Raw genomic sequence first — 59,188 nt, 5'->3', positions numbered from 1 at the left:
AACCATGCACTTATTCACAGTTAATTATGCTTTTCACAGCCCTCCAATCTGAAATAAGCACTGCATGTGATCAAGGTTAATAAAATATGCCGAGTTTTTAATCCAATATTAATTCTGATAAAGCCACAAATACCTTAACAAGGAATTATTCTCACTTTAGATCTGGTTGCTGTAAAAACCTTAGTTAATTGTTAATAGGCGTATAATGAAGGATTTACTAACCTTCATAAGGCATTGCTCTTGTTTCAGATCCAGTAGCTGAAAAAAAAGCAAAATGAACTGTTAATAAGTGCATAATAAAGTATGTATTAAACCTAAATAGCAATAAATATAGCTTTGTAGTGGTTTAACAAAGACATAATAGGTTAAACTTCATAAATGTGTTTATAATGCTATTAGAAACAATTATAAAACTGCTATTAATGTTCTTAAGCATTCTATAAACTGTTATGTTTCTTTTAGGTGCCTATAAATATCACATAATTTACCAATAAACATGTTTATGATGCTATTACCAACACTTCTATAGTCTTATCAACACATTATAACGTGAATAAGCATCTTATAAGGACTTATAAATGCCTTATTACCTATTAACCAATGTTATTACTAGAAACTCAATAAAGTATTTTTTCCTCAGCAATAATTCTCTATATTGACATTACTTTCTACATACAAATTTCATATTTTTTTGTGTTGTACAAAATGAGAAAGAATGAGAGGCACAAATGAACCTTGCCACTGAAATATTCCTCTGAAGCACTGATTGGTGCTGTTGGCTAATGACTGACATGTGACTTCAGCATCAGCCCAGTGAGAAAGCGACAGCTGAGCTCCTGCAGGCCGAGAAGGAAGTGTCTAATCAGAGCACGGCCGACGACGACAGGAACCATGTCATAACAGGAGATCATGTTTAAAAGAGCAGACAGAGCTGCGGAAGACGAGTCCTCATCTCTTCCACTCGGAGACAGAGAGCATCTAAGAGAGTATCAAGTTCCCAGCAGGTCCCCCAAACCCTCCTCTGCTCGCCTGCCCTTGGAGGTTTGAGTGACTTGTGGTGAAGCTTGATGGGGATTATTGATCTGCCTGGCGCGCGCCTGCGGTTTCGGCGTAAGACTGACGACCTCACCAGAGAGAGTTCTTGGCACACACCGGCTCCTGTCTTAGATCAGCGGTAGAGCCGTGTGGAAGCTGGGACAGGCCTGTCCTGGCCTTAAATGTGGACCGTTTGAGCTTGGAGCCAGGTGATCAAGACATTTTTCTGTGTATTTAAATAATCAGGCCCAAATTTAGGCAGAAGATAACAATAAACATATCTGATTGGGTTTTTGGAGAGGAGTAACCATGTCTGCAGACAGAAGAGCCCGGGGGTATTTATGCTTTTTGGTTAGATTTACTGGTTTAGGTTTGAGTTCCAGTTGTGGACCACATGAAATAATCCATGGTCACTGGAGAAGGATGTGGACACTGTGCTAATTATGTGAGATGATGATGTCAGGTATTGATACCTACTAGTGAGCCAGAACTTTTCCCTTCTATGCTGTGTTCCAATGTATATAACCGCAGTGTGGTGACCACACTCGCTATACGACCACACTCACATCCACATGTCGGACATGTCTGGATCCTCAGCAGCCCTCACACATCCGCACTGTCAGGCGGGCGCTCACTTTATCATTCATAGTTGTAAATCATCGCTTCGCCTGCAGGAAACACGCAGCATTTTATTTTCCAGTCATAAACCATAAAACCTGCCTCTAACACGAGTTATGATCCTTGGAGACTGAGAGGATGAATGTCTAAAGCAGAACCAGACACGATGGCGGGCATCCTTCATCCCCCTTTTTTCGCCTGGCATCCCCACACGGCTACGGTCGTGTGGTGGATTTTCCAAAAAAGCCCCAACATGATCTAAATGTCATCAGGGTTGTATGTCATTCGGCGCAGAGCTGGATCTCCCTGCTCTGAATTACCAGTCCATTAGTTCTCAATTAACACTCGCCTGATAAAATTTTAACAGCCCTTCATGTGACAGGAAGAACACATAGGGTTCCTTCATGCTTGAGTTTCAGGCAGAGATGGGGCCCCTGCCCAAATTTTTGAAATTTTATTGCCTGGCTGAAACCTATGGAAAAGGCCTGTTTTGCATGAATATTTGGCACCGAGCGGACGTTTATCCTGTCTTATGTTCTGTACACTCAGTCGTGCTGCAACAGTTTGCCATTTTTTGACAGTTGAGATGGTGTATAATTTGAAACACTGACATGAAGCGGAGCCATTGGACAAAGAGGTCTTTTGTTTGTGTGTTTGGTCGCTGTCCATGGTCCTGACACTCGCATTTTCACAGTAATTCCTTTTTTTTTTTTTTTTTTTTTCAGGCAGTGTGGCCGTGTATCAAATTGCATAATATGAACTGGCAGGAGTCATTTTAATGTAGGCTTTTTATGTTTCATAAGTGCACTTTTCTCTGCGTTTCACTTAGCAGCAAATGGTTTCATGGAATCAAATGTTTCCAAAGCAGGCTAAAGACACAGGCATGCTTTAATCTAGTGATGAATGGATTCTGGTGCTGGATGTCAGGCCGCCTTACAACCTACCATGTCTGTGAAGTTCTGGGCTGCTGCCTGGATCCAGCTCGCCTGCCAATTGATCATTTCTTTTATTACAGGTCAGGAGACAAGTCGTCGTTTACATCCCCGCTCTCTGTGAGGGTGAGGAACTTTTCATATCTGATGTTCATTTAAGCAAAAGCTCTTGTACAGAACTAAACATGGGGTGTTGGAACTTTAGTAGGAGCAATACTAACATAATAAGCACTAGTTTGGCCTCATCCAGCCTGCTTTGGCTTTATGGAACACCATATGGGTGGGCCCCTCACCCTGGTCCCTAAGGTTAAATAAAAAAGCCACTAGAGTGCGCCAAAGTACACAGTTATTGTTGACTCAGTTTGAAATCCTCCTGGAGCCAGAGGGGGGGTTGCTCAATTAGAATCAGATCAAATTAAGATCAGTTTTGTGTGTTTTATGGTGGGCATGGCCCGAGCTCAAAGATGGTCTTCCTCGGAGACATTAAGGTGGCCCGTCGCCATTGGTTCAGATCAGATGACATCAGATTAGAGAGGTTCAGGGAGGTCAGAGCTTCATGCTGATTCGACAGGCAAGGCCCTCACTGGAGAGTCCCCCTGCTCTGAGTTTATCTCGGGGCGAAATGAGAAATCAAGATGCATGGATTCCTACACACACACACACACACACACACACACTCAGCCCTGTTAGTGGAGACGGAAACATAGACAGAGATATACAGCTCTGTGAGCGGTATGGGACCCTTGAGGATCACTTCCCGCCTGAGCTGCTCCTCTGAAACCTTTGTAGAGGTCAAGTAAACAGTTTGTATGTGCTGTCAGCTGTGTGTTTGTGCGTCTCCTGATTGGTTTGTTTCCTCATAAACTCCTGCTCCTCTCTGTTGATTGCATAACATAAGGAAGAGAGTCTTTGTGCTGCAGCTCGACTACTTACGAGCTGGTATAAAAATCAAGCGCACATCATCGCTGGCATCGTTCTTTAACCACCAAACTCAACAGGGACAAAAACTCCATACCCAGCCCTCTTAAAATGAGTCTGCCTCAGCCCTGCTGTCTCTCCCGTGCATGCAGGACATTATGCTAATTTCTCTGGGTGTCTGGGTCCCGTTGCTCCTCCGGAGTTCATTATTATAATTGCTAGACATGGCTGAGAACGCTGCAAATGTGAACCTGAAACCAGCAGGAGCTTTTTCCATGCAATCTATATTCAGGGAAATCCCGAGAATGTTCCCAATCTGAACCTTAAAAAAACACATGGGATGGTGTAGCTTGCCTACTCTTCTCTCTCTCTCTGTTTCAGCATGTGTACGTGTGTGTGTGCACACTTAGATTGGCTCTATTATGTCTTGGAATAATGTAAAACAGCTTCCCTGGGTCTCCCTGTCTCTGTTCCTGTCTCCATCTCTCTGGTTTCCCAGTGTACCTTTGAAATGAAGCCATGGCAGTGGCAGTGGCAGTAGTAGCAGTCTGGCTGAGCGTGCCGGGGCCCCAGCCCGCCTCAAGTCCCCGTCCAAAGACAATGTTGGTGCAGACGGAGCGGCAGACCAGAGATGACACCGCTAAATGTGCTTCCTACACGTTTGGAGATTGGCTTATTAACTGTTTCGGAGAAGATTAAACAAGTGTTGACACCGCTAAATGGTCTTAGAGAATTAGAGTCTGCTCAGTGGTGGCCCTTTAAATTTACATGGGAATCAGCAGACAGAGAAATCTAATCCAAAGATCCAGAAAATACTGCGGATGACCTCTAAACATGTACAAAAGCTTTTTAAATCATGGGTGCCAAAGTTCAATAACCTGATTAAAAAACTTAAATCAAATTTCTCCTTATGGAAGCCCTGAGAGGCAAAAAACCCCAAAAACATTCTGTATAAATATAAGTTGTTTTTTTATTTTAATCCATAAATTAAGTTAAAAATCTGACAGATTTTTGAAAAGTGTTTGTTGTTGTTGTTGTTGTTGTTATACTCATTTCTGCCACAAGACTTTCTGTTTACAGTGCCCTGAGAAATTAAAAATGAAGATAACATGAATTCTTTTAGCCCTAATTAAAACACTGGATATGTGGTAGTGGTGAAATTCAGCCTCTTGTGGCCAAAATGAGTATTACAACAACAAAGACAGCTATTTTTTTCAGCAGCCAAAACTCTTTTTTTTCTCCTGAAATATACTTTGTTTTCATCTGGTACCCAGATTTAAAATAAATAAGGTACATGTAAAAATAATCCTGACATTTCTTTCCCCTCACAGGAGACAAAACTGTTTTTTTCTCTCACTTGCTTCTCCTTCTCCTTGCTATCTCCTTCTTCAATGTAAAAAATAAAATCTTTAAGTATGTAAAGGTACAAAAAGTTTTTCCTACTTTACTGAAAGCTCATTCTCAGTGGAGGCTTTAAGTTTCCATATCACAGTTGTATAAGTTGAATATGAAACCATGGCTGGATAGTTGTGATGTCACAAATTCCTGCTCATATATACACATTTTTCATTCATTAAGTAATTTTTAAATGGACGAGTGATTCAAATGAAAATTCAGCACACACAACAATTTAAACAGTAAGAAGATGAGGTAGATCATTTCTATTCACATGCATATTGCCTTCTAAAATCAAACAAAGTGTAGTTTCGGACAGAGGAAATTAAGAGGGGAAATTAAGTTACAAAATTCCTATTTTATTCTTAAAATAAACAAAATGTACAATCACAATGCCAATTTCACTCACTGTTGTCAGGTCTGTTTGTCCCTTTAAAAAAAAAAAAAAATCACTTGATGATGTTTATGAAACGTACCAGCAATATATAATGGAGTCTCCATTAGATTCAGTTTCCTGACAAGTGTTCATGAGAGAAGAAGCATAACAATAGACATAACAAGTAAAGTTTACATAAGAGCAGGGTAAGGTATGGTTCCTGGATATCATACATGTGGATCATTAAATAATACAAGGTTTCTGATGACAGTTTGTACGCAACATTAAACCAAAGGAAAGAAAAAAAATGAACCTCGGTTTCTAATGAAAAAAAAACACAACACAAACAAAAGCAGATGAGGACAAAATGGGATGTCAGTGCTGCATTGATGTGTAAACAGTTTTTAAAAGACCATTTCCTGTTCAAAGTCTGGAAAGAAAGAAGCGGATTAAATAAACTCAGATGTGCATAGTAACTATGGAGACATAGAATAAATTTGTAATTGGAAAAAAGCTATAAAATCACAACAATCTAAAAGGTTTTTATTTGCTTTCTTATGTTACACTGTAACAGCAAAAAGACTTTTCGTTTGGGCTGAAGCAGTCGGGGAAATGTACTGTGACATGTTCAATTCCATTAAGTGAGTTCAGAACATCCTCTGCAGAGACTGGAAAGAGGCACTGCGTGCAAACCTTCAATGAAAAGCTTGAAGTCTGATCCTTGGACAGGGCCATGTTTTTCTCAGCTTTTTCAAATTGGGTTATTATATTACCTACATGCACTGAATATCATATTGTATGGAAGCAAGAAATATGCTTTTTTCAAACAAATACCAACTGCCTTGTGAGATCAGATTCAACTCCAAAATGGCTTGTTTGGCCAAGTGTTATCCATTCTGAGTGTGTGTGTGTGTGTGTGTGTGTGTGTGTGTGTGTGTGTGTGTCTCCAGTGGCGTTATATCTGCACCGAGCACCAAAACCACGAGCCCTGCTGGCAGCCTGCCGCAAGTGCTGCTAGAAATAAAACAAGAAATAAGTGCTTTATGAAACAAACATACACAAGTCTCCCATATTTTTTGGTTACCAGTTTGCTGCCAGCAGCTGCATCCAATCACCTCCCTTTGCACTTTTTTCCTTTAACTCCAACACTTCTTTTTAAATTTTACATAGTAACTTCAAATTGGAAAATATCAGACCTCCCCTCATGCTGGTGCCACAGAATGATTTTAGATTGTGACACCGGCAAGTGAGGTTGATACAAATCTGTCAAGAAAAGCAAAAAGAAAAAGGAAAATAAATAAATGTCTGAAGGAATGTCACAGTCTCTTTTGTCTTTAACTGTGATATTTCCTTTCCAGTCTCAGAGACTGGAAGAGAAAAAAGAAAAGAAACAAAAAGTACCCGTGTGTGTCACACACTAAGACAAACTTTTTCAAAGCCATCTTCTGCACATGAAATGAAAGCTGTAATAGACTTGGCATGTTTTCTCGCTTGACAGACGATTCAGCCGGACTGGATTTGAAAAGGATCTGAGATCATCCAGGGATTAGTCCAGTCCTGAGGAGTTCATGTATTGTAAAATAACTGAACCTTAAAGTCTGACCTGCTGCTTTGGAGTGCACTCTGAGCGCCACTAGGCGTGGTGCCGCCACAATCTTTGGGCTACATGTCAGCTCGTGTGTAAATGTACCATTTCTTATTTGGACAAGAAAATACATATGTATCTGTGTGCATGTCAGACTAGACGAACTAAAGGAATCAAGCAGAATTTCCCCAACGGATAATTATTTTTCCTCATTGAAGCTCTCTTTTCATGGTATGTTGCCAAGAGGCACAATACAAGTTATTGCTCAATAAATACCAAAGGTTTAATTCCAAGCCAAATGTGTGTCAACGCCTAGCGAGGATGTTGGGCTCTTAACGCGTGGAGCAGTTAAACTGAAAGTTACACCAGAAGAAACATGTTGCAATACTCTTTGGAAATTACATTTCATATTCGAAACGATTTAAATCTTTGGGTGCTACAAAAAAAATAAAAATTAAACCTCTCAAGCTCTTAAATTACCTATCAAAAAAAACATTTTAACTTAGTCATATAGATGCATCAAAAATATTCAGATTACACTTCTTTGACTCAAGTTTCAAATACAATACATAATTTATGGCTTTATAAGTTAAAACTAAGAAAACGCCTCAATCTACATCAATGTTTCACCCACAATATACAAGTTAAATTAATTGGTTTAAAGCAAATTTTCTGTCCATACCACTTAAGGTAACATATGTGTTACTCTCATCACTTGCTACTCAGTGCCTAACTTGCATCTTGATATTGTCGTAGTACAAAAACATGCTCTGCAAAAAGCCTTATTGAAATACAAACACTATACAAAAGAGGCAGTCTTTTACAAATATTGTTGAAGCATCCCTTAGCTTGTGGATTATAATAAAACTGAAATAATGTCTTATCCACTTGGGCCTAGTAAACCAAAATTGTCTTTTGGCTGTAGAATGACTCCCTTTGTGGTGCCTTGGTCAAAACACATTCCAGGAAGACAAGTCCAAACAAGTCTGGTCTTTTGTTTATTTTTTATCTCAACCTTAATTTCCAAGTAAAAGGTAGAGACAGCTGATGAGAGCCCAAAAATCCCCTTTTCAATAAAAAAAGGTTTTGTGCTTTCAAACCATGATATCACTTCCAATCTCAGTTGGTTTTCTTCAATATGGCCTCCAGACAGCTTCATCCATGCGGCCTCCGGGGTTGAGAACAGTCGGGGAGTTACTGTGGCTCCCGTCGCCGTCCACCCCTCCCTCCGTCTGGCTGGGCAGGTTGGGGTTGACCAGGGAGGTGCCCGTGGAGGCGCTAGTGCAAGGCGGGATCATGCGGGAGGGCGAGCGATCCCCGCCGGGAACCATGGAGAACTGGTAGGAGCCGGACGACGCGCCGTAGTAGAGATAGGGAGTGCTGCTGGTCTGGAAGGGTCCGCTCTGGCTCTGGGTGGAGCCCGGGTAAGGAGGGGGAAGGTAGGTGTGGTAGTGGGCGCTGCCCAGCGACATGGCGGAGGTGACGGGCGGAGTGTAGGTGAAGGTGGCCGGGTAGTGCATGCGTGGGCTGGAGAAACGGCTCTCTGTGAGAGAGGACAGGCCCGGGAACTGCCGCTCAAACTGACCAGGGAACGGACTCAGGTCAGAAGAACCTGCAGACACAGAAAAACATTTCTTTAGGATTCAACAGCAGATATCATCCTACAGGAAATAATAACACGTCTTTATACCAGTTTGTCACTTTTGATGATTTGAAATGTGGCTTTGGACTCTTAAACTATTTAGCACTTTGTCTCGCAGAGGAATTTAATTTAACAAATAAGTCCCCTGAGAAATTAAACAGTAGTAAACTGATTGTATGTAATCAAAGATTTTGAGCCAGATATCTGTATTACTAATTCACAAAACACTTTGGCTAATGGATTTTGTGGGTACAGTTATGGAATCTATAAATATTGTTATATACATCAAGTTTATTGATGTTTTTCACTTTGACTCGTGAGTTTTGATAGAACTCCCCCACGCATGCATGTGCTTTAATATGTTTATGCCTCTGCATATTTATGTTTCTGTGTGTGTGTTGGCGCATGTATATCTGTATAACTGTTTATGCATGCAAATGTGTGTGTGGAAATGGTGTGTGTGTGTGGGTGGGGGGGGGGGTGCGTATGTGTGTGAATACTGTATGCACATAAAAAAGCAGTTGGGATGAATCAGGAGCTGCACATGTGGAAACACTTTGAGCAGAAACAGTTTCCATGAGATCCATAATGAGGCAGGGCTGAGCTCTGATGTGGCTCCTCTCCTCGCCTCCCATCGGCTCCAGCGTGTGTGTGTACGTGTGTGTTCCTGTGTGCACGCGCGCCGGCGAGCGAGAGAGAGAGCCGAGAAGGAGCCGCTCCATCTCACCCTTCGTTCCTCTCTTCGCTTCATCCCTTAAAAAATACCCAAAAACCACTAACTGGCTGCGGCGAGCTTCGCGCTGGGCGCAGAGTTTAAGGAGAATAGGAGGTCCCCCCCCCCCTCCCTCTCTCTCACACTCCCTCCCTCCCGTCTCCTCTCAGTGGTTTAGTCCAGCCATGGCGCTCTTATCATAAATCACCAGGCGTCTTCCGTGTCACCATGTCTGCTGTGAGAGGACAGGGGATGGCGGGGAAGAAGAGGAGGGGGGGGGGACACAGTGTTTATGTGCAGGGAGGAATTGCGAAGCCGGGTTTGTCGCTAGCGTCAGATAGCATATGCTGCCAATTAAGGCCTTTAAACTTCCTCTTTCCACAAGATCCGTTTGATTCTAATAGAAATAGTAGGTGATTGTCTCCGCTGTGGAGGAGCAGTGTGATCTCAGACGTGACCGGCGCTGTTCAATAAACTCCTGACTCCTGCTTTTAACATTTGGACCTATTTTAGTGCTCAAAGGAGCCTTGTGATGATGAGCCAGATCGAACTTTATTAGTTTAAATGAAACCAGAGCGGAACAATGTCTAAATATTTGGACGGATTTTCACAAACTCTACAGAGTCACTTCCGAATTAATATTACTTGACTGATGAACTTTTGCTTGTGTCACACATGAGCTTGATGGTGTGTAGGTGTGTATTCAGAGGCGGGCGGGATGGTGCGGTGTTTGCACTGGAGCATCCATATCAGCTTCTGCTTGTACTTGTCGGTATGTTGTGTGGCTGGATACTGTTACAGAGCAGCCTGGCGAGGTGTCAACATGATCTCCAGAGATCTGAGAGCCTTAGTCACATCACTTAGAAGGCATTAAGTGCTCGAGGTGTGCAAGTGGGTGAAGGCAGGAGGCGAGGTTCGGGCCTGCGTTGATGCGTGTGCTCGCACATGCACGGTGTGTCACTTTGAGAACAAAGCCCGACGCTCGCGAGATGAAAGCTGCAGGGAAAGACCAAACTAATCAAAGCTGACAAGGCAGCTGGCTGGATTTTAAACCCTTTCTAATGCAGAGTCACACGGCTGCGTCGCGTAATCACTCACCCTTGCTCGGGGCACACACACACACACACACACACACACACACACTCACACACAGGAGGGTGTAGTACGTTTGTACAAGAAAACAGAGGGAAAAAAGTAGGGTAGAAAAAAACCCTCACATGGCAGTGAGTCAAACAGGTGTACGGGGGAGAAACTTGTCTGGCGGCATGTAGGGAGTTTAAAGGAGCTTTCACATTGGGGGAAAAACAGAGACAAATTGGAACACAGATGCTGCCGCTAGAGCAAACAGCACACAATTACCCAGAATGCCTTGTGAGAGTAGCATATTGCTATAAAGACACTTTATTTGTCAGTCATGAGCCTGTTATTATCCCGCGGCCTGTTATTACCCATACTCCTATGGGATCAAAGGCTTGGAGTGAGGAAAAAAACGGAAACAATCGCTTTTTTCCTCCACTGTCATCCACGCCATCCAAACCACTCTCTGGAGAGACTCTGACTACATGGCTCATTCTGCTCATTTGAGAATGAGCTAACTGCAGCTCACTGAGTCTCTGGTAAATAGTAGCGAATAGATTTGTCGTCTTTGTTTATGTTTCTGCTTTTGAGTGTGATCTGATGTGTGTGCACGTCTGTCTTTCTCTCTCCCCTTGCTCCGTCAATTGCATAAAAAAATGTGTCATCTGGATTATTTGTGGCAGTTTATGCGGCCCTGATGGGACATAGAGACTGGGTGGTTTCACACAGAGGCAGAGTAGTGCTTCTACCTGGCAATCGTCTAGGCACGTCACTGATGGCAGGCAGGCCCGTGCCTCGGCTGGAGGAGAGGGGGGTGGTGGAGTGGACTGAGGGGGACGCCATGGGACTCAGGTAGGACGGGTACGTCTGTTCATAGGACCAGGGAGGAGAGGACTGGGACTGACGAGGGTCTGATGGGGAGAAGGAAAGCGAGGGATGGAGAAGGAGGAAGGAGAAAAATAGCCCAGAAAGACATACAAAGAGAAACAACAGGGAAAGAAAGAAAGAATAATTACCACTGGCCCATCAGCTGGTTCAAATGTTCTTTTGTTTTTTGGTTTAATGTGAAGCAAATTGACAATAACATTCACAACAACTGAAGACATTATCAGTGTCTCTTTTTCTCTGTGCTTAGATTTAGAGGTAAGTATCAGTTGGGCACGTTATGCAACATCCTCCATAATGACACATCTAATGTTTACCTTCGAAGAGAAGATCTTCCTGTTTGCCTTATAAAACACTGAGCTCGCAGCTGAGGCACAGAGAGCCTTGCTGGCACACACCCAGGGTGTAAACACACCAGCAGACAACCAAGAAAATAACCACTGCGTGCACACACACACACACACACACACACACACACACACACACACACACAAACAGACACACACAAACAGACACACACACACACACACACACACACACACACACACACACACACACACACACCCACTGTGTCTGTTTTGCAACACTATTGTAAACATGAAAGTCGGTCGCTATTGCATTGTATGCAAGCTATTTTTATGTGTTATGATGAAATTTGTGAACAAATAGTGATTTACAATGTCTAATTCGGTGATTCCCAACCAGGGCAGTTACCAACCAGGCTTGTAGAAAGATTGTAGACTTGTTGAACTAATTAGAAATAACAGTAATGAACAACATATTGAGTTAGCTGTATTTTTTAACACTATTTGCTGGAATTGAGAGTTTAGAAGCGAGCAGAAAGATAGTTAGATAGTTAGCTAGCTAAAAATAATGAATCATAATTTAAATAGTAATAAACAATGGTTGAAATAGATAAATAAACTAATGGTGAAAGTAGGCTACTACTAGACAAATGGCAGTGGTGGGATGTGATGAAGGACATTTACTCAAGTACTGTACTTAAACACAACTTTAAGGTTTTTGAGTATTTCCATTTCATGTAGATATATGCTTGTACTTCACTACATTTGAGGCAAATATTGTATATTTTACTCCACTACATTTAGCTGCCAGCTTTAGTTACTTTTCAGGTTGAGATTTAACATGAAAAACATGATATTTATTGTGATTAGACATTTTTTAATGAAACCTCAACAGTGTATTAAGTAGTTAAAATTAGCCCCACCTTGATAAAATTAACTGCCTACATAAATGCATAAAAATAATAATATAACAATATATTTGGAATATATATAACAATCAAGTGGGGCCATTCTACATAACAAATACTTTTACTTTCGATACTTCAAGTACATTTTGATGCTGATACTCTTGTTCTTTTACCTAAGTAAGTTTTGAATGCAGGTTTGAATGCATTTATTTGTAGTGGAAATACTTCTTCCGCCGCTGCTAAATGGTTAAATTAGTTAGCTAAAAGAACTAATGGATGAAAGGTTGAAACAGCTAAAATAGTGAAGGGATAAAGTCTAGCAGCCACTCCAAGTGGTGCATGGCAAGAATGCAAACATGACCGTGCAGACCTCATTACCAGTTCAATTGTATAAAAACAGTAATATCAATCTGGTTTTATATAATGAATAGTGTAAAATAACTTTGATTTGAAAATCTATTCAAAAACCCATTTGGAACGTGTGTGGTGGTGATCTGGTTCTTGGGTTCATGCGACAGAGCTGTGGAGGTGTCGGACACAGAAAAGTGTTCTCATCAAAGCTGCACCTTGATATTAAGTTTAAGCTTCACCTTTAGAATATTTACACCTGAGAAGCACCTTGCTCACATGCAATTAATGTGGGATCCAGTGAATAATACTCTCTGCTAGCCGCTGTTCAACCATCCCTCAAATGATCCACTAAGTAACACTACAAAGCCATGCCAGAGAGTAACTAAGAGCTAAATGACGACCTGTGACGCGCCTCCACAGGTGTGGGCGATCAGGTAGCGGCCATCCCCGACCGTGAGAGATGCTGTTACCTTCTTGGATGTAGATTGATAGAGTGACGGAGGAGAGGAAGACAGACGATCTCAGAGGCAATGTAACATGCTGCACTGGACGTTATGGGGTCCCAGCACAATGTGCAAGTAGATGGGGTTTGATATTACATACAGTAAATATTGCTTTGTCTCTGTGTGTCTTTTTTTTTAAAGAAAATGTGTGGGTTCATATTGTATGTTCCTACTTCTTCAGTGAATGTTGTCTTTTGATTTTCTTTGCACGTGTTTAAATCAGTGAATCCACGAAATATCTCATCATTGAATGCGAACATAAAATGTAAGGCTGGGCAATTGGTCTAAAATAAATAAATAAAAAGAATATTTTCTGGCATCATTGAAAAACAATATGTATAATTAAATATGAAATAATTAAATTGATGTTCAATAGCAGTAGTTAATAATAGTAATAAATCACATCAGACAAAACACATGTAAAACTGAAATTGTAATGACTCATTTTGTCACTTCTCAATTAGTTTCCTTGAAAAAGCTCACTTCGCCAACTGACTTCACTGCATATCATAATACAATAATAACGTAACTTGATATATGATGAATGATCTCCCAGCCATTTTTAAATTCCTTGTGTCACTGGAAGCAGGCCATAAAAACATAATTTCACAAATGAAATGAAACCCAATACGTAAAGCCTAAAATCATTTTCATTCTGGAGAAGTTCTGGAGGAAAATGGTTCCATTGTTTAGTTAAGGAAATAAGATATTGATATTATTTGGTGCTATGACACATCTGATAAATGACTCCGAAATACAGTTTTGATGCTAGCCTGAAAGTCTGTGTGGCAAAAAGATTGTATTTTAATCTGGTGACCCCTAATTATGTAATCCCACAGGCAGTTTTTAATGGTGGGGGGGATAGTGGTCAAGACCATCTACAGCATAGAACGATCCTGCTCTACGACACTTCACAAGGCTGGATGAAGCATAATCTTACCTTTTCTGGGTCTGACATAATAGTTAAGATTCAGGGGCTCACCTGTTATCTGTGTCTGTCCCTGCAGGTTGAAGGAGTTGGCCCCTGTGTTGAGAGTTGGCCGGGGGCCTTGAGTAGGAACGGCCACCCTCACTCTCATCCTCTCCAGCTCACTAAGGCGGTCTGAGAAGAGACCAGTCTTTGGAGGGTCCTCAAGTTTCTGACGATGTCCTGTGGACACACGAGAATATTATTTAATTGGTGAGGATGTTTCAGGTTGCGGTGTAAAATTATTTATTTGATTAAAGTATTTATTACTGCTGTGATGTTGCATGCAAATTGTCTTTGCTTGTTTGTTCTCTTGGCAAGCAGTTTTTCAGTTAACCTCGATAACGTTTTAATTACTCAGCTGTTCTGTGTGCCATGCCTAACTTGGTCAACATAGTTTAAGTCCTAAACAAAGAGGAGGTAAAGAAAGGCTTTTGGGAGTGGGATGCTACATCCTGCTAATTAACAAAGACTCTGGTAATTATCTCGCATCACCTTGCATGAGAGAAATATATAGTTAAAAAGGCGAGAGTGAGAAGTTGCATGTATGTTTAGTTTTAACCTGAGGCTTCTTCCTCAGGTAAACACAAGCTCTCACGCCATTCCCTCATTATCCCCACAGGAGTCGTAACTTATGCCAAATATGTTACATCTTTTCCTGCATTCCTCTGCCAATACTTTGACACCCTTTAGATCCCTGATTTCATTCTCATCCCTCTCTCAGGCTGATCCCTCAATACAGGACGCGCACATTGCAAACACACAAGTCGTACACACAAACACAAGACAATGTGTCACTTGCTCTGTCTGGGCCTCTCTCCCAGCAGCTTTATCAGCCCTGTAGTGGGAACCAGAACAAAACCTGCCCAAGGGCCCAGGTGTAGACTGTAGTTTAGCAAAGGTGGGGTAAAAAGAGAGGCCTGTGCACACACAGGCCTTTTTATCACTGACACAGGTTTGTGTCAGTGCGTCTGTCTGGTCTCGTACTAGTTCTCCTGTAAAGGCGGTAAAGTAAATATCAAACAGAGGAGAGTAGAAACTCCTGCTGTGCTTGGCAGAGCTCCAGTTGGCTCAGGCAGAAACAACGAGCTACTTCAGAATCCTGCCCAACCTGCCTGCTGCCTGGGCTGGGAACAAAGGCCTGGCACTACACCTACACGACTGTGTGGGTGTTATGGAGGGAGAGGAGATGTTCAGAGAATTCACCATTATGAAGATCAAAGGCCAAAGAAAATCGCCTCACCGGGAGTCTGTGTGGACTCATAGTCATACATGTGTACTAATGACCTCCATCATCCCGTTTATTCGTCATCAAATTAACACCAAATGACAAAGAAATGATCTTTAAAAAACGCTGTCATCCTCTGCGTAGAATTTTTCCACTACTCCAAAATTATTTCAGCCACAGTAATGCTTTTATAAACCATCTGACTCTTCACAACAAATTAATTTATTCTGGAGCAACTGTTTGGAATTCTGCTCTGCAATGACTCGGGAGTGAGAATGCAGCCAGTGACAGTCAGACAGACCATGATTTTTATTACAATGACGTTACCGGACTGGCATCATCGAGTTCAAAATAAACAGACAATCTCATCATCCGCTTCTTTACATAGTTGCTTTGGAACGCGAATAATATCGGCTACTTGAAAACCACAGCTTATTGAAGTGTTTTTTTGCTTTATAACATAATTCATGGCCATATTTCATTAATAATATTTCTCCATCGTTTCTGCGGATAATTTGTGCCTCTCCCTGGCATTCCTCATCTCTCTGTGCAAGCTGTGCCCAGTCAATCATAGCGTTTCCATTTTCAACAGACCGAATTTCTATTCTAAAAAAGCCTCGGGACACAGTGCGGGCTTTGTGCACAGGCCGTCTCCTAGTGATGGGAATAAATAGCAATGGGAGACCGAGGGAGATGAGGGGAGACAGAGGGGGACAGACACGAGGGGGGGGAGGCACATGGAGAGGAAGAGACCCTGATGACCAGTAAATTAAGATCACTGGATGGGTCTGGACCAGTCAGAAGACACAGAGTGCTGAGCAAAGACTACAGCGAATGGTGAAATAGTTAGAGAGGGTTTAGGATTTCAAGAAGAAGAAGAAGATCCCAAAATACAGACAGATATTTACATGTATATTTTAGGGGATGAAGATAATTCTGGTCTGCATGACAAGCCAGCTCTCCTTCACTGGTGACTTAAACTTGTCACAATTTTAGTAGCTCTTAGCTTCCATCTTATTGTCATAAAACCTATGGATGCAGCCCAGTTTAAATGTATTTTTCTCCTATAGGAATGCAGCATGTCAACCACCACATTAAGGTCCAATTTACACTCCAAACAGCCAGACCTCAAGTCCATTAGTTTAGCCTGCCTTGACAGTAAATACAGTTTTTCATGAGTTAATTACACCTTTTAGACGACAACTGTTGCCAAACACAAGACGTCTCAGCTGTTTTATCGGAACCCTAGTAGGGCGGAGGAATGAGCCGGGGGTATTTAAAGGAGCGGGAAAGGCGGATGATTTCACTGCCGTAGGGAAAGTCCCTGAGATTCCCATCATCCCTGTGAAAACAGCGGAGATTTTCGATAGCGCCTGCCACTTCCCTGCCCAGCCAGCGGCCGGAAACATGGACAGATTCAGACCAGATGTTAGCAACTCGCACACACACGGAAACACACATAGGAAACACACACATGCAAGAATGGACGTATGCAAACGCACGTCTGTGCATGTAATCATGCACATTTGCACACATGCATCGTGCATACACCCCTTGTACATGCACGTACAGTACGGGCCCACACATGCACGCACATACACTAGAGAAGATTAATAATGATTAGATAACACCTCTATAGATAGTATCTCTAATCACACAGTTGCACACTGATCCTAAAATAGTATTATTTCAGCCGTCCCAGAGACATAAGTCTGGATTCAACTCGCCCCTGCTGATCTGATAGCAGTTAGTAAGAGCAAGTAGGCAAACAGAATATAAGTCCTCTGTAATTAATGGCAGCATTAGACTGGATCTGAGCCTGAGCACAGAGATCTTTGACGAATACCTAGCTGCTCCCTCATATGTCCAGGCCCAAGCTTTAATACCCAAGGTTTTTTTCGCTAGGGAATGGTTTGTGCTCTTCACAACTTAGTTCCAAGGGCTAAAAAGTTTAAATGTGTAGTTCTTGGAAAACTTATTTGCTTTCTCGCTGAGAGTTAGATGAGAAGCTTGATATTAAGTTTTTGTCAGTACGTTTAACATGTAGCATGCCACGCCATTGTACCAACATCCTATTGTTCGGACAGCCCAATAGTGTGAAAAATATCCCATTAGACTGAGAGCCCATTATTCCGAATAATTCTGACTTAATGAAATTACATGTTTTGTTTCGGGATGTCAAACAGAAACATTACACACGTTACTTTAGTTAATTTACCTTGCTGTTAACGTTTGAAATCAGTCAAAATAACAAGTCTTTCTTTCGGACATTCAAAGCATTTGTTTAATGGGAAACCCAGATCTGTTGAACTGAGTACTATGTTAGCAGAGTCTGAAAGTAAGTCCGGCAGTCACTGGACTAAAACAACTGCAGTGTATATTTTTAGACTATTGGGCCTTTGAAACAATGGGTTTTTGTTTTGGGGATAATGGACCGTAGGACAAATGGGCTTTGGGTCCAATGGGAAATTTTAGGCTGTTGGGATAACAGCTGGCTAGCTTAGCCTAGCATAAATACTGGAAATAGTTAGCCTGGCTCTGTCAAAAGGCAACAAAATTTGTTACAAGCAAGATATGAAGTGTCAATAAGTAAACTTTAAAAATCTGGGTTCATTTTGTATTAGGATAAAGCCAAGCTAGCTGTTTACCCATTTCTGGTCTTTAAGCTTACCTAAGCTAACCTCTCCTGGCTATTGCTTCATATTTACTGTACAGACTGAAGAGTGGAATGGATTCTCAGCTCTCAGCGGGAAAATGTTTCCAAATTGTTGATTTATCCCTTTAAAGAACCTCCTCCCCCGACCAACACATCAAGTTTCAGCTATCACTACAGACACATCACTAGGAAATTCTGCCTGCCTGCTGCCTGACTAAGTAACATGTGAGGAAAATGCGGAGCGCCAGAAATCCTGAATAAATGGGATAATTTATAAATTTGGTGTCACGTCATGCCCTCTAAGCCCTTCAGGCTGGTTTATGATCACTGGGTGAGCTTGGATGAATGTATCTTTGGGGCTGATTCAGAAAAACCCCCATGCTCATGGAGCCTGGGTTGAATCAGCCAGTCTGTGTTTGTGTGTGTGTGTGTGTGTGTGTGTGTGTGTGTGTGTGTGTGTGTCAGTCATCTTGCAGTGAAACGGCCAGTAAAGTCGATGAATGAATACACTGGGTCCATATTTCACTTTTTTATTTGGAGCCCTCACAGTGGCCATGTTGTTTTTGTGAGCGGTCAGAAACAATGAATTATTTCAGGTGGCAATCTAAAACTGGCAGAGCGTGGCTCGAAAGGAAAAGCGCTGAGTGGGTGACAGCCAGACGCCCGTCTACCATGGGGGTCTGGGGATAAAGGGAGAGGTGGGCGGGAGGAGGAGAGAAAGAGAAGAGTGCAGATAATAAAAACAGAATTTGGGAAAAAAAGAGAAAAGTGGAAGAAGTGAAAAAGAAAGGAGGTGCGGGAGATGAGGCAGCAAGCGAAGGAGAGAAGGAGACGGAGAGAAAGGGGGAGCCAGGCTGTCGTGGAGCGCTGCCAGCCGTCTGTGTGGTCCATGCGTTCCAGCCTGGAGGAAGCAAGCCAGGCAAGGGAAGGGCACACACACACACACACACACACACACACACACACACACACACACAGGCGCGCTTACGTACACACACAGACATACACAACAATTCCCAAAGGCGAAACATTTATTGAACACAAAAACACATTATATACACACTTGTACAATATTGTACAAAGTTTAAAGCGCACACACGTACAGACACATGGAGTTTGGCTTGTGTGTGCTCCCTCTGCACCTCTCCGCTCACATTAAAGTGTTTTGATTCAGAATGGGGGAGAACAAATCCCTCCGAGATATTTTTCACTTCAGCTCGCGGCCAAGCTACGGACCCTCTTTCATAATCTTTATCTCTTCTTATGATTCACTATCTGCCCCCCTTTCTCACTCTTTATTCTGCTGTCTTCCTCTCTGTCTCCCCCTCCCACTGAATGATTTTGTGTTTTGTGCTGTAAAGGCCTTGGCACCTCTTCAAGGAACTTCATAAGACATTCAACTGACTGACTGCCTCTGGAAAAGCCTGCAGTCTTTTTTTCTCTTCTCTCTTTCCTCCCCCTCCTGCCTCCTCCCTCTCTCCCTCCCTCTTTTCATTCCTTTTCCTCCTGATGTTTGGGTGAGTTTTATTTGTCCGGCTCCCATTGTTAAAATCTGTTTCGAGTAAGGCAGCAGCAGATAGGTGTGGGTGTGTAACTGTCTGTGAGGGAGAAAGGCTATTGAGTCTTTTAGAATCCTATTTAAGTACCTGGACGCTGTACAAAAGTATATTATATTTTTTTGGACATGTTGCTTGAGGTAGTCACTGCTGAGACATAATAATCCAGAAACATCAAGAGCCTCATATTCCTGCACATTATTCAGACACATATTTTGAATAGCGTGGCACTATGTAATTAGCCCCTTCTGAGGAACGTCAGCATTTAGCACTGGGCATTAAACTGCTGTTGTCAGACACAAAGCTCAGGCTTTACAGCAGGTAATAATACCCTGCAAGCACATGTAATGGCATGTGTGTGTGATGACACAGTTCGAAGGCCTTATGGTGTCGTCATGACAGAAAATGTTATTGTAGGCGTCTCACTTACTCATACTGTTTCCAGCTAACAGCACTGAAGGTGGCAGTTTTTTTCAAAGAGTTTAAATGGGGCTAAGCCGAGCAACCACTCCTATAAGGTTGTTTAGGTGTGTGGGTGTGGATTTGGGTTGAGTATGGTAGTAAAGACCCTGTTATGCCTTCTGTACAGACAGTCACACAGACATGGCCGATGTGGAATCGTTACGAGGAAACGGATGGATTTTTTATACTCTCATCGCAGCAGATATTCTCCCAAACTGTAGGGGGCAGTGTGTTAAAAACTCCCTATTACTACTACTACTACTACTGATCTGCACATCCACATAGATAGAAAACTTGGGATGTGCACAGATTGGACATCATCCATGTGGTTGGTTTTAGCCTTTCGTATGCATCAATAACACCTGGCCATAATGGTAATCCCTCATTAACTGCCCTCACAAGCTGGATGTCTAACAATTTCTTCCGATGAAATGGCAATAAATCTGCTTTTCCTTGGCGGTCAGTCTAGAAATCTGGGAACTTACAACCAAGATTCCAAAAAGAAATTTGGGATGCTATTAAAAACATAATAACAACAGAATGCAATGATTTGCAAATCCTTTTACGGCCTATATTGTACTGTATACAGTACAAAGACAAGATATCGCTCAAACTGGGAAACTTTTCTTTTATTGTAAAAATATACACTCATTGTGAAATGTATGCATTCTGTCTATTTATGTTTTGCACTGTGCCCCATCTTTTTTGGATTCTGGGTTGTAACATATTCAAGGAAGTGCAACCACATCATTAGGTCTAACTCCAAAATACATCTGTCAACTCCTGACCTCTTGTGAGCTGGACCACAGCCTGAGGTCCTCTGGCAAGGGTCTCCTGGCTGTTCTGGTTTCCCAGGTTAGTAACTGGAGGTGACAGAGCCTTCGCTGGGAGGGCTCCTTGGAATTTTTTTGCAGGAGAAACTTTGACTTGTTGCTACTATGCTAACTTCATCTAAGTCCCTAGCCTGACTCACATTTTACTAAAAATAAATGCACCACTATTATTTAAGCTATAAATGTATACAGAAGCATATGTGAAAGTATTGTGTGAATATGTGTGTGAGTGTGGGTGTGTGTGTCGCAGGAAGAGTTTTGCTTGGCAGACAGGTCTCCTGAACCACTAATATTGTCTGCAGGCCTGTATGTAACCAGGGCCTCTTCACCAAACTTGTTAACACCCTGACCAAAATCGAACCAAAACACGACCCTGTCCCCAAGCCCAGAACCCCCCAGACCCAGCCACTTCAAACACCAGAGAGCACAGACGGGCCTGACCACGAACCTCCACCGCCGACACACAGCACACACACACACACACACACACACACACACACACACACACACACACACGTCACTTATACTCGGTTATGCACTGTAACCACTGCAATATGCCACAGCGAGGCACAGTACGTGTGACGCCACAATGGTTTTTGTCACCTTCTATGTTTGTCTGTCATCAATTAACTATAATGAGAACAGTGGGTTTGGACAGAAAACCTAGTATATTGTGTTATTACGGCTCGGCTATTATCACTCAGGAAGTTTGTCTCAGCTGGCCGCAGCCACCGTCAGGAGCAGCTGAAAGGAGACAGAACCACCTATAAAAGCATATTGGTTTAAACAACCACTCCCTGTCTATTAGCTCAAAATGACATTTAATGAGGCCTATTAGCTCTGCTCCAAATCAGCACTGTGGCTACACTAGACTAATGACACCAATAACACACACTCTCTCTGCAAAACATGTCGTGTGGGTCCACACATGGAGACACAGATGCTAGGGGATAGATATACATTTGCAATCATATCTACGTGAACAAACCGACATGCCTCTACGCTTGAACACACACTGACACATACATGTGTGCACACGTGCTGAGTTGTTGGTGCAGTGGCAAACCACAGGGTAACCAAGAGCTGTCAAGCGATTAAGCACAATGCGAGCCACAGAAACCGAGTTAGCCTCCCGCTAATAACACAGTGGCCAGAGGGACCTGACTAACCACTTACCCTACCCACATATACACACACACACACACACACACACACACACACACACACACACACACACACACACACACACACACACTTACATACATTCACTGTAACTTCTGAGGAAAATCATACCACAGATCTTTAAACTAGGCCTCACTGATATTCCTCACACTGACCACACAATTAATTAGCTAAAGCTCAGCAGCACGGTTCAGAGATACGAGCCCCTGTTCATTCGCGGGTGGTCCAACTTTATCCCCCTCAACTGATATTAGATGAGGAACTGCTGGGGAAATGACATCCCTCAGGAAGACTCATATGGCTACCATAAGGCTCATCAAACACGCCAACACAAAAGTCCTTCCTGAACGAGACACCCACAACCAGGCAAGTCATTAACAGGGAGCAAAAACTGCCAATAACATCAGGAAAAGTGTATAAACATTATTAAAAGCATAAAGAATGGTTACTAATTTTAGCTTTTCAGCCCACGTTGAAGTGCAGTGTTATTGTCAGCTTATTTTCCAGAAACAACGCTGTGTTTTTTACAGAGGAGGACCACAGAGTGCCAGTGTATGTCAGGCTCAAGACAGCCCCACTGTTCTTTCTCCGTGGGTCTGTGTGGACCCCTCCCTGTAGGGGCCTGGTGTGCCACAGGCCTCCTAATTACCCACTCGTTTAGCACAAAATAGAGCTGTAATGGCCGACAAAGCCCCCCCATGTGTCAATGAAGCGTTCACAGATAGAATCACAGTTTTGGAGACAGCCGAAGCTCTCAGCTCTGAGTCTCTCCGTGCTGGAAACCTGGAGGAGGGGAGGTGCGGTTGAGAGGGCACATGTGTGTTTTGCCACCCTCCGACCTCGGCTTAATGACCCCTGAGAGGGAGACGTGTTCTGGCTGTAGTTTCTAGGTAAATTACACCGCCACTGCAATTCTGACCACTTAACAGCAAAGTAAAGAAGTTCAGGGGTTACGTATGATGACATACTCTTTATTGCTTAAATTACTGTCCTGAGACTGATGTTAGAACATGCAGAATTTAACTAAAAGCTGAGACCACAAATTGAGCAAATAGAAGGGAAGAACAATGGATGAAAGTGAAAAGTCTCTAGATAATGCCAGAATCCGTTCACCTGATATCAGGTAGAACTTCCTTTGTCTACTTAAGTGACTCATTTCACATATGTCCAGGCTTACAGGAAAGCTTTCTAGACATAAATCTAAGACTGCAACTTTGTTGAGACCAAACTGGGGCTTTTCTAAACAAATTTTTCTCCAACTCCCATCTGCTCGCCACCAAATAACAGGACTTGTTTGAAAGTCATCTGACGGGGGACAGCAGATGCACAGGAAATGCTTTTGATCAAACAAGATGGCTTGAGAGCGAGGAGGGATGGAGGGGGGGGAAAGTGGGTGTGATTGTGAGTACATGTGTGTTTGACGACAAGCATGTGCCTTTTGTTTCAGGGTGCGTGTTGATGAACGCTGAATGTTGAGCGTCTGAGGCATTTTTTGGCACCACGGGCAGGTTTCCTACAACGGAGACTGATGGTGGTACTAATCCTACTGTCTCCCGGCTCCTCTGTGTCTCTGTTCGCCCTGGTGCCATATGTGACGGGGCAGTTGGGCGGGTGGGTTGTTTGTGATGTGATATTGTTCATTGAGACGCCATGAGATGAGAATATGTTTTTTTTATGAATAGGGAGGAGGGTTAGGGAAACAGCTGCATGCCAGACCAGTTGGCACTGACGGCTATAGTAAAGTTTTTTTTTCCTCCTCAGTTGTTTTTATATGGCCCATTAAAATGAGCTGATGCTAGCATTCTGCTACCCAGTGTACCCTCTCAGGAATATTCTGCCTCACTTTCTATTCCTAATCTTTCTCTCAGACTGTCACACGGTGGGTTGAGCTGCTTCCTCAGAGGTCAACTTAATTAAAAGTCTGTCGACTTCTAATTAACACAATGACAACCTTTTCCAGTAAAGGGAATTTTTTTTACTTGTTTTATTAGCCAATCACCACTTAAGCTAGGCATTTGCTGCCATTGGCTAAGGAAACAGTCAGCCACACCCACAGCTTAATTAAAGGGGCAATGAAGTTTAGTTTAGACCAAGCAGCAACCTCTATGCCTGAAGAATGAAGCCAATGCAGAAAAGCCTTGAAACCGTATTCTTTCTAATTGCCAGCAGGGGGCGACTCGACTTGTTGCAAAAAGAAGTCAGATTGTATGAAAATTGGAAAAGGACCCTACTTCTCAATTGATTTATTGCCCCCTTTCCTAACGAGTTAATGGTCTCAATTGCCAATTTCAAGCCTTCTTCAATACAGCACAATGTTTATTTTGTATAATATGGTCCTACTTAGTGAAAATAGATCATAAAGCAGTGTATGCTTTAGGTGGCTACCAGATCAACTTTGTCTGCATGTTTTCAGTCCATCAACGTTAAAAGGAACATTTGGTTGTTTAAAAAGGTTTTGTTCTGCATCCGGTTGGACTAAAGACACGATAAGGCCTGTTCATTTTGAATAATAGATGTTCCTTGCTAGCTAGCAGTAGCCTGAGCTGATAACAAAGCATCCATCAGGCTCCCAAGCCTTCCTGCACATGCTCTGGTTGCAAAAAAATGATATGGCGACAGACAAAATGCAAATCTTGAGGTTTCAAAACTGGAGTCCACAAAGCAGGTGACATCACAGCAGCAACAAACCATTACATTTATACATACATACATTTACTCCTCAGCCTGTTAAAACAGTTTCATTATAGTGTCTCCTGTGGCTCTGGAGGTGGCTTTGTAAAGTTATAGTAGTATCTAATTGAAAGATGGAAGGAGCTTAGCAACTAAATGTCAGGATATTTTGGCCTCTGCTTCTTCAATTTTTAATTATTTTTCTTGTGAATCCACAATGCTTTTAAGTACAACAATAAATTGCTGCTGTACCCGTTCAAAGCCAAATTAAAGGAAGTAGTGTTTTATTTGATGTGTGTGTGTAAGTATATTCCCGTATTGTACTGCATGTGCGTGCCTTTGTACTCACTCCTGGGCTCACGCGGTCCGTCCACAGTGACCTTTATGGCTCGGTGGTAAGTGGCCACTTGTGGTGGGTTGGTGAATACTGTGATTGTCAGCGTGAAGCTCTTGCCTGTGGTGACATCAAACAACATCAAATGACATACCATCTGCAGAGACAATGACCTGCATTCATCGCTAAACCATCCCCAAGTCACAAGTGTGGTTGTGATCACATAATAGCCAATACAAACTGGGAAGACTCGACTTTAAAAGGATTGACGACAGAAAATATTGGCTGTTTGAGAGGGTCTATTTAGGCTTTTTTGGCAGAGCCTAAATGGAAGATTGACTGGAGGAGCCAATATCTTGTTATCCAGACGTTCTCCCTGTCTAATGCAGTGTGAGTGGGCGAGAGGCATTTTAATAGTCACTTCCTTTCTCGATAATCCCCAGCAGTTGCTGCCTTGGGGTCGAGTGCGTGTGTGTGTTACTCCTATGTGCACGCATGAGGAACGCTATGAATCAGAGTGCAACAGCCAACTCAGCAGCAGCAGTAACGTCTGAGGTATGCAGACGCATCACGTAGCCATGGCTACGTGCAGGAAACAGGAAGTGGGGGGCAGGTTGCTGCAGCGACTCATCGGAGCAGCTGTCCATTCAGTTGCACCCACCTACCTCTCCTGCTCTGCACCATACTTCACTGTAAACATGCCTTTCGGGGAAGTGATGAGATGATTCGGGGAGATAGCAGAGCACAGATGCAACAGGTGTTCCACATACCTGATCTAAGTGCATGAGGGCGATCTATGATAAAGTGGGACGCGTAGAGCGTCACCTCCCTGCTTCCCAGCAATCACCGCTGCTATCATATGTTACCTGGGATCTAATTTGAGCTTACTGTCAAGGCAATCCTGCACACTGCTTTACTATTAACTCTAATGATGTTATCACAAGTATCTGGTTACTCTCTGAATTACCTACCCAATCTATCCTCGCTGTCATCGTACTGTGGCATCGTTTCAGCCCTGCCACTATCAATCCCTGTCCATCTCTGTTGGCTCTCTCTGCCTCTGTGTGCACGACTTTTAGCTATCTAACATCCTATCAGTTCGCTGTGCTTGTACTTATCTCAGGTATTCATTTCAGACACCTCGTAGTCTGATCTCCCCTGGCTCCTATGTCACTTCCTGTGACTAGATTCTGTGTCACATCTAAGGGACGCACGCAATATCTCCGAGGCAACAGGTCCAGCCACCATGCCTCCTATGCTCTGTATACTTTGTCAGGCCTCATTCTGACAGACTGCCACTGCTTCCTCACTTTTTGACAGCTACAACAGAGAAGAAAAGTCACTGGTGGAGCTGCTGACAGCGCTTATCACCATCAATTTATCGCAGGGAGATCACCGTCTGTGACACTTGCAGAAAAGAACAGTGTCTTAGAAAATATTTCCAGAATGTTAGGAGAGGGTGAGAGCACATCGGTGCCAAGTGTCTAACCGTAAATAAGATGATTAACAAGACGGTAAATGGTGCAAAGAGTTGCCTTGGCGATGCCAAACATTCAGGGAATGCTATTTGACCCAATAAGAGAGCGCCTCTGCCTCGCTGCCTAACTGCCTGAGGATATGTGCACAGTGATCAGCTGTGGGGCTGCAGCACCACCCAACATGTTTATAAGCCTCAACTGAGCCGGGTCATGTCAGGTGAGCATGAAGGAAATTATTTTTAAAAAAGACTTGTTTGTTGTTATCAGATGTCTTTATGCAGCTGATGCTGGACTCATCACACATCCCATCTTTGTCTAAAGCTTTGTTTCTTAAACTTAAGGACAAAGCAAAGCAGGAAACAGTTGGTTTAACAAATCTTTTTTGGACTCACCTGGGTTAAAAGATAAAAAATAAATCAGGGACCCGCATTTTAAAGAAACACGATTCACCACTCAGACTTAAGGAGACGGGCGGTGGGATTTCAGCCCGGACTTAGGGATCATTATGTGGTCGCCACGAAGGGAATGTGACCACTAATCCACACTACTGAACCTAATAGCTCCTAGTGAGTTGTAGTCCTGCACAGTGAAGAGTAGAGAGTGTTTCAGGCCTCACCTCTGCCACTGCGGCCCACGAAGCGAAGGTCATTGAAACGGGCTACTTGGTTCTTCATCACACCTGAGGCGTTCCGCAGCTCAGCGGAGTAGTTTTCATCGTTGCCCGCCATTACTGTGACAACGGTCCCATCAGGTATGTCTCCCAGTGCAACCACCTATTGGGGGGAATAAAAGTCAAAAGGCAGAAATTAGGGCCTGTTTTACAGGAATACACACATTTCACTCTCTCATGCTGTGACTCAAAATCAGTTAAATAAACTCCATCCACAACATGCTACAACATATTCTCTTCTGTTCATAATTATAGGGAATTTGAAAAAAAAAATGATTATAGAAAAAAATAGCTTCAGTTTAAAAACAAAAAGAGTGAAAGCTTATGCTCAGATTCACTGCTGAAAGATTTAATCGAGCTAATGTGACAAACTTGTTTTACATCATGCCATCTTCCCTGGAGTTATGTTGATAAATGGATTTAATATCACTTCACAAATGCAGTCTTTAAAACAAAAGCGGCGAGGCCTTGTGTTATCATTTAGATTGCTGGATACAGATAAAAGAGCATGAGCAGGCCCACAGAGTAGCAATAATTACAGAGCCGTAGTAATAAGAACGGTTAAATAACACATATATTTAAAAATGTGTCACATTTGAATTGGAGCCAAGGCTACAAATTTCCACTTTGGTGTTTCTTTGATCCATCCTTTAAATAATATCTGTCATGTAATTAATAGGGCCTTCCCTGTGAAATATCATGGGAGCAAAAAAATTGTCAAGGCTTCAAAAACGCCTGAAGAAACCATAAATGGATAAACAATTACTCTGTGCTGCATGTTGAAATATATTTTTCTGTAAAGTCAACATGTGAAGACTAATTACAGTAATTTTGTATAATCATTAAATTAGTGGTTATTATGGTGAATAATGTCGTTTTACCATTTTGTTGTATAGCTTTTATATTTTTAAAACATATGATAATTACTGCATAATAGAGAAAACTGTAATTAATCACCATGGAAACAAAGTCTTGTTTTTTAATTAATCACTTGCTGGGGGGGCTATTTAAGTGTGCCATTATTATTACGACAGTTTACTATATTAGCTGCTTATAGGCACACATAAAAATGTTTTTTTTGTTTGCTTGCAAAATATAAAAAGAAAAAAAGAATGAAAAAAATATGAATATGTGACTCCTTTCCCTCTTTTAGATCTAGATACATTTTGTCAAACCTTTACAATTTCTCTGGCCCTTTAAACATCATGCTTCCATGTGTTTTTTAATTTTCTAATTAATTCTGAATATATTTGGTTCTGAAAACACATAAAAAAAACTCACAGATGGCATTCATGCTCAACTAACAATTTTTGTAATTTGAAATAACAACATGGGCCTGCAACAGCATATTTTTCATAAACTGTGATAAATCTTGGCCATAAAATATAATACAGGGCATGAGGGAGGAGGATAAACACAACAATCCGACATTCACGGCACAAAATTAAAAAATAATTTACGCTGTATACAGATTGGGGTTTTAAATTAAAATGATGCATTGACTTTTTCTAAAAATCAATTTTTGCTTTAATTTAGCGGTTGTCTGTCTCGCAGCGACTCACATTGTGGTTGACTCTCCTTTTCGTTGAGCAGCACATCAGTGAGACGGGACTCACCTTAAAGGCGACAGGCAGCGTCTTGTTGCACCGCCAGTGGGAGGGCAGGACCGAGCACAGAAAGTTGGGGCTGTCGGTCCGGACCAGCTCGGCCGGGTGGTCGGCGATAATCTCGGCCATGCTGCGGTTTTCGTGGGGACGCAGTCTTGGCACCGCCGCCGCTGCGTCCGGCTGCCCGGCTGGAGAGCTCACATCGTTCATCTTCCCTGGGACCGGCTGGAGGCTATTGGACGGCGGACTGAACCTCCGACTGGCGCTGGGATCTACGGGAATTCGCATCACAACAGCGTTGATTATCAAAAAAGGCACCAAAGGCTCTCCAGCTCCTCTCTTTCTTTCTTTCCTTCTTTCTCTCTCACACACTCAGGGGGAAAGTCAGTGTGCGCCGCTGCTCGCCGAACCTCAGCGCGCCTGCCAATGGAAAATGGGACTTCGTGAGCGCACACCGCGTTTCAAAACTCTCTCCACTACAAACTTTAGTGGGCGCCTTCAAACAACATAAAATACTTCTCCGTCAAGAAAAACAACCCTTGAAAAGTTGATGATGTTTTAAATGACGAGCTCGTTTTTTCAAACTTCTCGAGGGAAGCGTCCATGCGCCATAACGCAGGCGTAGTTGCTCGTGAGTAGATATAAATAACATCAAATAAATGTCCGAGCGCGTAATGGGCTATACAATTACAAAAAAAGCAGGGGCTAAAATGGAACGGTCGACCCAGATGCTTAAAAAAAGTTTTTGTCTGTCTTCCTTTGCTGTAAAGTCAAAGCGCTGCTCCAGGTGCGTCATTGAAGTCTTTGTGCCAAACTGAAAGGCTCTCTGAAAGCCCGCAGGCGGTGAACACACACAAAAAAGTTTTCAAAGTCAAAGGAATAAGCTTTAACAATACTTAGATCTATTTATAACCCCGCGACGCCTGCAAATTGTAAACATTTTCCGTAAAGTCTCTCGCTGTGCCGCAGGTTTTGTATACAGGGTTAAAAAGGTTGATGAAGTTGAAAAAAAAATCATCGCCGGTGAGATGAAGGAGGCGGAAAATAGAATCCCGTTTTGTAGCCGTAAATGTGGTTAGTGTTTGGAGGCCGGGGTTTCCCGTGCTCAGGCTTTTTGTGGTTTATATAGCTCGAGCGCCCAGCAATTATTGCGCTGATGCGACTCCAACACGTGGTGTCTGGAGTCAGATCCATTCCCTCTGCCATAATCTATCACGCCTATATAGACGGCCGGACAGGTCTCAGTGTAATGTCTATACCTTCATGAAACACACATGTGGCGACGTTTCACGCCTTTCTCCGTATCACAGATAAAGAGTTTCACACCGCCTGCTGTACGTACCGACATGTTACCGCTCCCCCGGACCATCCGCGCGCTCCTAACTCTGGTGATGGTCATTTCCAGTCGCATGAGTCCATCAGTCCGTGTTGTGTTACCACTTTGTTCCGACAATGTGCGGCTTACTAGCGCGTTCAGAGAGCCGAGCCTGGGTGAGAAGTGAGTTCCACTCCATGAGGCAGGAGTGAGTGAGTCACCGGAGAGCGGTGAGTCAGGTAGAGGCGCAGGAGTAGAGTTTCACTCGGTCGCAGGGGAGAGCTGTTGTGCAGGTGTACAGGTATTCTACTATACACGACTTTAATGTATGTCCATCCACTCATGTGTCCGTTTCTTGTAAACTGAAGGCTCTGTTATAAATGCCTGATATGAAAAATCCAATTTGATAAGCTGATGTGTTTCACACAGCTTGTAAAATTATTATACAGCTACAATTTACAACTACACCACACATATAAATTGAACATAACAGCGCCAAAAGATGAGCATTTGGATCATTTCGACAATGCGTAATTATGCACAACATATCTGAAAATGACTAATGAATTAAATGCAATTAAGTACATTTGCTCAGTCACTGCACTGAGGTACATTGTAACCTGTACCTGTACTTTACTTTTATATTTCCATTTTTATTTTTCTACACCACTACATTTCAGAGGGAAATGTGATGCTTTTTACTACATCTGCAGGAAAAAAGCTGTCAAACAAATAAGGATTTTACATACAAACATATCATGAGTTTATAAAATATGATGCCTTGTTATCAATTAAACTACCCAGCAATATATAAAGTAATTCAAATTCGTTTTTCCTCACCAACTTTAAACATAAATTGCTACTTACACATTAATGCATGAGTAAAAATACTCCACTAACATAATATTTAATTGTCAAACACTCACAGGAGCCTTTCTCTGCTTTATGAGTCCTGAAGCATTTTTTTTGTGTAATATTTTTTAACGTGGGACCACAGTGTGGTATTTGTACTCATATTTAATAAAGGAGCTTATTATAACATAGCAAAATGAAGCGTGCAAAAATATTTAACTTGCAAATAACATTTTCCAAACTGAGGCAAAAACAAACAAACAGAAAAAATACACACTTTGATGAAATGTTATTTTAAAAAACATGAATGGTATCTTTACATGTATAGGAAATTACAGTTTCCCATTGCAAGTAAAAAAATCAGATCTAAGAAGACAAATAAAAATAATTTTATGCTTCTATTTTACTGCTGAAATGTGTTATATTTGAGGCTGGATGCTGCTTTTTTGCAGGCAGTTAGTGAGAAGGCCTGCTTGGCCTGCCCCTCTGTGTCTACTGTAGAGGGCATCATCTACCCTCTGTGAGACTCCGTATCTCAGCCGGCTCTCATCAGCCACCCCACCCTCTGCCCTGATTACCCATCAGTCTACCAACAAGTCCTTTTTGAGTGCCACATCACACAGCAGCATGTGTATTTGCCACTCTGTGTTCCTTTTTCCGTTGCTACCAAACAGGCTTTTATTGCAGAGAGTCTTTAAGACAAAGGCCTTTGATACTGCGGGCCTGTTTCAAAATAAAAGGGACTTCTGGGAGGCACAGCTGTCAGGTTATTTGGGCTTTTGCAGCTTGTTTTTATGCTGTAAAGTTGGATACAGTCTTATACATTTTATAATATAATAAGGTTTCTGTGCTGAGAGGGGAAAAAAAGCCTAAAGCTCTGTAAGTAACTTGAAATAACTTGACTTCTTGTGTTTCATAAGTATGTATGGACGTGGGTGTGCACATACATATATGTCTGTGAGTGTGTGTGTGTGTGTGAGGATGTGGGAGGGATATATATAAAGTCTGAAAGCATTGACATGCATCTGGCACCTCGTCATGTGGACGGCGAGGGAGAGAAGAAGAAAAAAAAAAAAGAGTGATTGAGTTACACTTCCCCTCCGTGTGCCCCAAACACCAGAAATATGGTTCACATTGTCCAACATTCTCAAAGATCAACTAACAATTCATGGATGGATAAATGTGAATAGTAGTAATTAAATCTGTAATAGTGATAAACATGGCCTTGCAGGAACCGTGGAGCCGGTTATTCCAACAGAGTTAAGTTTCAGCTCCGATAATATCATTTTTTCACCGCTGAATACATTTGGAGTAATGTGGAAAACATCCTTAATGTTGTAGTGGAATTTAATTTAGGAAATGTTAGGGATGAAATAATAACAACCACTGAGTCAATTTCATGGCACCAATTGAATCAGCCTAATTATTCATAATGCATGTGTGTTTTACGTTATTTTAAGTGAAATTTGAACTGGAATTTTATTTTGGACGTTTTAAACTGGAACTGTTATAAATTTTAAATCCCAATTTGATCAAGGCGCCCATTTTCAGGCCAGCTAATCACTCTTAAGTTTGGATTTTCTGCACCCTGTTATTGTCCCGTCAGAGGCAGCGGCAGGAAGAGTCTTTTGATTTCCCCAGCCTGATCCAAGGCCCCAAACGCCTCCCCCTTTTTATCCGGTGTAGTCGTGACTTAAACCCTGACAAGCATCGGCTCATCAAAGAGTGTTTGTCCCATCTGACTCCGCTTTGCCTCTCCGCTGTACGTCCAGCATCTGTCTTCCAGCTCCCTACAGGATACAACCCGCATTCATACAGTAAAGGCCTGTTGCCTGACTCTGTCATTCAGAGGTAGGGCGACCTCTGAGTTTGAAATCTGTTGTTTGAAGTCCTGGAGACGTGAAGGAGACACTAGAGAAGGCGTTAATGTGCCAGAAAACGCTGCTCAATCAAAAAATACCACTTCCCTGCTTTGGTGTTCTGGATTTATCCAGTGAAAAAATCAACTTCTGATTAAATATGAATGCTGTAACTTGCACTTTCAGGATATCTGACCTATCCTGCTAAGTATTAACAAACTTAATATGTATGTAGTAATGAATCTAGCATAAAGCTGTTCATTCAGTGCGGCTGCTGCTCGCCTGGTGCACAGCTGGATCGTCTCTCTCAGCTCTGGTATTATTCATCTACTGTGTTACACTGGCTTGGAGTCATTGCACAGTAGGAGAAGTCACTAACAGTGAAGAACCACAGTATACCACATTGAGCAGGATGTGCGTTTTATGATTTATGGTAATATTGTATTTCTGCCGCTCAGTTTCAATTATTTGTTTTCAATAAAAATCAAACTCAGCTGACACTCTTTGGCTAATTTTCCTGTCGAGATATCAAGCGTGCAATAAAAGTTTCTGTACTCATTCCCACTTGGAATGACAAAGACTGTGTGAACCGCTAATATGTACGCACACACGCTGTCTTTAATGTTGTCAGCAAACTAACCATGCAGAATCTCTCTCTTCCCTTGTCTGATTTTTCGCAACTGTTTGTCAGCATCATGACAGCTCTTTTGCAGAGACGCAAGCAAACAAACAAACAATAACAGGCCAATCTATCCTTACAATTGACATCTCATTTGGGAAAGATGACAGTACAAACGGAGCTCGATGTAGCACATTAATAGAAAAGTCATGCATTGGAATATGTAAATATTACACAAAAGTTTTGTCCGGTGACGTGGAATATATATAAAAGGCATGTCAAGTCCCCAATGGGGGCACAGGAGGAGTGGTGGATGACCCCGAAGTCAGAAGACCAGTGTTTGTGTTCTGTGTGTCCTGTTGGACGTTATGTACCAAAGTACAGTTTTTAACCCTAATCCTGTCCTTTTCTTTTTAAATGTAACCATGTCATTTTAGTGCCTAAACCTGACCAAGTGTCTCGGTTCCCATCCGTCTTTAAAACAGCCATCAGTCATTTTTGATAGGATATCATACACACTGCACTGCATATGTTTTCCTAGGAAACAATACGAAGCCCTTCATGAGAATTAACTGTCTTGTGCAACGGCTAAAGCAGGACACACCCGGCTCAAAGGGTTCATACACATGCATGCTCTTTTGTGTTTGACAATAACCATATATGTGACTATATAATATATATACAACACAAGAGAGCAACACTCTTCCTCTCTCCTTCTCCTTTTCACAAGCACATACTCTCATCATTCAAGAGGAAAAGTACAGCCACTTAAGACTCAGGATAAAGGCTCCATTTCACAGTGCTGCATTTTTCAAGACACTTAATTATAGCTTTCTAGAGGAGGGCTGTGACGAGGCCCAGGCTTTTTCAGCTCTAACGGGATGTTTCCATGTTTGGCAGGCCACCAGCCGACCAGTCTGCCAGCTAACCAATCAGCGAGCCCACCAGGCTAGGCAACAGAGCAGCCAAAGATTCAGTCTACTAGCCAATCAACCAAACCAACCAGGAGATCAGAAACGCGCCCACAAAACTAGCTTTCCGGTCACTTAGCTAGACCTGGTCTGGTAGTCAATTAGTAAACCAGCCAGCCATCAGAAGAGGATGACGACGGGCAGAAACTTTACTCCTCCTGACCTCATCGACACAAACCTCACCGACTCACATCCACACACTGAACCCAGATCACAGCTAAGCCCTTAATGACTGTTTGTCACCGAGCCCGTGACATCACCGTGAACTGTTAGGACGAGGACGGCACGTTCTGCGGTGTGTGTGCGTGTGTGTGTGTTCCCGAGCGACCATTTTCACAGAGTGTAATCCAAGTTTTGTATTAGACTTTGAGGTGGCTGGAGTGGGTGCAGAGTTTAATGTATTTATTTCACAGTGAGAAAGTGCGATACAGAAAAGAGGTTTGTCTGATATTTCAGTCTGTTCTGGAAATGGCAGAGAGCAGTATGGAAAGAGATGGAGACATGGAGGGGGCGGCTGCTCACTGCTTGTGGCAGGAGGGTAGAGGAGAGAAGGAGGGAGGAGGGGTATAAAGACAATTTCCTCTCTGCTCTTATTGCTCTGACTGTCTGCCGCCTACCGCCTTCATGGAGGTCCCTAATTGAGATCACTTGTACTTAAAAATAGGAACAAAAAAGGAACTTCTGTGGGCTGGGAGATGGAGAGGAGAAAATAAAGCAGTAATATGTGACGAAGGCTGCCATTAAAGAGTCCCAATGATAGATCAGAGCGACTGAGCTGAGAACTCGTTCTCTGTCTGCCAGGGAACCCTCAGATGTTGACGTGTCACACACCACCTGCTGTCACAGCGCTGCAACTGTGCATGTGCAAGAGTGTATTTGTAGGGTTCTCTGCGAGTGTGTGGGTGGGTGTGTGGCTCTTTGATGGGGTAGAGTGACAGTGCCCGGGGCTGAGGCCAGACATATGCCAAAGAGTGGGAGTTCAGTTTTTCCACTTTTGTATGCGAGTGTGTGTTACAGTTTGTCTTTACATAGCTGCAACAAAATATCTGTACAGTGATCAGGGATATTTGGCCGCCCCACTCTATGCAACCATTGTGTCATTAGCTATGCTATTATTAGCCCTTCACTTTAATTCAGCCGCTCCACCAATCAACCCCCCCCCGCCCCGAGCTGCCTTTCCCAGACTCAGTCCCAGAGTGTCCCTAAGGCGTGCTGGTTTTCCCTTCAAGGCATCTATCACTCAATCAGGTCTGATCGTGCTATTAATCAAACAATGAGCCCCCCTCCTCGGAGACCAGTTTGAAGGATTGGCTTGAAGGAAACGCAGCGTATCCAGGAGTGGTACCGCACCACGGCTGGGAACAGGAACCCTGTAAAGAGCGTTTTTCTTGGACCGAGACCCTCTGTAGGTGCTAAAGACAATACAGACACTCGGGCTAGGCCAACATTCCACTTTACACTTTTCCCTTCCTCTGTGTATTTCACTGGTCTACTTCCCCTCTGCAAACTAGCCGGCTAGTATCAAAATATTTATAGTACATCTGCAAGACATGCTGTTCTCATGTATCCAGGACCGTTTAGCCCTGTGTTCATTATGCGAGGTAAAACTAATACCAGATTTATAGGGGGAGATTTCTCTCTGTTCTCCCCTGTCCGTGTAGTGCGATTGAGGATGATTTATGTGAGGCGACGAGGCACAGGCCAGATAGATAGAGTGACTACACGGTGAGAGGCAAAACACGCAGCGGCCAGACTAGCACTCGCAGGGGGGCTATCGGCTATCACTCGCCCGTTTCCACTGCTCCTGTTTCGAGACTTGGAGGAAGGCAAGACAGGACGGGCAGCGGCTGGAGACGGGGAGGGAGAGGAAGGAGACAGGAGGTGAGGATGTATGTATGAATGGAGGAATGTCCAGGTGCACTGGGTCCAAATCGATATAAGGAGTTGTAGAGGAGGGCCAGATGGAACGGGGAAAAGTCTGTTATGGATGCTCAATTGCACACAGACATAAACATAGACGGTGCAAACCCACGGCATGAAATGTACCATATGCATTTTTTGTCTTGGAGCGTTTTAATGTGTCGAATATACTATCTGTTTTGCTTGGCCATCGTCACACACTGGGTATCGTGGATATCACTGACAGTCAGTGAGCCCAAACTGAAAGTCCTGGCTCTGCTGCTTAATTTCTGGGGGGTAATCAACATCAAAACTGTCAGTCAGTATGTCCAGCACTGAGGCAACAGCCAATCAGATAAACAGGAAATGAAAAAGCCGTACTGGGCAGTCACCGCACGCAGCCACAGCACCGGGCGTGCATCGAGCAACAGCGCTCAACATCCGAGGGTTTGGACCTCGCTCTCCTTTTCTTTTTTCTTTTTTTTTTTCCCGATCTCTTCCTGATCACAGTCCAGTTCAGAGCGGCTCCAAAAACACTGAGCATGAACTCTGCAACCTGGAACCAAACATACTAGATCCAATTCCAAACCATTTAGACGTCAAAATGGCCCCGGGAAGCCTCGGTCTGTGAGAAAGACGTTGAGAGGCCTCACTTGTAGCATCTGATGCTCCGTGTGCCGAATGAGTTAACAAATTAAGTTGAGAGTGTCACCGCTGATGCAGCACACTCAGAGATGTGCCTTTACTGAAAACTTCAGCCTGTAATTACGCTGAGCCTATTAAGCTACTGGTCAGAAATGACTCACAACAAGGTGGGGGTGGAGAGGGGGAGAAAAAGAAGGGTGGATGGAGTTCACTTTCATAGCTTCCAGCCTGAGATGTCCTCAGACAAAATCAATTCCAGTCATCTTTGGAAAAGTGGGTTCAGTGAAAGAAAACATCATGAACGTTTGGGGGAAAACATGATTTCACAGAAGATAAATGACTATTGTGCGATTATGTGACCTATGACCCTGTATTTTCCACACACACTCTGAAGTTGCCAGTTATTCCAGGACAGGGCCTTTTCATGTCGTGTCTGCTCTGCCCCTAGCTGAGACTCAGATGACGCCAGCTTTATCACGCCTAAATCGAGTCCTGAGCAGGGAGACTCATTGCCTGCTGGGTCCCACGGGGAACATCAATTTTGTTGTGAAATGCTGTCCTTCAAACACAATCTATTCTGTGGTGCTGCATTATAGCAAAGCTGAGAATTTGAACGTCACTCATATAAAAAAAATCCCTCTTTGGCAACAGAGTTGTTGGGATGTGGTCTCGGGATGACAATTAAATTGTCCGCTTGGAATATACTGTCACTCTGGAAGTGTGAGATTTACGGCAGATAATTTTCACGAGAACTGATCATCCTAAATGTTTTAACTGGATTTTATGGCGTCATAGATCACTCTTGATATGTTCTTGTGTCCTCAAGGGACTGAAAACTGTCCCCAGTAGTTGCAGAACTCATTTACAGACAATTAAAGAAGCTCTAAACAATCCAAACTCCTTTCACTGAGCTATTGGTGAAAAAATTCTTCTCCCAAACTCCTGGAACTTTTCTGCAAATATTTGAGACTTTACAAACCACAAAAGCATTATCAATCAACTCTCTGAACACATCTTTCTGTCAAAGCAAAGCATAAATAAAACCTTTAAAAAAAAAAATATATATATATATATATATATATATGTGTGTGTGTGTGTGTGTGTGTGTGTGTATACAGGGTTAAAAGCTGTAAACTTGTGTTTACATTGCAAGGGACTCTGTTTCATTAGTAATTGCCTCACACTGTGAGCCTGATTATTGGGTAATATTTATGACAGGCCCTGAGGGGCTGCTTCCCTCTCAGTCTCTCTTATGTCTATAAAATCTTTTACTCTTGGCTCAACTGTAGCGCAGACAAGGTCCCATTAGAACCTGATTGTATATGTGCGTTTAAAGTGTGCCTTTAATGTGCACAGGTCATGTGCTTATGTTCGCATATGCATGTGATGTGGGTGTGTATGCACAGTATGTGTGTAGCAGTAAATGGGCTGGCACTGAGACTTTGGTTAACCGGACTATAATTTGGAGGCCCAGTGAAGACTCCCAGCAGCCTCTCACTGTTTGTTTACCAGAGAGACCGACTCTACTGTTTCTGCTGCATCTGCAGGGTCCTGCAGGAAAAGGGCGTGTGTATGTGTCTGGCTGTGTGTGTGTGTGTGTGCGTGTGTAGGTGTAATTGTGTGTGTAATGCAGTATTCATGTGAAAGTGACCTTTTGTACAATATGTAAAGATAAATTTGTCTGCAGCACTGTGAACACCATTTGGACTATACTTTTCCTTAAAGCAACAGATTTTCTAATGCACTTCTTTTTTAAGGAACCAATGCTTCCAATTAAGCTAAAGAACTCTGACATCCCTCATTTTTCTTTCCCCTCCTACACCTTTAACCAGCAGTAAATCAAGGCTACAGTACACACACACCACCCTTTCTATCCTGAAATGGTAGCTTTGTCATAAATAAGAAAACAAAAAGAGCTCAACTTCACAAAAAAACACCCTCACATTAAAAAGTGTTTGTCAGCAAAAAATGACTGCTATTTTTGTTTGTGCCGAGAGTAATTCTCCTGAGACTAAACTGCGCGTTTTCTGTCCCAACTGGGCTTTTTCTTTTTTTCTTTTTCCCCCCCAATCCTCCTCCCAAGCAGGAATAAAAAGAAAACAATGCAATTCAAAAGACCGGAGCTCCCAGCCTGTCATTTAGCTGGAACTTTGAATTGTCTTTGCTCTGCGTGAGCTGTTTTCTTTCACTCACACTCACACACACACAAGACAGAATTGTTGCAGCATCCTAAAATTCCATCACGAGAGAGGAAGAAAGACAGAGGAGGAGGAGAGGAACTTTCAAAATATCACTCTAATAAAATATTCCTGCTCCTCTGGGATCCTCCTTTGCTCATTCAGCATCAGGAGAAGTGAAGTGGAAAACGCCTGTTATTGGTCTCCGTCCAAAAAGGAGAAAGAGAGAAAAGAGAGAGACCTATTTCCTTTGGGGAAAGACAGAAAATAGAATGAGCAGCGCAACAGTTGACGGAAAACTTTTAACTGCGACAACAAAAATGAACTACAGAGGACTGTAAGAGGGCAGCTGTCTGGGTGAGTGACAGGATTCAACTCCAGACTGAAAGCTGCTCCAGTGGGGATCAGACGGCGTGGATGTATATAGGCTTTGATCATGCAGAGCTGCTTGTCGCAGCGCTATGATTGGATTGAATATGTGTAAACTGGAACAGCTCGCGGATCAACATAAAACACACCAGCTACAAGTTCTCAAAAGATGCCAGCCTCAGTCAGCGGAGAGAGCTTTGAAACAACCTGAAATGTAACGTAGGGGATTTTGCAGTTTTGTAACACTGCTGTACAAGCAGAAATTGTTCGAAACTTTTCTTTTTTTCCACAGCAGGAGTCATGCAGAATTCTGAAAATCTGCAGTAAAGTTGTAAGACAGAAAACCTAACTGGTAACACTTTATTTTAGCCCCCCACTGTAGCCTTTATAAGCAGTATATTAACAGTTAATGAACAAGTTATATCACACTACAATGTCATTTTTCACAGATAAAAGGACATTTAAAGAGCCTTTAATGTGTTTAAAGCAACAGTTAACACAAATAATATATAAAATAACACAAATGTGATCATCTAAAATCTATCTTTATCTGAAATATTTGTCTTCTGTATTTATTAATCATCTTTATTATATTTATCAATAATCTGCTATTACCTTCGCCAAGGAGATTATGTTTTCGGTTTGGTTTGTTTGTCAGCAGGATTACGGAATAACTGGCCCGATTTTCATGAAACTTTGAGGAAAGAGTGCAGCAGGGACAAAGGAAGAACTGATTAAATTCTGTGGCCGATCCGAATCATGGGCGGATACTCAAATTATTACACTTTCGTTAATATTGCAGGGCATGGCCTTAATGAAAAGCCTACACTCCGAGTGCCTTTCCAGTTTTTAATATCTTTATAAATTAAGTTATAATTTATTCAGAAATGCTCTTGGCCTCCTGATCACTCTGGTTCAGTCAGCCTTCAGTGTTGAATTGAACCCTGTCATACTCGGTGGGTATTTATTTACAAAATCTTCTCCTTCACTATCCGTGACAAAAGGAAGCTTTTTGGAAGGAGCTATAATCGTTAAAAAATACATGAATAAAGACTTAAATGTCCTAATATCTGCGTACAACTACACTATAGTGAGTTATAAACTATTTATCTATTTAAGTTTAACAGGATATAAATGCTAAATCGGAGGGTTAAGCCTCTTACATTTCAGGCTGTTCCAATGAACAGTTTGTAATTATTCCAACGAAAAGTAATGCAGTGAATTATGGCACTATTCCAAAAAATGTAGCTCGTTTACGTAGCATACAAACCGAGGACACATTAAGGATGAGAACCGTTAACGTTATTTCAACAGAAATCCTACAAACCCTTTAATCAGCGTGTGCGTACACTTTTAAATTCTTAATCTGAATTGTCTGCATGTTTGTTTCCCCCCTTTCTTTCTCCCCCTCTCTCTCTCTGGAGGCCACTTTACAAATGAGCGCTACCATTTCTAGCTTCCCTCTTCTCCCCAGAGACTCGTCAATATCAGCTACACACACTATTCAAAGTTCAAAGACAAGCATCCCACTACACACACCTACACAAACTCTCCTGGCCCCTTCTGTGTCTCCAGGGCATATTTAATTTCAGTGTCTATGCACACATTTGATCATGTCTCCATACACACGTGTGTGTGCGTGTGTGTGTGTGTGTGTGTGTGTGTAGCACAGGTGGTACGGTGCTGGTGACTCTGCTCTGATTATTGCGGTGACCAAAGCATCGCCGCCTCGTCACGTTTGTCATCGCCTTGTTCCTGAAAGCGTGGGTGGGAGGGGAAGGAAGGAGGGTGGACATAAGGGGAAGGAGGAAGGAAAGGGAAGAAGGGAGAAGAGGAGGGTGGATGATGGTAAATGGCCACCCCCGCGGTGCCATATGGGAGGTGGTTAGAAAGAGTCAGTCTTGTGTTGCTCTTACTGTATGCCTCATGAGTGCAAACCGATCCTTTCCTTTGTATCATCTCTCTGTCTCACTTACTCTTTTTCTCCCTTTTAATGTTTCTTTCTCACACTCACATTTTCTCACTTTTTATCCCTCACTCTCACATGAAAGAATAAACATGGAGCCCCTCTCCTCCACACACACACACACACACAGGTCTTCAGAGTTGTCAGGCCACCATTAAAAGGCTTGCGTGGGCGTTGCCGAGTGGGTGGGCACTCTGATTTTCAGGTGTATTTGATCTGTTGTGTTCACACCTCGGCGCTGGCAGGGGGCCCACTGTGTGGGCAGGTAATTTGAGCAAATTAGGAGATGGGGCCTGTGTGTTATTAATGACACCCCACACCCTCCACTGCACGTTCACCTATTGTTCCCTCCTCTGCACGCACCTTTCTTTTCTTCCGCTCAGAGTCCCCCGGTCCCATCTGTGCCTCCTGCTCAACACCCACCCTCAGCCCCTCTGAAGGAGCAGTGTGTGGAATGCGCGCACACACACACACACACACACACACACGGTGCACATGGGACGGGGGCGGCAGGAGGGGGGATTGGTTCCAGGTGCCAGTTTGAGTGAGAGCATTAATCAAGCAGACAGATCTTCCTGTCACAGACACCTTCAGCTCACACACACACACACACACACACACACACACACACACTGTACACTGAACATTTATACACTCTTTACAGTACTATGCTTTCACAATACTTACAACAAACCCCACTGTCATTACTTCACAACATTGCTTCATAACAAACTCCCATTTAAAAATACAGAATTTCTCCACAAGTGTTTTTTAAACGCGTGCTGAGTGACAAATCACTACGACTGGTGAGAAAGTGAGCGCTGATACCAACGTCTGAAGACACGTTGTAACAAGGTGTACTTATCCCCTCAGACAGCCTCACTGATCTGCTGCCAAGCTATTGATCACAGTCAGAGCTCGCTGCAGCTCTTTGATGCTCCTTTACTCATCTTGTTTCACCTTCTCCTTGAAAACGTAAGCAGAATCCAACCCTTCTGTGTTTACTCTTTACAGTATAGGTGTTACCTGACATAAATAATCAGAATTTCCTCAAAAATATGGCTAACACGTCCAACCTGTGCTGCTCTTTTCATGACCTGCTGGTAAGTAGGTTTATATTTTGGGGAGTTTGGCCTGAGTCAGAGGGGATACCGCATTCCTTTAAGATTAAACTAACAAGGGGAAAAACCTGCCCTTTTCTCCGACGTGGGGCAGAACAGGTAAGGCCTTGTGTAGGTGCTGCGGCCGCGCTCTCACTCACATCGTTACAGGCTGAACCCAAACATCCAAGAGGGCTCGACACTCCATATTTCCCCCTTATAGAAACACGGAGCGTGGTTGCGAAGCCGCCTGGGTACGTTTCGCAGGAAAGTGAAGGGGGGGTACGCTAAACAATGCTGTTCAGGTTTCCTGTGGTTTGCTGTATCAGCTCTACTTGAAGCCATCTTCTGACTGAAATAACTCAAATAAAACATGGGAGAGAGAAAAGAGAGGACATGAAACAGAAAGAGCTATATGATTCTGGGTTATAATACTGGTGTTCTGTTTCATTAGGGTGAAACGGTTCCAAGATAGACCAATTTTCAAAGTGTTAGGTAGTTACTTCCTCTCTGAGGGCTTATATCGGATAACGGTAATTCGCCCAGCGTGATGCAATTGAAATGGATGAAGGGCTGCAGGATCTTGTTAAGTGTGAAAATAGCACAGCGCTGCATTAAAAGCCCCACTGGCTAACGCAATGGCATTAAACTACCTGGTAATTATGGTGCATTCAAAAATCATAGCTTTGCGTACTGCAGTACAAGTTTGCAGAGCTGTCCAAAAAACACACACCAATTTGGCACGTAGCTAGAGTAAACACAGCAAAGATATTAAACGTTTGCATTGATTTATGAGAAATAAAGCAGAGATGTTAGCGCTCATAGGCTTTATCGCTCCTACGGGAAAATTATCTTTAATCAACACTTTAAATAGGCAGAAACCTGCAGTAAGCACAGTCAACTGGCAGGGTGCCTTATCATAATAGTGTAATTACCCCCCAGCTACTGAATATGGGGATAAAAGAAGGGATAACACACAGTGCCTTGTGAGTATTTACACTGAACTCTTAGTTTGTTGTTGCAGTCTCCATATTACAGGAGTGAATGTTAACTCACTCTGCAGTAAGACTCCTTTTCTCCCATGTTTCAATAACTCCTCGTTGCTTCATTTGGAAGGAGGAGGAGCAGATATTGTTCATGTCTCCGAGTTGTTCTGGACGAGACTACAAAGTGCAGCAAAGGAGACAGAAAAAAGCCTCACAATCCAGTTTTCTGGGAATATGTTGTACTCATTTTCATTAATTTAATGTGTATCTTTTTAACATCATTTCATGGGTACAAATTTGCTCTATGGCCATGTGAATACCTTTACAAATGAAAAGAAAAACAACTTTCTCCTCAAGTCTAACATCAACAGTCATTCAAATCACAGTGTTCCCATGACGCTCTCATTTAGACCTTAATAACTGCCTACAGCCTATTTAGGGCCATAATCAACCCACCATTCACTGTTGGTACATTTGAGAGAAAATACAGAGCAATTAATCTATCTTTGATTAAACACTGATCACATTAACACGCTGCACCTCTGATTACCCTGAGGAATTATGTAGACTAATGTGAACCTCCAGCACTAATAAGTCCTAATAGCTGTTGCAGCACGCAAACACACACACAGCACCATTTTACTCCATCAATATGACCCTGCTGGGATTAAATAACATGTTTGCCTCAGAGGTACAATTAAGCATTGCTAAATAGAGTTCCTTTGAGCCTGGAGTTAAGGGAAGAGTCTTCTCTGCACAGTAGCAGCCAGTGAAGCGCTCAGATTTTTCCCCCCTGGCTTTTTCAAATTACCTATTGATGAGTGGGCTTCACGTCTCTCCCTGGCTGAGGGGTGGAGGAGGAGGGAGGATGTCTGGTTCACTTTTAAGATGTCTCCAAGAAGCAGGCCTGTGGTTAGATCTAAGGCAACACTTATGCAACAGAAGCTGCCTTTCTCAAATACATATACGGTTTCCCTGCAAATTATCTGAGATTTTCTTTGGGGAAAGTTTTCCGCCCGGAGTCTTCAGATATTTACCCGCTTTGCTTTTGATCGTGTTGATTTGGGTCCGTCTGTGTAAGCACTTTTTTTTTTCTTACAACCTTACTGAACGATAATTGCTCCCATGACTTAATTGTCTATATGTAATTAAGTTTGTAATAGAGAAAATAGGCACTTAAATGTTCCCCAGAGAGGGATGGTGGTTGAGTGGGTGCCACACATGTTGAACATTATTCTGCCCTCCTCATCTGATCTGCCAGTCTCAAGAGTTATAAAAAATGTATTTGAGGCAATTAAATGAAAATTGCTGTGATGTAAATGCCAAGACAAATTTTAATGAGCCCCCTTCTCTCAATTTGGAATATTTGCCTGCTCCCTCAAGTCGGCTCGATTTATCGCTGGGAATGTACACTCAGACCTAAATTAAAAATGTCCTTAAATACAAATCTACAGACGGGATGGAGTAATGTGGCTTTCTAAGTAACAAAACATATTTTGTAACTTGTGTTCTCATAAAACTGGCTGACGCCGGACAAAATGATCCAGGAGAAACATTGGAGCAGGAGAAGTTGAAGAAATAATAAAAATCAACAAAAAGGCAACACTTGAGCTCAGTTAAATCGTGTTTTTGTCCTCCAAATTGATTCAAGTTGTGAAGAAAAGACACTTAATCCTTTAATCTCAAAATAAAGATGAACAGAAATAAATTTATGCATTAAAATCTGAGCTCTATGTAGTCAATTTTATTTTGAATTTCATCCTCTTTCAGTTTCATGAATACTCTAAATCAAAGTCAACTTCATTCAAACTCAGATCCTGTTTTTGTCAGACTAAAACAAAAATGTTTACAGCGCCAATCCTAATTTTCACCAGTTTTGATACACTACAGAACACTACATTTATTTATTTTTAAATCATAAACACAACAGAAAACGCTGGTGGTCTTGCAAAATCACATTATGCTGTCAAGGGGGCTTTTTGTGGTTGCACTGACAGATTTACTACCCAGATGTTCATAAACAGGGGCAACATCAATGAGCCGCAGCACTGTATCAATCAACAATACTTTATATGAGAGAATTGATCAGTGATTATCAGTCCTCTGAGTCTCTCCACCTGAACATCTGTACACATCTGCTCCTCTCTCCCTCTGCTGCAGCATGCTTTCAATTTCCTGCAGCGCCGCTCCTCTCCTCTCACGCTCCCGCGCTGCGACCCCAGAGACACGCCGAGAGGTCAGGGGGTTAACATGGTAATAGGTGGTGGTGATTGGTAGAAGACGCTCACTCTCTCCCGGCTTTCAGAGTGTATTAGGAGCCACCCTGCTTCTGTGCGGAGCAGGAGCCCAGAACAGCTGTGTCTGACCACGGAGCGACTTCTTAAAAACATCTTTTAAACATTTGATTTGGACAGAGAAGCGGAGGCTATGGACCGGAGCGGAGAAGAAGGGGAGGGGGGGATCTATTAAACTGTCTATTCCCTGTGTCGCACGGGGAATGGAAATGTTTGTTTAAATTTGAAAATTCATCTGGTAAACCTAAAACATCATTTATTTTGCTGATTAAATTAGATTGTGTAAAGAAGCTGTCACAATAGAATACAGCAAACCCAAAACAGAGGCCGCAAACTGGAGCATGTGAGTTGGCCTTCACAGGTAATTGAAAATCATAAAGTTGACACTGCTACTGTTCACACATCTTGAGTTCTTTGTGGACTTATTTCCTATAGATCCACTTTGGGATCCAAGCCGGATCTTGAATATATGATTGGACAAATAAAAAATAGATAGAAACGAAGAATAAATTGCATTTAACTGTTCAGTTCTTTGAAAACAAATATTTTCATGGGAATAAAACATAAATCAGGAGTTTATTATACATAAATAAACATACTTTTATCTTTTTAGTTATTTGAGTTAAAGCAATAAGTCAGAGTTAATTGATTTTGTGTTCAAATTAATTATCCCAGCACAAACTCATATCATGGGAGTTGACATGGAGTAACTTCTCACACAAAGTGGATTTATGTCTGTCGATTAAAGGCTCCCTGGAGGCTGCAGAAATCGACACTGATTAATTAATGACAGCAGCACCACTGAACAATTTCAGGAAGCGATTACAGACCTTTCTTGGCAAACTAATCAATACTTCTTCCCTCCACACAACAGAGACACCCAACACACACAATCCAGTAATCCCCACATCTTGTTTCAATGCTCAACTGTAAACTCTCTTGTGCAGCGTCTGTTTACGTTTGTCAAAAATATCACCCATGCTTTTGTTTTTGGTTCCGCAATGCCATCGCTTTGTAAATCTAAGGGTATGTTGCACAAACATGTCATCTTCCTCTTTCAGAAATATTTATAAACATCACGTAGAGTAAATACTGGAATCTTTAAATGCAGTGAGGTTTTTTTTTTTCGTATTCGCGCACCACAAAAAGCCTTGATGATAGTTGGGTCTTTCTTCCACCACAAAAGCTTGGACCTTGATACCAGGGTCCTCATTGACCTCGGCTGATCCCCCCCTCCACTCATCTGGACCCACATCCTTCAGTCTGATCCAAGATCCTTACCCCTTTACCCAAACCCCTCAATTCCTCTATCCAAACCTCAACACTTGACCCCAAGTCCTCCCCGTGACCCGAGCCCCTAGAACCCAACTCCAGACACAACAGCAAGCAGCGAAGCAGTACTCACCCCAGAAGAAGTTTTGTTGACATGGTGTCACTGTGCTGAAAAGGCTGTTAGATGCCATAGCTGCCTCTGGTTGCAGCAAGCCCCACTTTTGTTCCTCTGTGGTTTCCGTGACCCTTGACACGTCCTAAACCAAGAGCACGCAGCGTGTCATGAAGAAAAAAAAATGGAAAAGCCATCCACAAGACATGCTTTTACGTATCAACTATTTGGATGACCACAAGTAACAACCAGGTCTGGTTTTATAGAGCAAAAAAAAAAAAAAATTGCAGAGGCAAATATCGCTTTTGCGGATAGATCAGATGGTGTCGGACTTGCTTGCTTGGCGAGTGTGGTTGGAACGTACTTACTCGCTTAGCGCCGTCCTTGTGACTGGTGCTGGCCCGCGACGATTAACCATTTACACTCCAGGTCGCCCTCAAACACCAACCCCGAGCCGCACGTCTGTGGTTCTGTGGTTGTTTGGGAGGCGAGCAGAGCCCTCACACAACCCAAAAGGCACCAGCTTTAAAACTCGTCTCTTTCCTGCCCTCCATGTGCCGTCACTGGAGAGCCTGGGTCACATGCCCTCTGACGTCATCACGGCACGGCAGTTGAGTGGGACAGCCTACCGTTGTGGCTTTCTTCCCTCTCCTCTCCTCTTCCCCCGGACTTTTTTCTCTCCTCTCTGGCTCCCCTCCTTCTCTCTCCTTACGCGTGGTTCGGCAGCGTTTCCAGGCTCTCTGGGGGATCGGGGTCTGACGCTCCCATGAGTCAGGAGGCTTCAGTGGGGGCAGCTTGTTCAACCGCCCATGCCTCCTCAGCATATGGGGAACAGCGCTCTCTCTGCTCTGCTCTCCCTTCACTCTTTCATCCCCCTCCTTCTGTGTCTCTCTCTGACTCTGCTGCTCCTTCCCTCAACTCCTTTAACAGGCTGCTGTGCTGCTCCTGTCTGCCTCTGAGCAGGGAGAGCTGAGCTTGGTAAGATTTGAGGGTGTGAGTGAGGAGCGAATGGCTGGCTGGCTGGCGGTGTGAGACTGGGTGTGTGTTTGTCTACATGTGCAGCAGAGAGAATGGAGAAAGAGAGAGACAGATAGGCTGGGTGAGTGTGTGTGTGAAGAGAAAGTGTGAAGCGGCTTGTTTTCAGTGCGACAGCAGCTTCAGTGTCACTTTTGCAGCTTTTTTTCTCCAGTTTCGCACTCTTTATGTGACTGTGTCATGCTATTGTGTCTTTCTGTAATAACTGTGTGCATGCGAGCCTGTACTGACCTTTAATTGGCTCTCATAGCAGCGACAGACGGGGGCGATTCCTGTAAGAGGCCGTAAATCACGGCCACCTGTCTCCTCTGTGAAAGAGATGCCTTCTCACAGCCTCGCTAACACTCACAGACACACACACACACTCACACTTTAACACAGACACTGTGCAAGGATGGCCCTGCCAACATGTAGTGCAGCACAGGCAGCTCATGACAATCAACGGTGAATCACCAACCTCGACACACACACACACACACACACACAGATTCCCACACATGCAGCACACACCCTCACGCGTCACGGCTTGTCTTTGATCAGCGATGAGAGGTGTTTGTCTCAACAGATCAAAAACACAGACAGGGTGTTAGTACAGAAGCGCAGGAATGTGTGGAATGAAGCAGTCAGGTTCCAAAGTGTTTGAGTGTATCAGAAATCATGTCACTGGCCGGTGGGCACGTATGACTAAGCAGAAAATGGTTCAGTGCCTTGGGCAATTTTCTTATGATTTGTTATTGCAAGTGGAAACTACCTTTTAATCAGTCATTTGCATAAATCTATCAGTGCTGTTTCATCTTAGCCTGTAATCCAAATGGCTGGGCCTTCCAAATAAAGTTTTATGCGTCACAGGTATCCAGATAACCCTCTCCGATATTGGAACAGAGGTGGATCTTAATTTTGTTTCTGTTGCTCACAGAAGGAGAAGAAAAATATCTACACAGAAGTATTCCCCAACAAAGTGATTGGTCTCATTATTTGTATGTGGAAAGAAGAAGTGGCAATTGTTTACTCTGAAAGCTGTTACCTCAGGCAAATGTTTCACTTTCTAACTTAATATTCATTGGTAATGCAATATTTTTTACTTTCAAAGCATGACATTGAATTAACAATGGAATATGATAAATTAGGAAATATATTTCCACATCATCTTACTTTACTTTTTGAGCACAAAGTACACCCTTAGTACACAGTCCTCACTGTGAACAGTTTTCATTGGAACTGCTTTCTATCGAATAAAAAGTCTCAGAGAAAACTGTTCACACAGGGTTCAGATTATGTCAGCTTCTTAAATGTATTTCTTTCTTTCTGTGATTGTCACAAATAAACTAACTTTGACCTGTATTGTATTGGATGGCAGCAGAAATCTCAGAGAGCTTTTTGCAAAGATAGATACATGAGGTAAGTGATAGAAACGTTTTTTGTAGTCTAGTGTTTGAACTGTTAAAATTGATACATAATGAAAACAAGCAGAACTAGAAGGGCACAGACCTTCTGCCAAGGCCATGCCCTACCTTGAAATTTAATTAAAGTGTTAAACAATTAATGTAACTGCCCTGTGAATTGGATCCACTCCAAGATTTAATGAGTTTTTACTTGGCTGATGCTACACATTTTTATGTAATCCTTTAAACTGACAAACAAACCAGAAATATAACCTCCTTGGTGGAGGTAATAGTGGCATTGTCTGGGAGCATTTTTTTGACATTAATTAAAAATGTATAAAATGTACATTTGAATTCAATCAATCCATCAAAGTCAATGAGTAGATTAATATCTCCTGTTTTAACACACTTAGGTGAGATGAAAAAAATCTAGTTAAAATATGAATAATTAAATCATCTGTCTGAGTAATTAAACAGTATCAATGCTGAAACTAATCATGCAATGATGCCCTTATTTATTTCAAATCATGACCTTAATATAGTGTTAGAAAAAAAAGGGGAATAAATATGTCAAATACGAAATACAAACAATCCCCACAAATTCCAAAGTCTTTGCCACTAACCTTATTTTTGTGCAGTGAAACATTTTCCTTGGCTCGCTGCTTTGTAAATATTTGCTGTCTAAAACAAGAACATGCCTCTTGAGTTGCAGCGTATGTTACAGAATCCTTCGGGAAAGCCAATCACAGAACGTACACGGTACAGATTTCCAGTCATAGATTTAATCGATCATGTCACCCGTGCAGTTTACCTTGATGCTAAATATACCATTCAACAACAGTCTTGCTTAATAATTGTTAGATTATATGTTTTGGATCACCGGTGTAACAGCAAAGTCAGTCTGTACATAAGGATTAGTTTGCTACTTGATACTTGAAGAATAATATTTCAGGTCATGTATAAACATTTTTAAAGTTATTGCGAGTGGATGCTTTGCTGTCAGAAGCATTAAACTTTAGGACAGAGTGCAGCACCGCTGTGAGTTCTGCTCAGCCACAATAAATTACACGCAGTTTGATGGGAATATAATTTGCACATCATGATTGAATCTAAAATACTGAATGAAAAATAAATGTCAAACCCAACTCACGTGGCAGGAAACATAACTTCTTGGGTGGCATGGCATGTGATAAACAACCTTGATGGTGAAAATGTGAACTATGATGATGTTGTCGTCTCAGATATCTCTGCATGAATTCTTCACGAACTGCGAGGGTTGAAACTGCGAGGAAAGGGTGATGTTTTTCCCCCTGATACGGTAACAAAGTTTAGTTAAAGGCAGCCAAACATTGTTTTACGTGCCCAACTTTGGGTCAGGTCAGCGGTTCACCCACCTTAAGAAAACCACAACAAACCGTTTCCCTCACCAAGACCTTGACCACAACCTCTGCTCGTGTCTATTAGCGAAATTTAACTCAGCTCACCCCTGATCTAACCGAGAAAACATGCAAATTAAAGGTTCTGTTTTCAAAAGTATAATGTTTTGGGGACATTTGGCAAATAAACACTTTGGATGAAAAGATATTTATCGAATTGATTCTGGCCTGATTGGAGGGATTTTAGCCATTGTATTGTTAAAGGAGCCAGTTATTTGGAGTTCATGTGAGTGTTTTAATGGATTTAACATATCTAATCAGACTGTATATGTATAGAAGCAGTGCAAAGAGTGCTGCCAGCTTGTCTTTATTTTGCTGCACAGACAATTTTATAATATATGTACTCCTTGCTGTCAAAAAAGTGCTTTTATGTGAAGGTAATAATGTTAAAGTCTGGACTCTGATGTGGAATATAATATTTCATTCATTACTAGTTCTCCACTGGTGGCCATATACTCTACTTGCTATACTTGTGTGTGTGTGTGTGTGTGTATGCAGAGCTGAAGAGCCTGGCCATACTCTGAGCTCTGGCCAAGGTCTGCCCTGAGGACTGTGGTCGATGGCCCACCCTGCCAGACACTTTCTCTCCTACCACTCAGGACCACACACCTTCAAATGGACTCACTTTTGTTATCACAAGCTCTCACAGAAACATAATAGAGGTATCATATGTTGGAACATGCTTGAAATTACACATGCTATTAAGACAGTATGTGTGTGTGTGTGTGTGTGTGTGTGTGTGTGTGATGCAGTGCTGCTGCTTTCCTCGCTTTGTCACAGCAAATGAACGTCGCAGTGGGCTGTTTTCGTAGAAAATTATTTCTTGCAACACAGTATTTCTGGAAAAATATTGGGGCATAATGATACCTAAGATGAGTTAAAATTAACCCAGACTGAGGCCGTCTGTATTCATGTCTCTGCGAAGGCTAAAAATGACGTGACATAATTAGCCCAGAGCAGACATTACACACGTGGAGGTATTACAGTATTAGAAAAGGAAGGGCTTATTAATAGCCCTTTTGGCTCGTGTTGTGTACTCTCTCTGGCGGGGCATCAGAACGGCCCGACCGGGCAAACAGGCAGGTACAGTGATTCACTTTAACAGGCGACATCTGTAAAACGCCAAGGTAGTTTACACTGCGGCCGAGCCCGAATTAACGTGCTTTCATTGGAAACAAACACCACTTGCAATCAGCTTCTGTTGGCTGCTGGTGTGAACGTAAATATCTCGTTACAGTGCTGCTGAGGCGGGACGCTGACCTGGATGCACAGTCTGAAGCCATGGAGGGGTTCACTTGGTCCAAAACTCATGGAAGTGCAGAAACTTAATCTACGACGCCACGTCGCCAAGAGGATGTTGATGTTCTGTGTGAATTGTTTGGTAAGGTACGGTATGGTATATTCTTAATGAAAAGTAGATATTTTTCTTTTGGAGTCCAGCAGTGGTATCTACATCTTCCAGTGACTTAAGGCCCTTTCTTGTGGTGTCTGGACAGCTGTTTTTGGAGTCACAGCTTTGAGGGAAAATAAAGTCGGCCTTTAAGTAATAAGGGGAAATGTTTAATATCGAATGGCGCGCGCACAACCTAAACACACATTAAAAATAGCTTTTAGAGTTGTGATTACATAAAATTGCAAAAAAAAAAGGGGGGAAAGTCAGATCATTGGTGGAGGCTGCGATGAGGAGGCTGTGGCTGACCACCGAGAGACTGGGCCATTTCTTTTTTCTCCTCCATTCCTCATTTTAATCAAGGGCCCGGTCCAGGATAAACAGTGCCTACCTACACTGCAGTTCAAACAGCGAGGCCCGCTGAGACCCAAGCGATGATTTCTAAATGTTCACTGACAACTTGGTTTAATTTGTGTGCTAAGTAGATGGAGGTGGACTTATATATATCTTTCTTACTTGGCATACATAACGCTCTCCCGCTATTTCTCCACCCCTGTGAAACTTTATGGTTTATGAAAAGCAATACTGGTCCTCCACAAGTCCTGCTGTCTGGTTTACATATGCCATGCTGTGTTAAAGGTGAGGACAGGTCCAGCCGCTGAGACCTGAACTGAGACGTACAGGGGCTTCTTCATACCAAGGACGAGCTGACCATAGGCGTTTTCAGACCAAACAGTTCTAGGGACTCCCTGAGAGGAACTCCCCCAAGAACTACATACCTACAAGGTTTGTTTTTCAGTTTTGCAACGACAGGAAGGCTGAAGTGACGTAAGCCAGCCAGCAGGTAACGAGTCATGTTTTACTTCCCTTGTCGCATCTCTGCTAGTTAAAACAAGTTGTAGTTTGTGTTTGTGTTGTTTGCTGTTTACATGGCTAACATGTTTGTAAAAATGGTAGCTGCAGATGTGTTTGACCAATCGACATACACTTACATCTTAGGACCAATCACTGTACAATTGTGTCAATCGTGGTTACACTTGCGCTGGGATGTTACATTTCTGCTACCATGGATACGCTGAAACACAATCTCTAAGGTAAATGACATTTAAATGTTGATAGCATTTGCATGTGTCACCAAAATGGCCAATATCTGTTGAATAATTATGTTTGATGTTGTGACGTGATTTCACTTGGGACGTGACTTTCCTAAACTAAGAATCTGACTTGAAATAACTTGCGATTTGCCCAAGAAAATTAACTTGGGACTTGCTTGTGACTTTGACTAAATGACTTCAGTCACATGTCTGGTCATAACCCAAAAAGTACCAAGGCACACTGCTTTGCAAAAATTTCAAACATGGGCTTGGCACGTTTCAACTCACACTCTTCTGCAGGGCATGGAAATGGAGCGTTCCTGAAACTCTTAGAATTATGAAAAAGTCTGAGAACTCCTCATGACTGAGGACCTTGTGATTCTCCTGCTTCTACACTTACTCTTCTCTGAGGTTGGTACAGTATAGTTGCGGCCACTGGAAACCCTGTCATTGTGTGGTCACTCGTCAACAGCTGAGAGATTTTACAATAGCTGCAAGGCCGAGGTCGCCCGAGTTCAAGCGTCTGAACTGCTAAGTCAGCATTATAATTATATTGCGCTGATGATACAACTCCACTACAAGGTCACATGATGCCCACGGTCACAAGATGCCGTCACTCCAGGCAAATGTCAATAACAGAAATGACAGTGTGTCGTGCGTGCAGCAAGTGTGAGGAGGAATAAGTTAACTCTGCGCTGGCCATGACTCAAATCTGGGGGTCATGACAGCCGATCGCAACCTGAATGAGCTTATACATAAGCTGCCCATTATGTGTCTCAGAAACTCAGTTTACTTGCTGTCGAGAACAAAGTAGGCCTGATGAAGGCAGACGGCTCACTGGAGAAACAAGCCATTATGAGGAGGAGTTCGGCAGTGTGTCACTGACAATGGGGCAAACAAAAGGCTCTGTTGTCTTCTCCAGTCGGTGGGTTATTTTTTTTTTTTACTGTGGGGCTTTTGTGATGGATAATTGCCCTCCTCACATGATTTCATAATGCTGTGACTCGTCTTTCAGTCCCTGTGTAACACAATAACAAGATAAAAAAAGAGGGGATCTAAATCTGAATTTTTGACATTGTTTAGAAGTGGCCCTTTTCTTCATTGTGGTGTATAATTTTAGAAAGATGTATGAGCAGGACGCTGACTTGAACCAGTCACAATACAGCCTGCAGCACAGCTCCCAGAGTTCACTGGCTGTATTGTCTTAGGATAATCATTTAAAAGTGTTCCACAACTGTACCATACTTTATGGCTTTATATCTTATTGCTGTCTGAATATCAAATTCAAATCAGATGGGAATACTCCGAGTCAACCCAGATTTATACTGAATAAAAAAGGAAGTTACCATGGTGTGTAGCACTGTACAACTATATTACATCTGACATTTACATCTGATTTTAACTACTATTTTCAATAAATTAAAGTATAATAAAGCTGTTTTGTATAAGGATTTATAAGCTGTATTCATCACGTTAATGTTTCTTTCCTGCTGACAGCAGGAGTGTAAATAAGAGTGTGTTGCTACCCTGAACACTAGGTTGAACTGTAAAACTTGTTCTCCACACAAAGCCGTCTGCACATGTACTGTATGTGCACAGAAGAACCCCGAGGCACTGTCTATTAGATGCTTTGTAGGTATGCAATTTTTCTTCTGAGTCAGCAGAAATCAATCCACGACAAGCCAGCCGAGGAATGTATTTACTCCTCACGAAAAAAAAAGCATTTAAACTTCAAACAGAGGGCACAAATCACATTAAAATGTATGCTGAAATTTGACTCATCCGACAGCATATTGACACATAGGAATGCATATATTATAGTACGGCTGGGTAAGGGAGCACTTGCAAACACATTCTTAAAAAAAGAACCCGCATTCCAGTATGTGCCGTGAAAAAACATGCATGCAGATTAAATGTGCTTGTAAAAAATTAAAGGCCTACTGTGATTCTGGGAGCAGTTTTAAAGTGAAAGCAAGAAAGTGAAAGGCCCAGTTAAACAGAGGTGGGTGTTCTATGTTATTATAAATTGTGGCACAGGAGAAAAATCAGTTTACATGCATACCTGAAATTATTTTTATGAAATTGTGTGGTTTTTCACATCACTGGTTTCTTTATTGCTGGAAGAACTATTCTGATCATTTTATCAAATAAAGCCAGAAATACCATTATGTGGAAATTGCAAGTACTGCAAGTATCAAAAGTAAAAATACTCAGTGCAAAGAAAGTGTGAGTTGTTTATTTAATATTATAAGTTTATAAATAATTATGCTTCGCTTTTTAAGCAGCATTTTGCTGTTGTAGCTGGTCAAGGTGAAGTTAATTTTATCAGTAAAAAGTAAAAGGGAAGAATGATGCATATCAGGCTGATTAATTATCATTCTATAATGGTAAATTTATATTATGATTATAGCAATAACTTAATTTAGGCAAATAGAGCTGATAATATGAAACCAGATTGCTTTCCCTGACAGCATATCTGTCCCCCGAATCCTTCCCATTTCTTTATTAAGAATAACAGTCTCTGCCTTTTATTAATGCGTTTTATCTGCAGACTAAGCAGCCACAGGCTTTCACTTCTTTAAAAGCCTTTATTTGGGGGATTTAATTATACAATTACAAGTGACATTTTTTAATTGTTTTGATGTACAAACAAATGAATATTTGATGAGTCAGTACTTTTTGTTTTTGTTGTGTTATCATCCATCTTTGCTCACTACATCTTGGCCCCTTCTCTCTCCACGAGGTGTGCAAAAACTTGAGGTTTTGAACTACTACAAAATTACCAGCCCATATTGTATGAGCTGTGATGAGCAGGTAATTATTGTTTATTGGTAAAGGCTAAAAGTCAATATCTTGCATCCAGGGGCTGTGCATGTTTATCTCTGAAATGTAGTGAAATAAAAGTATATAGTAGAAATAAACTTAAGTAAAGTACCTCAAATATGTTTTTTATTACACTGCTTGAGAAAAAGGAGATTCAATACTAAGTTTCTTTGTATCATCTTGTTTTTTCTACTATTTTCCAACTAAAATGTCTTTAATTTTATATATACACTACCGGTCAAAAGTTTTAGAACACCCCAATTTTTCCAGTTTTTTATTGAAATTCAAGCAGTTCACGTCAAATGAACAGCTTGAAAGGGTACAAAGGTAAGTGGTGAACTGCCAGAGGTAAATAAAAAGGTTAACCAAAACTGAAAAATAATGTACATTTCAGAATTATACAAGTAGGCCTTTTTCAGGGAACAAGAAGTGGGTTAACAACTTAACTCTATGGAGTCTTGGGCTATTTTGTCAATTTTTTAATTCTTTTCATGTCTTTGTAAGTCATTTTGTGTATTTTTGTGTCTTTTTTTAGTCATTTTGTGTCTTTTTTTGGTCATTTTGTGTCTTTTTTTACTCCTTTAGTCCAACATAAAATGTGATTTTGAATCTTTTTTTTACTTTCAAAACACTATCATGCTCAAAAAAGAATTTTAAATGTTGCAAATGTGCATTCATTTCAGAGTAGACTGAGACATTAAACTGCATCATTTTCAATTAAATTCTGAAAAAGTTGGTGTGTTCTAAAACTTTTGACCAGTAGTGTATATCACAAGAAACAAAAGCTTTGCATAATAAAAGTCCTCAATGGAATATATTTTAATTACAGTATACTGAATGCAATGTATATTTCATGTACTACAGTATTTCCTAGAAGTTCAACAACTCACTGTTCTCAAAACCTTGTGAAATAAAATTATTATTCATCAAACTAAATAGTGGGATATTGGTGGCTGCCAACTAAAACCTCTATTAAAACTATTTTAAGAAGTGTCTTCCTAATGACTAAAGATGAGAATTAAGAAATGCATCCCACACAGTATTATATTTGGTACACTGGAAAGTTGGAGGCATTTATGAATGAGAGTGTAATGAACTGCGCTTGTGGCAGCAGAAGCACATTTAAAAGGAGCAGGAAAAAGACTTAATGCAGTCCATAGTGACTCCCAGCAGCCTGTAGCAGGAGCACAGTCGTATAATAACGAACAGAATTAGATACTTTTGTGCTCTTTTTATCCAAACAGTCAAACACGACGGTTCCAAAAATGAAAGGACCTGCACTTGAATGAGGTTTCTAATGTGTCTGCTTTGAACAGTACAGCCATTTTATTGTTGCCTCTCTGACATTATTTTACAGAGGGTGGTTTTGGGATGTGCATTTGTGAATTACAATGACTCCTTTTTTTACTCTCTAAACATTCCAGCAGCCTGCGAGATGAAATGCTGGAATCTGAAGCATGATGCTAATTTGAAGACAGAATAAATCTATAAATCTGACTTAGTCTCTCGCCCGGGGGATATACAGCCATGATAATTACAGGTTGACTTTACAGACATGCAGACATCTCTCATCTGTATTGCTAATAGTATAACCAGCAGGCTGCTACGTGCTTACTCAATGTCTAGCAGTAGGGGTGAGCAGAGGTAAGCTGTAACAATGATATCATTATAAAGTAGAAATAGGGTGGCTCAAATTGCATGTTGTTATGACAGAGATTTACTGCAGTTTAAAAAGAATTATCTGTTTGTCGTTGTAAGATTTATCCACTAATTATCAGCTATGAATAATTCTGAAATGAAAATAACATTTGCAGGAGTGCAATGCCAGATGTTCTGTCTGTGTCATGGCATTAGCTGGCAGCAAGAATTAAAAGTTATTTGCAATACGTTGCAATGCTTTGATTGTCCCTTTGCAAACAAACAAACAGGCATCCCCCTTCCACCGGCAGCGTGACTATCTGAGGAACATCTAACACAAAGCATAACGGATGATCTGGGAGGACAGTGCTGCATCTGGTTGTAGTTAAATCCTTGTTTTGCTGTGTCCTTCAGACTTGGTGCCATAGGCCCGACTGCTCAAGCAAGTAGAGTTCATATGGACACAAAACCAACATGTGGTGCCTGGAAGACTCCCCACAGAGGTCAGCTGCAGGACTCACCAGCCCAGGAGACAATAGATCAGGACGGGGTGGATTGGATCACTGGTGCAGGCCATGAAACAAACACGAGAGAGACATTAAATAGGCTGTTGGCCACGTAGGGAACTTTATTCGAGCTAGAATTCTTGAGACGAGGCAAATTGTAGGCCCGGTCAGATTTAATCCACCCTGTACGAAAATGTATCTTTTTCCTGTTTCTTATTTTATTCCATCAAGTTTTCTCTGCATACTATGAGAGCCACGCTAGAGACCAATCAGAGCAGGTGAGCTTCCCATCCAAACCAATCAAACCCCCTGGTTCTCTGAGACGAATTTCCATGCGCAATGCTAACATGCCTTCTTGGCCGGTCGGCCTTTCTGCCTCTACCTCTTCATTCGTAGGAGTTCATCAGAGGCAGTTATATTGTTTTTGCATGGTCAGACTTTTCCGGGTATTTTTGCGGCCTCCTGTTTGCACACCTGGCGGAATTGTGAAAGTTTGTCTTGGGTCATGTGTGTTTACCCACCCCAGGCCCCAGAGGTGACCCCATCACGCCACCGACAGGGAG

The 59,188-nt window shown here is 42.3% G+C and overlaps 1 protein-coding gene across 1 annotated transcript; it reads right to left on the bottom strand.

Moving 5' to 3' along the window:
• Positions 1-7,789: 7,789 nt before the first annotated feature.
• runx2b (RUNX family transcription factor 2b) lies at positions 7,790-47,702 on the bottom strand. Its single transcript, XM_059356572.1, has 8 exons — positions 47,690-47,702; positions 47,343-47,466; positions 28,895-29,157; positions 27,225-27,381; positions 25,146-25,250; positions 14,225-14,392; positions 11,040-11,201; positions 7,790-8,471 (listed from the first exon to the last, which is right to left on the bottom strand). The coding sequence occupies exons 2-8, from the start codon at positions 47,398-47,400 to the stop codon at positions 7,993-7,995; spliced, it is 1,392 nt and encodes a 463-aa protein (XP_059212555.1). The 5' UTR covers positions 47,401-47,466; positions 47,690-47,702; the 3' UTR covers positions 7,790-7,992.
• Between the last annotated feature and the right edge of the window lie 11,486 nt (positions 47,703-59,188).

Source organism: Centropristis striata, chromosome 18 (genome assembly GCF_030273125.1).
Source record: "Centropristis striata isolate RG_2023a ecotype Rhode Island chromosome 18, C.striata_1.0, whole genome shotgun sequence".
NCBI classification, from domain to species: Eukaryota; Metazoa; Chordata; class Actinopteri; order Perciformes; family Serranidae; genus Centropristis; species Centropristis striata.
Note: the sequence above shows the minus strand (reverse complement) of the source record. Positions and strands in the feature narration are given on the sequence as shown.

What these genes read in the sequence shown, in the direction of transcription:
- runx2b (XM_059356572.1), bottom strand. Translation starts at nt 47,400, where the DNA reads ATGGCATCTAACAGCCTTTTCAGCACAGTGACACCATGTCAACAAAAC. An exon ending in TCAACAAAACTTCTTCTGGG is followed by an intron (nt 29,158 to 47,342) that starts GTGAGTACTGCT and finishes GAATTCCCGTAG; the next exon opens with ATCCCAGCGCCAGTCGGAGG. An exon ending in CGTGCCTAGACGATTGCCAG is followed by an intron (nt 8,472 to 11,039) that starts GTAGAAGCACTA and finishes CTGTGTCTGCAG; the next exon opens with GTTCTTCTGACCTGAGTCCG.